Below are 69601 nucleotides of genomic sequence, written 5' to 3'. Positions count from 1 at the left end.
CTAATATTACATCTAGGGACCGATTTGGAATTTATCATATTTTTAGGAGTCAAATTGTAACTTTGTCAAATTGGAGGACCAAACTAAAAATATCATAAATTCATTACTATAGTTGAATTATATCCATAATTCATCCTCATTTCTGTCCAGAATCTCTAATTATTCTCCAGGGACCATTCTGGAAATATTTCAAATTTTTAGGGTCAAATTGTAATTTTTGTCAAATGGGAGGACCAAATCAAAAGTGTTAAAAATTCACAACTATACTGGAATTATGCCCATAATTTATCTTTTATTCTGTCTAGAATCTCAGAATATGCTTCAGGGGCCAATCTGTAATTTTTCCAAAGTTTGAGGACTCAATTGTAATTTTCACAAATTGAGGGACCAAACCGAAATTTTGTCATCTTCAACCTCAAACCCAGAATTTCCACAGAAAACCTACTATTATCTCAAGATTTCTAACACAAAATTCACCATTTACACAAATCATAACTCAAAATCATCATCTTTACCTAAAATCTTCCAAAATCAACTAAACAACTTATTACCCACAACAATCAACCCATAACATTCAAATTAATTCATCAATCAACCCAAAATAAAATCTTCAAAACCCTAATCATTCATCAAAACAGAAATTTAAAGCTAAAGAAAACATATTATACATTTATAAACCTAAATCTTACCTTTAAACTGTTTTCTTCAAATCTCTTCCTTTTCCCTTATTTTTCCCTCTTCCCTCTTTTCTCTTCTTCTTCCTCCTTTCTCTCTCATGGTTTGCTCTCAAGAGCATAGCTTTCTCTTTTTGTATTTTTTTCCTTCCTATTTATATTTATCAATTATTATTCAATTACCACAATACCCCTCATTTAATTATACTTACTTTTAAGCCTCCAAGGGCTTGGTTGCCTTTTCCTACTAATTTATTTTCAAAACATCACAGGAATTGAGCTGCACATCTTCTAGCTAGACACTTAGTTATGTTTTGAAGGAGATGGTGTGATTGAGGAGATTCCAGATCGTTTGCAGTCTGTAGTTAATCACAGATATTGCTGAAATGGCAACCTGAATTTGGTTTTTGTTTTTGGTATCATGTCTGGTGTTTTGTTTTCTGATCAGTATTAACTATAGCGTGAAATTTCTGCTGTTTCACAAAAGGGCTAGTCCCAAAATTCTCCTCTTCTTTTCTTTTTCTTTTTAGCTTCGTTTTTATATGGATTTACTGGTTAGTTCTAGCCAACCTATCCTTGAGGTAACACTTAACAGAGAGAGCAGTGGCCTTGCAGCACCAAAAGCAGAGACAATAGCAACCCCAAAATCCTTAGACTCTGTCAAACAAATCTCCCTCCACCACAACTTTGTTCCTTGAGTCATACATGCTGTTGTTCTTGAATTATTGAATTTAATTTGAGCCATGATAGAATTTGAGAATTTGAGACTTTGTACGCTATTGTTGGATAAAATGTTGCTTCAAAACTTACCATGCTAATTTGTTGCATTAAACTCAATCTAGAAGGTCAAGGAAGGCAACCACCACTTGCAGCCACCAGCTATCACCGCCCAGCCACCACTTGCAGCCGCCACCCACCAGTTGTATGCCGCCAGCCGCCTTCACACTTGAAGGTTGAATTATCTTGTTTTGAATTCGTGTATAAATAGGTAGCTAAGTGGATGCTATTCTGTGTGGAAAGAGAAGAAAGAAACACTAGAGAGAAAGAAAGAGGGAGTGTGTATTGAGCTTTTGTTTAATCTTTGTAAGCTTATTGTTGTTGAAATAAAACAGTGTGTTTTATACCCTCTAAGTATTTCAAAGCCACTACCAGTGGTTTCTCCCACCAACAATTGGTATCAGAGCCCTGTTCGTCAGAAAACAGAAGTGTTTTGGGATATATCTGAATTTTTAAAGTTGTCAAAAACACATTTTGATCATTCCACAGTGTAGAGCACATCCATACTAACTCACTGGTGCAAAAATCAGCTTCATCGGAGCAAGAGGTAGTCCACACGTGCCTCCTGAAAATTCTGTACTGTTTTCCCACACACATCCTGTGCACATCCCATGCACCCAGAGGTAGAAGACGAGTGCCATCCACGCGCATCATATTCGAGTCATTTAAGCCGAGCCACCAGCCAGCCAAGCTGATAGAATATTCCCCAGAATATTCCCGATTCAACCCCAACAAACCGCCTGACGTACAGAATCGATGTTCGGACCGGTTCAGCCCATTTCTGACCCATTTCCAACAAAGTCAAACCGGTTCCCTACTGTTTTTAGCATTTTGGATCCATCTATGATGTCTGGTTTGCCAAATTCAACTCTCAGAAGGTGATATAGTCATTCAAAGAGCAAAATAACTACAGAAAATGCACAAACACTCATCCTGAAGCTCATCAAAGACAACTATGATAGTTGGTGTATCAGATTGAAGGCATTTCTTGGTTCACAAGAGTGTATAGAGATTGTGCAATATGGTTATGATGAACGAGAGTCAAAAGAAGTAGAAGATACTCTACAAGAGGTAGAAAAACAAATCCTTAAAGCCAATAGAAAGAAAGACAACAAAGCAAAGACCATCATCTATCAAGGTCTTGACGAAGCCATATTTGAGATCATTGCTTCTGCATAAACATCAAAAGAGATATGGGAGGCACTCCAACAAAAATACAAAGGTGCTGACATAATTAAGAAGATTCGTCTCCAATCTTTGCGAGATGAGTTTGAATTATTGCAAATGAAGACCTCAGAATCTATTTCTGACTATCACACAATAATTATGGTGATAGTCAATCAGATGAGAAGAAATGGAGAAGCCCTCACAGATGCTCGGATTACTGAGAAAAGTTTGAGATCTCTAGATCCAAAATTTGATTTTATTGTTGTCGTTATTGAAGAGTCCAAAGAAGTGGACAAGTTGATGGTGGATGAGCTTATGAGTTCTTTACAAGCTCATGAGCAAAAGATCGTGAAAAGAAATGAAGATAAGGCAATTGAGCATGCCTTACAAGCAAAGTTGTCTCTCAAAGACAGATATGAGCAAGGGGAGACTTCAACAAATGGATATACCACTCAAGGAATAAGTTCACAAAGATGAGGAGGATTTTAGCAATTCCAAGGAAGAGGATCTTGGAATATAGGTTTTAGAGGAAGAGGTGGCAGAAATACCACCAGAGGAGGCCGAGGACAACAATCATTCACTCCTAGAGGAAGAGGAGGCGGTTACAATAACCATGACAAGAGCAATATCCAGTGTTATAGATGCAATCAATTTGGGCACTATAACGCTGAAGAATGTCAAAGGAAAGCTCTATTAGAGGTACTTGAACAAGCCAACTATGCAGAGGAGGATGCCAACAGCAGAGGAGCAGCTGCATTATTTGTCCAACAAGGACTTGGCGAGAATCAAGATAATATTTGGTATCTAGATTCTGGAGCTAGCAATCACATGTGTGGCTAACGAGATCTATTTTGTGATCTAGATAAGACCATACAAGGTTTAGTCACATTTGGAGATACCTCAAAAGTTTCATTCAAAGGTAAAGGCAACATCCCAATCAAGTTGAAGAATGACGATCATAGCTACATCGTAGATGTTTACTATGTCCCGGCCATAACGCAGAACTTGGTGAGTATAGGTCAACTTATGGAGAAAGGCTTTACTCTTTACACAAAGAATTGTCATTTGACAATTATAGATTACAATGGGAGATTAATTACCTATGTGAAGATGTCTAAGAATAAGATGTTTCCTTTAAACATCCAATATGATGCAGCAAAGTGTTTAAATGTCATCACCAATAGTGAAGAGTGGCTTTGGCACCTAAGGCTTGGACATCTGAATTTCACAAGTCTGAAGATGCTAGCAAGTAAGAAGATGGTCAAAGGTATACCACACATTGATCATCCAGATGAAGTATGTGAGAGTTCTGTTCTCAGCAAACATCACAGATCCAGTTTTGCCACAGAAGTTAACTGGAAAGCAAAGAGGCCACTGGAGTTAGTGCACATAGATGTGTGTGGTCCCATAAAGCCTATATCGACTGAACAAAATAGGTACTTCCTTACTTTCATTGATGATTTCAGCAGGAAGACATGGATATACTTTCTGAAGAGGAAGTCAGAGGTGTTCAATTGTTTTAAAGATTTTAAAGTAATTGTTGAGAAGCAAAGTGGCTATAAGATCAGAACCGTGAGATCTGATCAAGGTGGAGAATATACAACAAATGACTTTGAAGCCTTTGGTACACAACAAGGCATCAGACATCAGACAACACCAGCTTATACTCCACAGCTGAATGGTGTAGCTGAGAGAAAGAATCGAACGATTCTTGACATGGCAAGAAGTCTGCTCAAAGCAAAGAAGCTGCCCAAACAATACTGGGCTGAAGCTGTATCATGTGCAGTGTATCTACTGAATCGCTGCCCAACCAGAAGTTTGCAAACTGTCACTCCAGAAGAAGCATGGAGTGGTCACAAACCAAGTGTTACTCATCTTCGAGTCTTTGGTTGTGTGGCATATGCAAAGATCCCAGACGCAAGAAGGACCAAACTCGATTATAAAAGTGAGAAATGCATCTTATTCGGATATGGTGATAGAAGGATGGGATACAAGCTCTATAATCCCATCACAAAGAAGGTAATTATGAGTAGAGATATTATCTTTGAAGAAGATAAAACTTGGCAATGGAATGATGATCAAGAAGCAATAAAATGGATCAGCACTGATTTGATCCTTGAAGATGAAGTGGTAGTACCACCAGTACTTGCAGAAGGTACAATAGTACCAGCAGAGCAACAAAGTCCGGAACACAGATTCCCTGTATTTAACAGGAGAAATACACCAGAATCATCATCAACACCATCATCAACATCCTCATGAGAAGGACCAAGAAGGATGAGAAGTCTAGAAGAATTGTACGATGCCACTCAAGTCATAGAAGATACAACTCTGTTTTGTTTCTTTACAGATACTGACCCACTTAGCTTCAATGAAGTTGTCACAGAAGATAAGTGGATAGAAGCAATGGATGAAGAAATGCATACCATTGAAAAGAATGATACCTGGAAGCTGACTAATCTACCAGCAAGCAAGAAAGCAATAGGTGTCAAATGGGTCTATAAGACAAAGAAGAATGCAAAAGGAGAAGTGCAAAGATACAAAGCAAGATTAGTGGTAAAAGGCTATAAATAGAGAGAAGGCATTGACTATGGAGAAGTATTTGCTCCAGTAGCCCGGCTAGAGACAATCAGACTGATGATCTCACTAGCTGCATAACATAGATGGAAGATCTATCAACTCGATGTGAAGTCTGCATTTCTGAATGGCTTCCTAGAAGAAGAGATCTATGTTGAACACTTAGATACATTGAAGCTGAAAATAAAGGCAAAGTATACAAGTTGAAGAAAGCCCTCTACGGTTTGAAGCAAGCCCCGTGTGCTTGGAATACCATAATTGATAGGTATTTTCAAGATAATGGATTTGAAAAATGTCTATATGAACACGCAATATATGTGAAGAAAGAAGTAGATGGCAGCATATTATTTGTGTGCCTATATGTTGATGATTTACTATTCACCGACAACAACCCTACCATGTTTGAATCCTTCAAGAAAAGCATGATACAGGAGTTTGAGATGACAGATATTGGTCTGATGGCACACTTTCTTGGCTTAGAAGTGGTGCAGAAAGAAGAATGGATTTTTATATCCCAAAACAGTTATGCCAAAGACATTCTTGAAAGGTTTAAGATGGAAAGCTGCAATCCGGTATCAACTCCAGTTAAGAATGGAGTAGAATTGAGGAAGAGTAAAATTGGAAATATTGATCCAACTTACTTCAAAAGCTTAGTAGGAAGCTTAAGGTACTTGATATGTACCAGACCGGATATACTCTATGGAGTTGGTCTTATCAACAGATACATGGAGACACCAGACCAGTCTCACTTGAATGCAGCCAAGAGAATTCTTCGCTACATCAAAGGAACAATAAATGAAGGTATGTTTTATACCTCAAGTACAAACTTCAATCTTGTTGGCTACTCGGATAGTGATTGGGGTAGAGATATGGATGAAAGGAAAAGCACAATAGGGTTTGTCTTTTTCATGGGAGATACATCTTTCACATGGTCATCCAAGAAGCAATCGATAGTAACGTTATCAAGCTGTGAAGCTGAGCATGTTGCTGCCAACTCAGTTGTATGCCATTTAATATGGTTAAGAAATATGCTGAAGCATTTGGGATTTCCTCAAGAAAATCCTACAGAGATTTATATTGATAATCGATCAGCGATTGCATTAGCAAAGAACCCGGTGTATCATGAAAGAAGTAAACACATTGATACACATCATCACTTTATCCGAGAACATGTGAACAACAAAGAAGTTGAACTGATATCATGCAAGACAAATGATCAAATTGCAGACATCTTTACAAAGCCATTAAAGGGAGAAATATTTATCAGATTGAAGTTCATGTTTGGCATGACGTCCCTCGATTGAGTTTAAAGGGGGGATTTGTTGCATTAAACTCAATCTAGAAGGTCAAGGAAGGCAATCACCACTTGCAGCCACCAGCTGTCACCGCTCAGCCACCACTTGCAGCCGCTAGCCACCAGCCACCACTTGCAGCCGCCAGCCGCCAGCCACCAGCCGCCTTCACATTTGAAGGTTGAATTATCTTGTTTTGAATTCGTGTATAAATAGGTAGCTAAGTGGATGTTATTCTGTGTGGAAAGAGAAGAAAGAAACACTAGAGAGAAAGAAAGAGGGAGTGTGTATTGAGCTTTTGTTAAGCTTATTGTTGTTGAAATAAAACAATGTGTTTTATACTCTCTGAGTGTTTCAAAGCCACCACCAGTGGTTTCTCCCACCAACAGCTAGAACAAGAATTGCAAGAAGAGTTACAGAAATTGAGAGCTTGAAGGCCATTTAACCATAGACTATCAAATTCGGCACCCACTCAGTTTATAACGAACTCTAATTTGCTATGATTTGGCATGGTCACATGTACTAGTGTAGTTTTAGTGCTATGATTGTTCTAACAAAGATCCTTTATGAATTGCTTGATTTCTTTTATGGTGTCCTCTAGTTATGGATGTTTAAATCTGTTGTGGATGATCTGCGATCATTTTATTGTTTAAGGTTTTTCCAAACCTTTCCTTTTCTAGCTCCCTCTAGCAATTAGGTGTAAGAAGGGCTGTGTTCAAGTTTGTTTTTAGTTGGGGTTGATTTAAGTCTGTCTTTCTACAGGTCCCTGAAACGAGGGAGCTGCTATGAGAGAGGGGTACTTGATGCTTGGCTTGCTACATGATCCAAAATGAGATGCTTTTCATATAGAAACCGATTGCCCTTTTGTCTGTGAACGAATATAATCGAATCTCGGCATATTTCTACCACCTTCAATTTCTTACGCGCAAGTTGGAAATCATTGAAACTCGAGAGGGAGTATTGGATCCTTCTGCATAAATCATGCAGCTCACAGATGTATACTATTTTTACTCAATAGAAGATTTTAGTCTCGTAAATATTCGGCATATACTTCAGCTCGTAACTTGGGTATATAGTTCCCTCTAGTGGTGACTATCTATGAATTTTCCATGTGAATTTCATCAACAAGAGCGTTTACCTCAGTAGTGGAACATTGTTGTGCCGCTAGACTGACTGTGGGGTTAAATCGTTTACCTCAATAGTGGAACGTTGCTGTCCGCTAGACTTGTTGTGCCGCTAGACTGACTGTGGTGTTAAATCGTTGACCTCAGCAGGGAAACATTGCTGTAGCGGCAGACTGATTATGGTGTTAAATAGGCAATTTCTTGAGACCAATATTCTTCACATCTAGCAAAGCCAACCATTTTATAACACAACAAGGCGATCTGCTTAAAAGAATCATGAGATTTCTGAGGGATTGCATTTCCGGACTTCTTTTTTGCTCCACTTTGTTTCTGATTGTAGAAGTAGCCACCCCTCTTGACACCATTAACACAACCCTGTCAATTCGAGATGGAGACACCATAGTCTCGGCTGGTGGCACCTATGAATTAGGATTTTTCAGCCCCGGAAAATCCAAAAACCGATACTTGGGGATATGGTATGGCAAAATACCAGTCCAAAAACCCTAATCTTTTTTTAAGGTGATATTCAATCTTAAAAACACTTCAATGACACTTATTTTATTAAGAGAAACATTTTGATACTAAGTTTATCCATTTTTATTAAAGAAAGCAACATTTTTTCTACTTTCAACAATTTCTTGTAAGAGTTTAAAGGGGGGATTTGTTGCATTAAACTCAATCTAGAAGGTCAAGGAAGGCAATCACCACTTGCAGCCACCAGCTGTCACCGCTCAGCCACCACTTGCAGCCGCTAGCCACCAGCCACCACTTGCAGCCGCCAGCCGCCAGCCACCAGCCGCCTTCACATTTGAAGGTTGAATTATCTTGTTTTGAATTCGTGTATAAATAGGTAGCTAAGTGGATGTTATTCTGTGTGGAAAGAGAAGAAAGAAACACTAGAGAGAAAGAAAGAGGGAGTGTGTATTGAGCTTTTGTTAAGCTTATTGTTGTTGAAATAAAACAATGTGTTTTATACTCTCTGAGTGTTTCAAAGCCACCACCAGTGGTTTCTCCCACCAACAGCTAGAACAAGAATTGCAAGAAGAGTTACAGAAATTGAGAGCTTGAAGGCCATTTAACCATAGACTATCAAATTCGGCACCCACTCAGTTTATAACGAACTCTAATTTGCTATGATTTGGCATGGTCACATGTACTAGTGTAGTTTTAGTGCTATGATTGTTCTAACAAAGATCCTTTATGAATTGCTTGATTTCTTTTATGGTGTCCTCTAGTTATGGATGTTTAAATCTGTTGTGGATGATCTGCGATCATTTTATTGTTTAAGGTTTTTCCAAACCTTTCCTTTTCTAGCTCCCTCTAGCAATTAGGTGTAAGAAGGGCTGTGTTCAAGTTTGTTTTTAGTTGGGGTTGATTTAAGTCTGTCTTTCTACAGGTCCCTGAAACGAGGGAGCTGCTATGAGAGAGGGGTACTTGATGCTTGGCTTGCTACATGATCCAAAATGAGATGCTTTTCATATAGAAACCGATTGCCCTTTTGTCTGTGAACGAATATAATCGAATCTCGGCATATTTCTACCACCTTCAATTTCTTACGCGCAAGTTGGAAATCATTGAAACTCGAGAGGGAGTATTGGATCCTTCTGCATAAATCATGCAGCTCACAGATGTATACTATTTTTACTCAATAGAAGATTTTAGTCTCGTAAATATTCGGCATATACTTCAGCTCGTAACTTGGGTATATAGTTCCCTCTAGTGGTGACTATCTATGAATTTTCCATGTGAATTTCATCAACAAGAGCGTTTACCTCAGTAGTGGAACATTGTTGTGCCGCTAGACTGACTGTGGGGTTAAATCGTTTACCTCAATAGTGGAACGTTGCTGTCCGCTAGACTTGTTGTGCCGCTAGACTGACTGTGGTGTTAAATCGTTGACCTCAGCAGGGAAACATTGCTGTAGCGGCAGACTGATTATGGTGTTAAATAGGCAATTTCTTGAGACCAATATTCTTCACATCTAGCAAAGCCAACCATTTTATAACACAACAAGGCGATCTGCTTAAAAGAATCATGAGATTTCTGAGGGATTGCATTTCCGGACTTCTTTTTTGCTCCACTTTGTTTCTGATTGTAGAAGTAGCCACCCCTCTTGACACCATTAACACAACCCTGTCAATTCGAGATGGAGACACCATAGTCTCGGCTGGTGGCACCTATGAATTAGGATTTTTCAGCCCCGGAAAATCCAAAAACCGATACTTGGGGATATGGTATGGCAAAATACCAGTCCAAAAACCCTAATCTTTTTTTAAGGTGATATTCAATCTTAAAAACACTTCAATGACACTTATTTTATTAAGAGAAACATTTTGATACTAAGTTTATCCATTTTTATTAAAGAAAGCAACATTTTTTCTACTTTCAACAATTTCTTGTAAGAGTTTAAAGGGGGGATTTGTTGCATTAAACTCAATCTAGAAGGTCAAGGAAGGCAATCACCACTTGCAGCCACCAGCTGTCACCGCTCAGCCACCACTTGCAGCCGCTAGCCACCAGCCACCACTTGCAGCCGCCAGCCGCCAGCCACCAGCCGCCTTCACATTTGAAGGTTGAATTATCTTGTTTTGAATTCGTGTATAAATAGGTAGCTAAGTGGATGTTATTCTGTGTGGAAAGAGAAGAAAGAAACACTAGAGAGAAAGAAAGAGGGAGTGTGTATTGAGCTTTTGTTAAGCTTATTGTTGTTGAAATAAAACAATGTGTTTTATACTCTCTGAGTGTTTCAAAGCCACCACCAGTGGTTTCTCCCACCAACAGCTAGAACAAGAATTGCAAGAAGAGTTACAGAAATTGAGAGCTTGAAGGCCATTTAACCATAGACTATCAAATTCGGCACCCACTCAGTTTATAACGAACTCTAATTTGCTATGATTTGGCATGGTCACATGTACTAGTGTAGTTTTAGTGCTATGATTGTTCTAACAAAGATCCTTTATGAATTGCTTGATTTCTTTTATGGTGTCCTCTAGTTATGGATGTTTAAATCTGTTGTGGATGATCTGCGATCATTTTATTGTTTAAGGTTTTTCCAAACCTTTCCTTTTCTAGCTCCCTCTAGCAATTAGGTGTAAGAAGGGCTGTGTTCAAGTTTGTTTTTAGTTGGGGTTGATTTAAGTCTGTCTTTCTACAGGTCCCTGAAACGAGGGAGCTGCTATGAGAGAGGGGTACTTGATGCTTGGCTTGCTACATGATCCAAAATGAGATGCTTTTCATATAGAAACCGATTGCCCTTTTGTCTGTGAACGAATATAATCGAATCTCGGCATATTTCTACCACCTTCAATTTCTTACGCGCAAGTTGGAAATCATTGAAACTCGAGAGGGAGTATTGGATCCTTCTGCATAAATCATGCAGCTCACAGATGTATACTATTTTTACTCAATAGAAGATTTTAGTCTCGTAAATATTCGGCATATACTTCAGCTCGTAACTTGGGTATATAGTTCCCTCTAGTGGTGACTATCTATGAATTTTCCATGTGAATTTCATCAACAAGAGCGTTTACCTCAGTAGTGGAACATTGTTGTGCCGCTAGACTGACTGTGGGGTTAAATCGTTTACCTCAATAGTGGAACGTTGCTGTCCGCTAGACTTGTTGTGCCGCTAGACTGACTGTGGTGTTAAATCGTTGACCTCAGCAGGGAAACATTGCTGTAGCGGCAGACTGATTATGGTGTTAAATAGGCAATTTCTTGAGACCAATATTCTTCACATCTAGCAAAGCCAACCATTTTATAACACAACAAGGCGATCTGCTTAAAAGAATCATGAGATTTCTGAGGGATTGCATTTCCGGACTTCTTTTTTGCTCCACTTTGTTTCTGATTGTAGAAGTAGCCACCCCTCTTGACACCATTAACACAACCCTGTCAATTCGAGATGGAGACACCATAGTCTCGGCTGGTGGCACCTATGAATTAGGATTTTTCAGCCCCGGAAAATCCAAAAACCGATACTTGGGGATATGGTATGGCAAAATACCAGTCCAAAAACCCTAATCTTTTTTTAAGGTGATATTCAATCTTAAAAACACTTCAATGACACTTATTTTATTAAGAGAAACATTTTGATACTAAGTTTATCCATTTTTATTAAAGAAAGCAACATTTTTTCTACTTTCAACAATTTCTTGTAAGAGTTTAAAGGGGGGATTTGTTGCATTAAACTCAATCTAGAAGGTCAAGGAAGGCAATCACCACTTGCAGCCACCAGCTGTCACCGCTCAGCCACCACTTGCAGCCGCTAGCCACCAGCCACCACTTGCAGCCGCCAGCCGCCAGCCACCAGCCGCCTTCACATTTGAAGGTTGAATTATCTTGTTTTGAATTCGTGTATAAATAGGTAGCTAAGTGGATGTTATTCTGTGTGGAAAGAGAAGAAAGAAACACTAGAGAGAAAGAAAGAGGGAGTGTGTATTGAGCTTTTGTTAAGCTTATTGTTGTTGAAATAAAACAATGTGTTTTATACTCTCTGAGTGTTTCAAAGCCACCACCAGTGGTTTCTCCCACCAACAGCTAGAACAAGAATTGCAAGAAGAGTTACAGAAATTGAGAGCTTGAAGGCCATTTAACCATAGACTATCAAATTCGGCACCCACTCAGTTTATAACGAACTCTAATTTGCTATGATTTGGCATGGTCACATGTACTAGTGTAGTTTTAGTGCTATGATTGTTCTAACAAAGATCCTTTATGAATTGCTTGATTTCTTTTATGGTGTCCTCTAGTTATGGATGTTTAAATCTGTTGTGGATGATCTGCGATCATTTTATTGTTTAAGGTTTTTCCAAACCTTTCCTTTTCTAGCTCCCTCTAGCAATTAGGTGTAAGAAGGGCTGTGTTCAAGTTTGTTTTTAGTTGGGGTTGATTTAAGTCTGTCTTTCTACAGGTCCCTGAAACGAGGGAGCTGCTATGAGAGAGGGGTACTTGATGCTTGGCTTGCTACATGATCCAAAATGAGATGCTTTTCATATAGAAACCGATTGCCCTTTTGTCTGTGAACGAATATAATCGAATCTCGGCATATTTCTACCACCTTCAATTTCTTACGCGCAAGTTGGAAATCATTGAAACTCGAGAGGGAGTATTGGATCCTTCTGCATAAATCATGCAGCTCACAGATGTATACTATTTTTACTCAATAGAAGATTTTAGTCTCGTAAATATTCGGCATATACTTCAGCTCGTAACTTGGGTATATAGTTCCCTCTAGTGGTGACTATCTATGAATTTTCCATGTGAATTTCATCAACAAGAGCGTTTACCTCAGTAGTGGAACATTGTTGTGCCGCTAGACTGACTGTGGGGTTAAATCGTTTACCTCAATAGTGGAACGTTGCTGTCCGCTAGACTTGTTGTGCCGCTAGACTGACTGTGGTGTTAAATCGTTGACCTCAGCAGGGAAACATTGCTGTAGCGGCAGACTGATTATGGTGTTAAATAGGCAATTTCTTGAGACCAATATTCTTCACATCTAGCAAAGCCAACCATTTTATAACACAACAAGGCGATCTGCTTAAAAGAATCATGAGATTTCTGAGGGATTGCATTTCCGTACTTCTTTTTTGCTCCACTTTGTTTCTGATTGTAGAAGTAGCCACCCCTCTTGACACCATTAACACAACCCTGTCAATTCGAGATGGAGACACCATAGTCTCGGCTGGTGGCACCTATGAATTAGGATTTTTTAGCCCCGGAAAATCCAAAAACCGATACTTTGGGATATGGTATGGCAAAATACCAGTCCAAAAACCCTAATCTTTTTTTAAGGTGATATACAATCTTAAAAACACTTCAATGACACTTATTTTATTAAGAGAAACATTTTGATACTAAGTTTATCCATTTTTATTAAAGAAAGCAACATTTTTTCTACTTTCAACAATTTCTTGCAACTCTCTCTCTCCTCTTCTTCTTCTCAGGCTTAGAAACTAAAAAGCGAAGAAAATAAAATTCTAGACTAAAAACTTAAAAAACAAGGATAAAAAATGAAAAAAAAAATAAAAACACACTTTAGGGACTAAAGATGCTAAAAATACGCCTTAACTACAATAAAAAAAAATAATCTGGAACTTTGTTCAAATCTCAAATTTAATCCTCAAAGTTTCAATTACGTATAATCAAGTAAACTGAACTTCATCTTTCCAAATTAAGCATCGATTTAGTGGCGAATCCTTTTTTAAACATTTTAAGAAACTCTTGCAAATTTAAATAGGACAAATCACCAACCTTAACCATAAATTAACTAAACTTGAAAGGATAAAATCTAAAAAAATTAAATTAAGAAACCGACAAAAAAAAAAATTGGTGTAACTCCACAATATTTTCTCATAAAGGGCACAATGTTTTCAAGTGAAACAATGAGCCTCTTAATGTTTTGTTAATGTATGAGTGTGTTTGTTTTTGTAGTAGAAAGTGTGGTTTTGGTTTGAGAAAAGTGATTTTTTGAAAAACTTTTTTGTATGATTGTTTTACCTAAATTATGTGTTTGGTTAAAATTGTGATTCAAATTACTTCTTCATCAAAAGTATGCCATTAGTGTTTAGTTGAAATTGTGGTTGGACATGAAATGACCAATTAGAAAATTAATTTTTTCAATACATGACATTGAAAAATTAATACATATTTATGATTAACTACTTATAAAGTTAAAAATCCTATAGTTCTCCCATCAAACTTGAAGCAATTCCATCCCGAACATAATCCATATACGAAGTTTTATTACCTCTATATGTTTGTGATCATGAAACAATATCACGTAAAAACTCCCGAGGCATGAAATCAGGATGATGTTTAAATTCATTAAAAGCAACATCTTGTACAAATTTTCTTCTTATGTAGTTATAAAGAGCCATTGATGCAATAACAATCTGCACCTATGTCTTATTCAGAAACACTAGCATGTTCGGCGAAATTCTCCATCTATTTTTGCACACCCTAAAAGTTCACTCAATTACACATCGAACTAAGAAATGAACCGGTTGAACAACTCCTCCTCACTTCTCAGCTAGCCTCGACAATGAAATTCTGTAAGATGATATCTTTCACCTTTATATGGACCTAGAAATCCATTTTCACTTGGATAACCAAAATCAACAACGCAATACTTTCCTACATTCACCCAAGACATTTAAAACAAAAAATATTTTTTACCACACAACCAAACATTAAATAAATAAAAATTCTGAAAGAAGCCTTATTGTTCTATCCAAAATACCTTCTAGTGCCTTTGAAAATTTGATATTTGGATTATAGATGGTCTCATGAAGAATTCTTAAGTCATGTGCGCTACTTTTCATCCAACCCAAACAAAAGTAAATTGCATGTCAAAACTACATGTTGTCATAATATTTTGTGTTGGTACTCATTTATTTCCAATAAATGATATTTGATTTTCCTGGGATACATAAGCATGCATATGTGTTCCATTGATTGCTCCTACATAATTCTAAAAATAAAATTTAAAAAACATTAATTATAAATGAATTACCAAATGAATTATATAATGAAAGTGGAAAGATAAATATATTCACTTTTTAATAATCTTGTATGTTATCTTAAAATGTGCATATATCTCGGGTTCATAACGATTTCTCATGGTGTTGTCGAAAAATCTGGATCAACTGGTTTTATTATGTCAATTGATAGCAAATACATAGCCTTTAGAACCTTATTAAAATACCTACTCATTGTTTCACCGCAATGTTGGAATCTCTCCTGGACCTCCCTATTAGAAGCACCCAACGCTAAAGTATAAAGAAACATGCCAACTTTCTCTATAACACTGATCCTCTTTGATGGTTTCAGTCCATACTGTGTTTCTAAATCAAAACAAAGACTCTAAAATGTCATTGGATCCATCCTAAACATATTTACACAATGCATCCAATGCCTATTTAAAAGTTCATTCAACCACTGTATTCATATGTTGTATGGAATCATACAAGGTTGCTTATAAATATAGTTATTGTAATACAATGTGAGTGCGTCTTCTATGCACAATACTAGTTTACAATGATCAAATTCTCTATCCCAAAATGAATCGCTCGCATCGTCATCATCGTCGTCATCATCTTCATTATTATCTTCATTGTTACCATCATCATTTGCATTGCTATCATCAGTAGCATCACTACTATAACCGATATGACCATTACTATTCCTACCAGCATAGTCATGTGAAACATGTTGAGCGAGATTGTTCATGACATTTTCATACTCTCCTTCAAAAAGGTCATTAAACTAAATTGCATCCATATCTATAATTTTAATTAAATAATCATGAGCAAGGAACAACATATTAATTGTTTTATTAATGTAGATGTGTTGCAAGCTTTATGTGCAAACCTTAATAAATCACATTACTTATATAGAAAATATAATTTTTATTATCCTATTAATCCATTTAATTTTCTTTTATAAAATAAAACACTTCATACATTATTCCATTTGATTTTATTAATTTATCATACTCTTTTGTTTACAATAAAAATTATCCCATCCCAATATATATATTAAACAATTAATATGTCTTACAAATAATCTGTAATTGGTTATATTAATACATATATTGTTTATGTTGAGAGTAACAACAATAATGCCGTTAACAAATTAGGTCTAAGATAAAGCATGAATATACAATGAAAGAAATTAGGTCCTCCCGAAGCTACACTTTAAACCTTTGTTCATTAACTCTATGAAAAATCAGAAACAACAAAGTTAGGAATCTCCTAAATAATGCTGCTAAGAAAGAAGAAGATTAGAACCACGAGTGCTTACTAGAATTATGAAGCGCAAATTAATGGTTCCTGCAACAAGAAATAGGGATACAATTTTAACAATGAACAAGATATGATTAGATTTGATATTTTTAAGAGGATGCACAGATGAGAAATTGAAGACATATTAAAATCAAAATTTACCTAGATTGTTCTGCAAAAAAACACTTCCTTGTACACAAAAAAAGGACTTATAGGACTTAAGGAAAACAGATCTGGTGGTGATTTTTGTAGATCTTGGTTGTGGATGTTAGTTTGTGTAGATCTAGAATTGGTTTGTGGGGTTTGTGATCGTTTATGGCTATAAACCAAAAAATAAAGAAAAGAAAAACAAAGTTTGTAAATAAAGTTTCTTCTTCAAGAAGGAAAATGGTTGGTGAAGAGATGAAGATGTGGATGCTGAGAATAGTCGTTACACTGGAAATCAGGAGAGCAGGGAGGAGGAGATAAGATTGGGTATTTTGGTAAATAAAATAATTGCACGGTCTTCTAGCTATGCACAAGAATGATAAAAAGCAGATATGGTTGCTTTTTGTTGAACCTGTGGTTGGACAACAAACATTTATAGGTCCTACTTTATTAAACTTACGATTTCATCTTTACCAAATGAAATATAAAATTGTTGTTAGACCACAACGCATGATCTACCACAAAAACAAACACCCTCTAGATATGTATGGTAGAGTATCAATCTTCCATGTGATTCAAGCACATAAAAAATATTAAATTATAATTTTAACTTTATAACCAAAAAAAACTTTTTTCTACTTTAATTGAATTGAAATTTTGTACTATCACAAACTTTTATGAGATATATTTAAAAAAAATAAAAATTCAATAAAATAAATTGGAAACAATAATATTATTTTTAAAAAAAAAAAAAAGATTTAGACATCAACTCAGGCTTGGGACTCGATTGGGACTCGAGTCTTAGCACATGTGGATTCCGAGAAGTGATTATCCACCATCTCCTGCGGGGATGGAGTTTGAATCGTAGTAGTAATAATGATTATTATAACTATGCTAAGGATGTGGGATTTGCTATCAGGGTCAAGTCTTCATATACAAAACTTATAATAATAAAATATCATTATAATTATTATTATTATTATAGCTATGCTAAGGATGTGGGGATAGTCAAGCTTGAGCGCAGCCGCCATACTTGATCCTGAGAGAGCACAAACTTCAAACTTCAAAGTATAGATGCTGGTCTAGAGAAAAGTGGAGCCCACTGTAATTCGACCTTTTCCTAAAGAAGGGTCTGGTAGCAATTTAGCCGAGCACTAAACACTTCTCCGGGAATAAAAACTTGGTACTCAGGTCTTGAAGAAGAACTTTCATCTGAATTTACATTTGCACTTGGTTTTTAGCGCATGATTCTCCTTTAAAAAGAGTTATTTTATGTTTGTGTGAAACAAATTAATATAGTTGGTTTCATTATCCCAATCAAATTAAATCCTATTGATAGTAGTTATAAGGAGTTAATGGTAGTAATGGAGTGATAAAAACAACGAGAGGCGGGGTGGTAGCAATGAAGAGATAAAATATGATGATGATTTATCAATAATAAAAAATGCTCGATAATAAAAAAGAAAAAGATTGGCTTTATTTATTAGTTTTTAGCATACAAAAAGTAAGATTCAATAAAATATTCAATTAAAATTATTTGGAGAATATTATTGAAATTTACCATCCATTAAATATGATTTATCACGTATGGCCATTGCAATGCATATGTGAAACACTAAAGAGAAAGTGGGTGGAAATAGTATACTAATAGTTTTTTTTAATTTTATTTTAATTAAGAAGTGACATTGGAGTCCTTCCTTTTTAAAAAATTCAAACCTCTCCCTTATAATAAGCAAAAAGAGACTTGTATGATTCTAAAGCTTATATGTTTATTTAATGATTACTGTTAATTTTAATTTTTTTTAATTTAATTAAGAGGAGCGAACACTGCTGGATGATGGAAGAAACTATTCACCGGGGTGTTCTTATCTTTAAATTTAAAGAAAGATCAAATGTTATAATTAGTATTTCATTAATGAATATTTCTTTCATAGTGAATAATATGATGAGGGTAAAAAAACCTATAATAGTAGAAATTGAGTAAATAGTTCAATATCTAATAAGTTTGAAGTTGATTATTAGGTTATTGCATTTTGATATCACATGTTAGAAGATATAGTGTTTTTATTCAAATTCTATTTATATGATACCGATAGAGGAATTAGAGTAAATTCTCATCATGGTTTGATTTAAATAAATAAAAGAAAGATAGACTTCCAACATCATTGATGTTTTTATTTTTTGCACAAAAATGCCAATAAATGTATTATACATACACTCCTTCATTCAAAAAGGATCATAATATAGTTGATTAGTTATTTATTGTGAAAACCAAACCTAGAAGTCGTGTCCAAGTTGTTGAAGACGATAATAATAAAGTAATTTGGGGAGATGATGTATTTTAAATGGATGAGCTAGTTGATCTATATTGAGTTGCTCTATTTACCAAGTTAAAAAATCTAGATTTTTGTGTCATTGAGAATATTTATATTGATGTTGATGTTGATGTTGATAAGTTAAATGTAAAATTGAGTACTGGTAGACATAGAGAAAACAATAATGATGATGAGATCGACATTGAATTCAACAAAGAAGATGATGTTGGACATGATGATTAAAAAAAAATAAAGAGGGAGGATTCTAATTAAAAATGTTGAACTGATTTAGATGTGATATTTCATTGTGTAATAAATTTTGAATTGTGTTGGATATTTATTGGTACTTTATAATGCATTATATTTACACTTGTTGTATAATTTTGGAGATGTGTTCATTGTTTCAATAATTATACAAGTTCTTTTGTTGTTGTATGCATGTTTAGGTTGACAATGAGATTATAACAACTAACCATTTTACCAGTGTAAAATGTATCACTAGCAACAACAAAGTCAAGATCAGACAGCAAGTAGTTAAAGACTTGTCATTAGAATGCAGAACAACTTTTGAGTCAAATTTCAATTGAATCCTAAGAGAAGATGTATTATATATACATGGAAATCTTAAAGTAGATATGAACATCAAAAACTTATTAAGCATTTTAACAAAGCAAATAGTGAGATAAAAGTGTTGCTTGCATCAACTAGGACTTGTTTTGAAGGGATAATTCTTTTTGACGTTCCAAGGATGCTATAACAACCTTAATTATTCGCATTCAAATTTCCATATAATTTTCTTTTCAATAATGTCAAAAACAAGGAATTTTCTTATGACAACATACTATCATTTTAATAGTCGACTGGATTAATTCATTCTAAAAATTTGGTTAACCGGTTCTATTGACTGATTGATATAATAGAAATTTTAATTGCTCATTCCAAATTTAGCCTTTTCTATATAAATAAAAATTAAAAAAAAATCAAAATAAAGACTAGTATTTTGGCAAAAGCAAGCTGAGAGGATTTCACATGTAGGAAAAATCAAGCTGCAATTTTGGATGGAATCATGAGCCTAATTGTATCCCATTTTACCCAAAGCTGGAGAGACAGTGTAAATTCAAGGTCAAGTTATATGATTATTGGACGAATCTGCATATAAATTAAGCCTAAGAACATGATTAGATTTTTAATAGGCAAATATGATTTAATCATGGGCCAATTTAAAGTTTAATTATGTTTAAGAACTAATTGGGTTCAATTGAAGGATTTAATTAGGTGAAAGAACTTAATTATACTTTAAGTGGGTCAAAGTAAATTTATTAGGGGCTTAATTGGTGAAAAATTAAGTTTCGGAGCCCAATTTGAGCTTAATTAGGAAGATTGAAATTTTAGGAAATCAAATTTAATTTTTACCAAGTGAATTGATTAAAATCAAGGGTAAAATCACAAGAAAATAAAATTTTGATGTCAATTAAGGGTTAAATTGAAGAAATTTACAGCCAAGGATTATTTTGGAAAAGACGCTGAATTTTGAGGATGCAATCAATTGAAATCAAGGGTTTGAAGAAATTTGAAAGTTTAATGATCAATTAGGAGTTAAATTGGAGAAATCTAAGACCAAGGACCAAAATAAAAAAAACCCTGAAATTGAAGTTCGTTAGAGGTAAAATTGAACAAAATTGAAAGTTTGAAGCTAATTAATGGAGTAATTGAAAGAAATTAAAAATCGAAGAACTAAACAGAAAAAGACCAAAATGACACCGTTTTGAGCTTGACTGCTCATCTTCTTCTTAAGAGATGTTGTTCGAGTGACATTCTTCCCAAGGCGTTTTATGCTTTATCTCTCCACCATATTGGACAAACATTATACCAAAATAATCACTTGACACCTGACTACACGCTAGTTGATTCGTTATGGTAGATTGAGGCCATAGTGGTTGTGGCACCGCCTCAAAATGGTCAACTCAACTATCAATTTCTTGTAACAAATCTGACAACGCAAGATGACTAATTTGAGCCAACAGTTAAGATCCTTCCAAGTCGAACCAAGGGCCAAGATTTGTTACCAGTGGAGACCAAACATCCCTCTTCCACTCCTTCTAAATAGATATGGATTTCATGGCCTAAGGGAGGAGAAATCAAAGGCCAAAGTTGACAAAAATCAGCCCCCCCCCCCCTCAGTTTTTTCTTATTCTACCATTGTTTCTCTTTTCCTTCTCTCTCCATCGTGGCCTTCGACCACCACCACTCTAACCACCAGCTTGACCACCACCATCTCCACAAGAATTCACTAGCACAACCACCAACCGACCACCTTACGCAAGGAGGAGCTACTGCAAGCTCCCCTCTTTCCTTTGCCTTTTTCTCTTTCTTCTTCCTAGCCAAAGGTTTCTCCTTCTTCTTCCCATAGCCAACGCCAACCACCAATTCCTCCATCAACCCCTTTGTGCCCTTGCTTCTTAGATAACGTGTTTACTAGCCTTATCTCATCTTTCCCTTTCGAATACCCTTTCTAGCTCTCACTTCTAAGATAACATGCATTCCAACCCTATCTCTATATCATATCTCTTCTTGAGTGCGCCTTTGAGCCTTTATCCCTTAGATAGTGCACCTTCAAGCCTTTTCTCTTTTCCTTTTAAGTGTTTCTTTGAGCTCTCATCTCCTAGATAATGCATTTTTTAGCCCTATCTTGTCATTCCTTTAAGACATCTCTTGTAACAACCTCGATTTTTCTACATTCTTTTTCACGATATATTAGAAATTTTCAGGTAAATTATTTTTTTAAAATTTTTTTTGTGATATACAAGTTCCACCAAAATTTCTATCAAAATTTCGGTAGAGTCTCCCCTATACTGGTAGGTCCCAAATTATTGACATATACCTTGCTAATATCTGACATTTCATAACTCAAAATCACAACCTAATCATCCTAGGTCTCAACCCAACTCATTATCATCAACACAACACATCATATTCAATAACATCATATGATATAGTTCAAATGAAAGATTCAATTTCAACTATAAATATGTATGGTCAAATAGGTACTAAGAGTTTAAACCATTAGAGTAAAGACATACATTCAAATTTACGGATTAATATTACATCTCAAGTTTTAAGAGATAAGTCTTTTAATTTACAAATAATTTACATAGTCAAAAGCAAAAGATATCTAAACTAGCATTACCATTGACACGACCCTGATGGACCTGAAAATAGAAATTAACATGTACACATAAATATAAAAGATAGTAACAAGCAATAACAATGGCAGACAATAATCTCTACGAAATTTCTTTTGATACATAAAATTAGGCATAAACCTCTTTTACAACATATATTTTCCATCTATTACCAATATCCATTTAATATCCTATCTCATTTGCCAAAAATAATTCCATCTTGGAAATCTCAACATAACTCAACGGTTTGCGAACACCATCTCTTTATAAATCAATTGTCACTTGATACCAAGATATTCCTCTCTTGGTATTATTAGCTTATCTCATTCTTTTGGAATAACTAATCAATATATTTCCTTTTCTGAATCTGTTGCTAGAAGATAATCGCTGAAACTAATAAATCTCATTAGTATCATTAGTCTTCTAATATTAGGCTAGACTAATCAATTTAAGAAATACCGGCACCAATGAAACTTCATCGATACCATTAGCAATCCAAACCTGGATGGCTAATCAATGCCATTTGATTCTTCCATACGTACCGAACCCCTTTTATTTTTCTTATTAACATCATATGCATTGTAACCACGGTTGCCAAGTATCATTTGCACACAATCTTAGTTATCGACACTATGGTCACTAAGCATCCTTCACATAACCTTGGTCACCCTCATTATAGTGCCAAGTATCAATTTATGCTCTTAGCCACCATCATTATGGTGTTAACTATTATTGTAATGTATCCTTAGCCACCAACACTATGGTAACCAATTATCTATCAATTCCCCTCCAATCTCCAAGTCATTGTGTCTACCTAATAACCACATTAATTAATTTACTTAATATCTTAGTCATATATTAATTATTTTACTCATAATATTTAGAATTTACTATTTCTAACTTTAATCAATTAATTCACATAATCTTTTCAAAACTTAACTATCCGGCTAACTCATCTCGATTGCCAATAATTCTGGTAATTTCATATAATTACCCACACTTTTGGTTAACCTTCCTCGGTTACCAATACATCTGGTAATTCCATACGAATTACTCAGCCTACAGCTAACTTCTTTTGTTAGTCAATCAATCCTGTAATTCCATACGAATTACCCCATATCTAGTTAATTTTCTTGTTAACCAATAAACCCGGTAATTCTCTTAATTGTTCAAGAAATTTGGCTAACCCATCTTGGTTGCCAAAGTCAATCCGGTAATTCCATACATATTACCTAGCATCCGGCTAACCTCTTTTCTTAGCCAATTAATCCGGTAATTCCATACGAATTACCCACAATCCAGCTAATCTCTATTGTTAGCCAATTAATCCGGTAATTCCATACGAATTACCCATCATCCAGCTAACCTTTTTTGTTAGCCAATCAATTTGGTAATTCCATATGAATTACCCCATATCTAGTTAAATTACTTGTTAACCAATAAACCCAGTAATTCTCTTAATTGTCCAAGAAATCTAGGTAACTCATCTTGGTTGCCACAATCAATCCGGTGATTCCATACAAATTACTTAGTACCCGACTAACCTCTTTTATTAGCCAAATAATTTTGGTAATTTCTCTTAAATTACCAATAATTCTCATTTGTAATAATCACTCAACTTAATCATTTGTTTCATTCTTTTAACATCAATTAAACACACAACACAAATATTTAAGAAAAACTAATAATTACAAAATAAGGTGATGAATCACCTACCTAGAATAGGTGCACGTGCTGCCATTCCATGCAATTGTCCAGTCCCCACAGCTTTCCTTATACCACCAGGGATTCAATTTTTATCAACAATTCAACCAACATCACATCTTCATTTAATTCTCATTCAACTAGTATTTTCAAACTAATCACAAGGAATTTTCTTTAAGATCTCATACTCGTACTCATTTTCATGTTTATATTCATTCTTATAATTTCGTTATCAAAACCATCACTCAACAACAATTCCAAGCAACGATTAAAAATTATCTAATTCCGATCAATTAAGCTTAACTAACCCAGAACACTATCTAGTGTCTTAATCATAACTAAAGTTGTAAAACTCAGTTTTGGGCGTGATTTATCTATATGAAAGGCTAAACATAGAGATACAACTTTTATGAAGAAACCAACTCCAAATTATTTTGTTTTAAGGCTCAAAATCAACAATCACAATAGCCCCTTCTTTATAGCTAAAATTTTGGACAACGAGGATTTTCATTCCTTGAAAATCCTTTTCAACTTCCAACTTATTTTCATGCAAAAGCAACATCATCTAAGGTCATTTGGCATCATTAAATCACAAATTCAAACCAATTCTAAAGCAAAACATTCAAACAATTTCTCTACCTCTAAAATAAAGCAAGATTAGACCAAAATAAGGAAACTCATTTCTTTTGAGATTTCTCCTATTATTATTATTAATACAACAAAATGATGAACTATTCATTTTCTTTCACTTTCTCCTTGTGCAATTAAACATATACGGCAAACCTTAACAATTAATATTCTCATATCATTATTACAACAATAATTTCACCCTATTAATTGGGATCCATGACAACCTTCATTAACTAATCAATTTGCTAAAAACACTTATGGCTAGCTTTAAATATGTTTTATTTTCCAAATTTCTTTCATTTCAATTTCTTCATGGTTCCACCCCATTTATATCCACACAACCAACAAGTTAGCTTTTTATTCAATCAACATGTTCATATAGCAACGTTCCTTACTATTCTTATACAATAATCATTCTTCCCCTCACATAAAAAATACACAATTAATCTATAATAATACTAATAACAAGAACATATTTTACCATACATCTTCCATAAAACCTACACCCATACAATTCTAATTTCATCAAAACATGTATTTAATCAAGCTTACTACATTTTGCCAAAACTAGCAATAGCTTCAAAAGGCAATAAGTCATCAACCTCTGATTATTGTTTCAAACCCAATGGTTAGTCTACATATCATAGCATTGTGCATAATATATCTCAAAATCATAATGATCCAACGGTTAAATCTCCCTAGATCTGAATAAAACTGAGCTTACTTGAAAATGGATGAGCTATTGTTCAACATGCAGAAAACCTTGTCGGAGAAATATTTTCTGATCTCCACTGTCCAGAATGGACGTCACATCTAGACGCACTACGTTTCCAAGAATGAGCATGATCCAACAGTGGAAGAGAGAGAAATCGGTCGGCGACCAAACTGCCCTGCAGGTGCATTTCCTTTTTGTTTTCCAGGACATTTCCGATGATGGTTTCTGTCAGACGGATTGTGGTCCTTCCAATCCCTCCAGTTAGGTAGTAGAGGTGTGTAATGAGAACAACATATCCACAAATTAGTATGATCCAACGGTGGATTCCAGAGATATGGCCACCGGAGCATTATTGGTTTTCTCCAAAATCTGCTGCTCCCTATCCGCTTTTCTGTATTCTTTTCTTTTCTTTTCTTTTTAAATGGTGGCATCTTTGCAGTTTTATAGGCACCTTTTTTCATAATTACAATTTTGTCCCTCTTTCATGCTTTTATGTATTTTATTTTATTTTATTTTTCATGTAAACTATCTGGTTTACTTCTGTTTAAATCGCTAGTCTTTACCAAACTCTTATTGGGATGAGATATTTAACCAAGGTAGGAAAATATATTAATAGACTTCATACAAAATTTCATCCTGATTCGATGATTGGATTGAGAGCTCTGATTCCTAATGTAAAATTGATCAGTTCATCAGTTCATAACTTTTCATAAACAATCTAGATTTTTCTTATTCAATCTTCACAAAAAAAAAATCATATGAATTATCGTTCTAAACCTTTAAGGTCGTTTAATTATTTTGGAATGTATTCATTTTAGGATTTCCACCTTTATTTATTTATCGGGCTTATTATCGTTCAAAATAACATCACTGATTTTTTTTAAGCAGTGCTTGCACCCTCAGTCCTACCCTTTTCATTGTACTATCCTTTATTATAATGTATTCTTTATTACCTCACTTATTTTCTAAAAATATTTTGTCATTTTTCGCATTATTTCATCCATCAAAACACGTTACCAGTTTCTCTGTCCTTATGAATTCTAAACCAAAATTCATTTTATGAAGGTCATCTCTTCCATTATTTATCATTATTTATCTATTATTTCTAATCTTGGTTTCCATCACTCATTGAAATATTACCACTTTCAGTCTTACATTTACATGAGGATTTACATTTACATATTTAAATTATAAATTTCCAAGGTTTTCACATCTCTAACCAAATATTTTTGCTAGGTAAGTCATATTTTTTCACCAGGACAGGGTGCCCATTACAATATGACCACTTGAAAAAACTTTTCATTTTTCACCTGGGCAGGTCGCCTATTACAATAAGATCACCTTGAAAATCTTCCACTTTCCACCTGGGAAACTCATCCATTAAAATAAGACCACCTTAAAAATCTTTTAGGGGAAAGTAGCCAATTAAAATAAGACCACCTTGAAAATCTTTTAGGGGAAAGTAGCCAATTAAAATAAGACCACCTTGAAAATCCTCCACTTCTACTAGGGCTAGTCACCCATTATAATAAGACCACCTTGAAAATCTTCCACTTTTAACCTTGGGTAGCTTTCCCATTATAATGAGACCACTTTACAAAATTCTTGCATTTTTCACGGGGTAGGTCACCTATTACAATGAGACTATTTTTGAAAAATCTCTATATTTTTCACTTGGGTAGGTCGTCCATTACAATGAAACTATTTTTGAAAAATCTTTACATTTTTCCATCTGGGCAGGTCACCTATTACAATAAGATCACCTTGAAAAATCTTTGTATTTTTCACCTAAGTAGGTCACCCATTACAATAAAACTACTTTGAAAATATTTTATTTTTACCTGAGCAGGTCGCTCATTACAATAAAACCATTTTGAAAAATCTTCGTATTTTTCACCACTCGAAAAATCTTTTTTTTCTTAGGTAGGTTGCTCATTACAATAAGAATACCTTGAAAAATCATTCATATTTTTCACCACCTTGAAAAATCTTTGCATTTTTTCATCTAGGCATATCTCCCATTACAATAAAACCACTTTGAAAAATATTCAAATTTTTCACCTAGATGGGTCACTCATGACAATTTGATCATTGCAAACTCTTTGAATTCTACTAATAGGTAGGTCGCCTAGTACAACCATACCACTTCAAAAGGTCTTTCATAAAGATCATCTTTTTCTTTGCAAACCATATCTCCTTTTTCTTTTGAGTGCGTTTTTTAGCACTTATCTTTTTTAGCCTCATCTCTTTTTCCTATGAGTGCATTTTTGAGCCCTCACTTCAAACACTTTCAGAAAGATTGATCATTTCTTGTTCTGGTGAGTCCATCATATCTCATTACTTTTTCTTCTTTACAGGACTGTTTTTTAGCAAAGGTAAGTTGGAAGGATTTCACACGTAGGAAAAATTAAGCTGCAATTTTGGATAGAATCAAGAGCCTAATTATACCCTATTTTAACAGGCAAATTTGACTTAATTATGGGCTAATTTAAAGTTTAATTATATTTAAGATTTAATTTGAGTTCAATTGAAGGATTTAATTAGGTGCAAGGCCTTAATTATACTTTAAATTGGTCAAATTAATTTTATTTAAGGCTTAATTGGTGAAAATTAAGTTTAGAAGCCTAATTTGAGCTTAATTCAGAAGATTGAAATTTTACAAGACCAAATTTAATTTTTACCAAGTCAATTGATTGAAATCAGGGGTAAAATAAAATAAAAATTTCGGGGTCAAGTAAGGGTTAAATTAAAGAAATTTACAGTCAATGACCATTTTATAAAAAGCATCCAACTTTGAGGACCCAATCGACTGGAATCAAGGGTGAAATTGAAGAGATTTGAAAGTTTAATGGTCAATTAGAGGTTAAATTGAAGAAATCCGAGACTAAGGACCAAAATAAAAAAGGCACTGAAATTGAAGTTTGTTAGGGGCAAAATTGAACAAAATTGAAAATTGGAAGCCAATTAGGGGAATAATTGAAAGAAATAAAAAATCAAAGGACTAAACAAAAAAAGACCATAACAATGCCGTTTTGAGCTTAACTATTCATCTCTCCATAAATTTGGACAAAACTTATACCAAAATGATCACTTGACACTTGACTACACACCAGTTAATTCGTTCTGGCAGATCGAGGCCATAGTGGCGGTGGTATAACCTCAAAGTGGTCAACCTGACCAACCATTTCCTGCAACAAATTTGACAATGCATGATGACTACTTTGAGTCAACGGTTGAGATTCTTCCATGTCGAACAAAGGGCCTGAGGAAGGAGAAATCAGAGGCCAGTGGAGACCAAACATCCCTCTTCCACCCCCTATAAGTAAATGTGAATTTCATGGCCTGAGAAAGGAGAAATCAAAGGCCAAAGTCAACAAAAAATCACCTCTACCCCACTAGTTTTTTCTTTTTCTACCATTGTTTCTCTTTTCCTTCTCTCTCCATCGTGGCCTTCGGCCACCACCATTCTCGCCACTAACTTAACCGCCATCATCTCCACCACAATTCGTTGGTATAACCACTAGCCGACCACCTCACGTAAGGAGGAGCCACCACAAACTTCTTTCTCTCTTTTTTTTTTCTTCTCTTTTTTCCTCCCAACCAAAGGTTTCTCCTTCTTCTCCCTACAACTAACGCCAGCCACCAATTCCTCCATCAACGCCACCACACTTCTCCCTCTCCACTAACTATTTCTCTTGTTTTCTCCATAACAGCAACAACAGTAGCAGCTCCTTCACCACGAGCTTCCCTTCTCTTTCTTTCTCTCCCACCCAACAATTGACATCGGTGTCTCCTCCCACAACTCCATCACCGGTCAATAGCCAGACCAGTCGGCCTCTCCTTCCACGCTAAGTAGTCCCCTCCTTCTTTTTCTTCACCCCCCGCCATTGTCATCCTACATGCAGAACGATAATTCGTTCTACATGTACGGGGAAAAATAATTAACCTCCGAGTTCGGGATGGAACCTTATCAACCCAGCCTAAACCCAAAAAAGAAAATAAACAAAAAAGACTAGATCAGTTGGGCTTATTTTGGCCCAACCCTTTTAGGCCGCCAGTCGGCCTAACCAAACCTGGCTGGGTTAGGCCCAACCCAGTATATATAATAATAATAATATATACAATGAATATTATAATACTATATATATATATATATATATTTAAAAAATTGCAAGGGTCATTTCAAAATATTTCTGATTTTCTCGCATGTTTTTCTATCAATTTTGTATAATATTGGGTTGTATTTTTACACTGTAAGATATAGATTCGATTTTAAAATACCCGGTTTTCTCTTAAACATTTTTTTAAAATTCAAAATTCAAAAAAAATCTCAAAAGTTTTAAATTAATTTCACCTTTCAAAAAAATAAAAAATATTTTGTTTTTGTGCATATGGTCATATCCTAAAAAGTTTTCCAATCATATTTTCATAAAAAACAAAAAAAAATTGCATCTTTCTCATGTTTTAAAAAAAAATAAAAAAATAGATATCGTAACCAGTTTATGATTATTCGTTAGGATTTGACCAAAATATCAAAAACCCTTTACCAATCATTTTGTTCATTTTATATTAAGATTTAGATGTAGACTTTCATATTTAGGGATGTAAAACTACACAATAAAGTACACCCTCAAATATTAAAGATACAAAGAGCAAAATAAATATGATGCTAAAATTTAAACTTTCGAATGGCTAGGATTTTGCCCAATAAGGTAGATACTCTCTCATGAAGGAAGAGCTGTCTTAGATTTTATAAGAAGACCAACATATAAAAACTTGACTTAGAAAAAAAAAATCAAACAACAATGTAGCTTACCTTAGGCATGGTGCACTCGAGGTGATGCGTCTTCTCCTTGCACAACCACTCCCTTACTCAGACTCTTTGTAGACCATAGGTTTCCTAGTAATCTTAATACTAGGTGGCATCTCGTGAACCTTAATCATAATTTTATTATTAAACCCAAAACTCTTTCCTTTCCTAACAACATACCTTTAAGGAGGTTCACATCTTAAAGCGTGCCAGTCCCAACGTCACCCTCCACAACAAGCTCAAAAGGGTTTTCAATGGAAATTAATCCAAAAGTGGGCTGCTAGGCTATATATGACACTTAACAAAGAAGGCCTTAATCTTGTTCATACATGCATGTATACGTGTGGTTTCAAAAAAAAATCAAAGCAAGTTCTAGAGAAGTATAACAATGGAAGAAAATCATACATGCAAGGAAAATAAAGATCAACATGGATGTTTTGGTCTTAAGGTTCAAAGTCTCACAGGTTTGTGTTTACCAAATCCAATTACTTAAATCCCAAAGAGAATAGCTTGACTAAACAATCTTAAGGAACCAGATCATCATTCAATCATGTTATGACTTTTTTCGAGCTCAACTGAAAATTTATTAAAGACATTAACATTCCAATCATTCAAAAGCACCTAAAAACAAAAATTTTGGTCAAAAAATGTTGAAATTTTAAAGCATATTAATTCCCCTACACTTAATATGAACATCATCCTCAATGTTTGCAGTTAAACATTTAAAAAGAGAAGGGAAAATTGCCCTAATTTTTCTTTTTGCGCAATGCTATCTATCTTTAACATTAAGTATGTCCTTCGGTGTGCTCCATATTTTTACCTGAGGGAATAGAGTCTGGTAAAGAAAGTATGGTTGAGAAAATATCAAATAAACAATACTGAATTGAAATAGAAAGCAATAAAACGAATAAAACAACAAAAAAATCTTTATTGTTCGTGGTGTAACACCATGTTTGGGTTGCCTCCCAAGAGTGCCTTTCTTTATTGTCTTTGGCTAGACAACTCTCAATAGTTCTTCTACTCGGAATTTGGTTAGATCATTTGCAATAATCATTGGCAGAGTTCCATCCTCTCCTAAGTACACATACTTCAAATGTTTGGGTGAAGACTTCAATTCCAACTTCAAAGCCTGTTCAATAAAAGGTAAAACCCTTTTATAAGAATTTGATAGTTGTAAATGAGATTTAACCAACCTGTTTGGGATTTTAAGTAGTGAATGCAAATACATAATTGATTCTTTCATGTCCTCCTTCTTCTCTAACCTTGCATCTCTACCTGTCTTGTTATGCCGTAATACGAAGTTCAACTCATCTTTCAAGAAATTATGCTCATAATCATTTTGCACAATGGGGTCAATTACATCAACATGAAAAACATATTTAAAGTCTTTTGTTTTCATAAATAGTCTGCCTAACAATATATGAGTTGGATTTGAAGCAAACTCATCATCCATGTCAATGATGAAAAAATTCACAGGAAAAATCAGTTTATTTACTCTAATTAGAACATCTTTAACAACGCCTTCAAGGTATGAATTAGACATATCCGCTAATTGAATTATTACCTTTGTTTCTTTTAAAGATGCTAAATTCAAATCCTTATAAATTGATAATGCCATCACATTAATTGATGCTCCCAAATCAAGCATAGCCTTTTCTAACTTATGATTTCCAATCACACAAGGTATAGTGAACATACCTGGTTCCTTAAACTTTTAAGGCAATTTCCTTTGTATGATTGCAAACACTTTCTCTCTAACCCTTATTTTCTCATCAATATTTGGCCTTTTTTGTTGGTGCACAACACTTTGAGATATTTGGCATATAGTGGAATTTGTTTGATTGCATCCAACAATGGAATGTTCACCTCCACCTTCCAAAAAGTTTCAAAGATTTCATTCTGTATCTCTTTCTTTTCTTTTTTGCTTTTTTGCAAATTGGCTGGGAAAAAGGGAATGAATTAAAATATTAGAACTTGATAAGAATTTTTTTTTACTTACCTTGTTGGTTGGCATATTTAATGATTCAATTGATTTTTCTTTCCTTTGTTGGGTGCCAATTGTTGTTGTCTTGATTTGCACTTCCTAGCCACTTCTAAAAGTCATGACACTTGCATTTTCCTTGGGATTAATTTCAGCTTGAGACAGTAACCTTCCTTTGTTGGCCTCTATTTTATGCATTGAATAAGTCAGCTGTGATATTTGGTTTTCCAAATTTTAAATGCTTGCTCTCGTCTCCTGTTGAAACATTTGTGTTGGTTGCCAAGGATTTTACAATATCCTCTAAAGACATACATGCATTTAATGGTTGTTGAGGAGAAAAGGATGATTTACCATGGACATAGGGTTGAAAAGGTTGATAGTTTGAGAGTTGACCTACTTCAGGTTCAGGTGGTTTTTCCACTCAAGGTTGTACTAATTGGAAAATGGGTCATATCTCCTTTGTTTGCTGTTAAATATACCCATGGCATTAACTTGATGCATGTGATCATCATCTTGTAATTGAAGGCATCTATCAGTAGGATGGTTTGGGAAAAAGCAGATACCACAGACTTTGACCTGTCTAACCTATTCCGGAGCAACTTGTTTAATGAGAGATGTTAGTTTTGAAAGTTTTTTCTCAAAATTAGAATGTATTACCTCATTAAATCTTCTAAATGAATCAACACGGACTTCAAATTGCTGTGAATTTGCTGCCATTTTTTAGATTAATTCTCATGCTTCTTCTGAAGTCTTTTCTATGAGTACTCCTCAACTTGTTGTGTCAATCATGCTACGGTCTATAAGTAACAACCCCTTATAAAAATATTGCAGCAGTAATTGATCAAAAATTTGATAATGAGGGTAGCTCGCGCACAATTGATTGAAACACTCTCAATATTCGTACAACTTCTTGTTGTTATTCTGGCGAATTCCACTGATTTCTGCTCTATTTATTCTCTCCCTTGGCTGCTTAATTTCTTTAGAATTCTTAAGCTAATTAGAAGTTCCTTATGCTACTTAACTCCATTCTTCTTTATCTGATCTTTAAGGTTGATTAAGTCCTTCAGAATTTGTGTTGAAAATGGACTTTATCGTTGTCACAACTCTATTATAATTCCAACTCTGCTACAACTTAGACTTTTTTTTTTTACTTGGTTTCTTGCAATATCCGACCATCCCACCTGTATTCTTTCATTCATGACATGTTGGAGGCTTGATCTTTATCTTTTTTAGGTTCCAAGACCCACCGTTTCTATGTCAAACTCTCAGCTATAATATATACTCAACACTGTCAGTTTTTTCATCAGATCAGGAGACGAACCTCGCACTTCAGATTGCTTACGGGGCTTTTGAGTCTGTTTTGTTTTCTGATCAGTGTTAAATACAGCGTGGAATTTCTACTGTTTCACAAAAGGGTCAGTCCCAAAATTCTCTTCTTTTCTTTTTCTTTTTAGCTTCGTTTTTATATGGATCTACTGGTTAGTTCTAGCCAACCTATCCTTGAGGTAACACTTAACAGAGAGAGCAGTGGCCTTGCAGCAACAATAGCAGAGACAATAGCAACCCCTAAATCCCTATACTCTGTCAAAAAAATCTCCCCCCACCACAACTTTGTTGCTTGATTCATATATGCTGTTGTTCTTGAATTATTGAAGTTAATTTGAGCCGTGATAGAATATGAGAATTTGAAACTTTGCGCGCTATTGTTGGATAAATAGCCAATACTAATTGTTGCTTCAGAACTTACTATACTAGAACATGAATTGCAAGAAGAGTTACAGAAATTGAGGGCTTGAAGGCCATTTAACCATAGACTATCAAATTCGGCACACTCCAGTTTATAAAGAACTCTAATTTGCTATGATTTGGCATGGTCACATGTACTAGTGTAGTTTCAATGCTATGATTGTTCTAACAAAGATCCTATATAAATCGCTTGATTTCTTTATAGTTTCTTGAACAGCTCCTCATACTTCTGGTTATCTTCTATACGCATTTTTTAGGTTTTCCTCAAATTTGTTTGACCATCTGTTTTTCAGTTGGCACACACAGCCAAAGAAAATCTAAAGGTGAGGTGAATCTTGTTTTTGTGGTGTCCTCCATTTATAGATGTTTAAATCTGTTGTGGATGATCTGCCATCATTTTTATTGTTTAAGGTTTTTCCTTTTCTAGTAATTAGGGTAAGAAGGGCTGTGTTGAAGTTTGTTTTTAGTTGGGGTTGATTTAAGTCTGTCTTTCTACAGCTCTCTGAAACTAGGGTACTTGATGCTTGGCTTGCTACATGATCCAAAATGAGATGCTTTTCACAATCGAATTGCCCTTTTGTCTGTGAACGAATACAATCGAATCATTAGGTCGGGACCACCTCCAATTTCTTACGCGCAAGTTGGAAATCATTGACCTGATCCTTCTGCATAAATCATGCAGCTCACAGATGTATAATATTTTTAGTAAATAGAAGATTTTAGTCTTGTAAATATTCTACATATACTTCAGCTTGTAACTTGGGTGTACAGATCTCAGTGAACAGAGTCAAGACATGGAGTCGATTTTATATTTCTGTCTTTTCTTTTCTTTTTCCTTTTCTTTTTAATGGATAGAGCATGTATAGAAGAATGTCCGGGAGAAACAGAGAAAAAGCCAGTGTGGTGGCAACTCAGTATTCGGTAGTGTCGATAGTAAATGATCGATCGATCGATTGATTGATGCAGCGCTGTACATACACTTAGTGGTGCCTAAGGGCCACCGCACAGCAACGATGACAATCACTGGCACTTCTGTTAGTGAAGAGACAAAGTTGATGATTGCATTAGATGTGGTGTGTTGTGGACTCCACGAGTACTGGATGAACTACTTGCTGATACAGCAAAATCAAGAGTATATGTTGCGACAAACCGTAGATCACGCATGTACTGCTTAGATTATGCTTACTGAGAAATATTTTTTTAACTTTGCTAGATTGAAAAATACTTTAGACTACTAGTAAAAAAACCTCACTTTAGTTCCCTGTAGTGCTGACTATCTATGAATTTTCCATGTGAATTTCATCAACAAGAGCGTTTACCTCAGTAGTGAAACATTGCTGTGCCGCTAGACCGACTATGGTGTTAAATCTTTTACCTCAGTAGTGGAACGTTGCTGTCCGCTTGACTTGCTGTGCCGCTAGACTGACTGTGGTGTTAAATCGTTTACCTCAACAGGGAAACATTGCTGTAGCGGTAGACTGATTGTGGTGTTAAATAGGCAATTTCTTGAGACCAATATTCTTCACATCTAGCAAAGCCAGCCATTTTATAACACAACAAAGCGATCTGCTTAAAAGAATCATGCGATTTCTGAGGGATTGCATTTCCGTACTTCTTTTTTGCTTCACTTTGTTTCTGATTGTAGAAGTAGCCACCCCTCTTGACACCATTAACACAACCCTGTCAATTCGAGATGGAGACACCATTGTCTCGGCTGGTGGCACCTATGAATTAGGATTTTTCAGCCCCGGAAAATCCAAAAACCGATACTTGGGGATATGGTATGGCAAAATATCAGTCCAGACAGCAGTGTGGGTTGCCAACAGAGAATCTCCACTTAACAATTCATCAGGTGTTGTAAGGCTTACCAACCAAGGACTTCTTGTCCTTGTCAATCGCAGTGGAAGCATCATTTGGTCATCCAACACATCAACACCTGCTAGGAATCCAGTTGCACAGCTTTTGGATTCGGGAAACCTTGTTGTGAAAGAGGAGGGTGATAATAACCTGGAAAACTCCCTGTGGCAGAGTTTTGAACATCCAGGTAATACATTAATACCGGGCATGAAGATAGGACGGAATAGAGTCACTGGCATGGACTGGAGCTTGGCAACATGGAAGTCAGTAGATGATCCTTCTAGAGGTAACATTACAGGTATCCTTGTTCCTTATGGATATCCCGAGTTAGTAGAGCTGGAAGATTCGAAAGTGAAGTATCGATCTGGGCCATGGAATGGTCTGGGGTTCAGTGGTATGCCTACATTAAAACCAAATCCAATATACACATATGAATTTGTTTTTAATGAGAAGGAGATATTTTACAGAGAACAGCTTGTTAATAGCTCAATGCATTGGAGGATCGTCTTGGCTCAGGATGGTGATATCCAACAACTTTTGTGGATTGAGAAAACCCAGAGCTGGTTTCTTTACGAAACAGAAAACATCAATAATTGTGCGCGTTATAAACTATGTGGTGCAAATGGCATCTGTAGAATTAACAACTCTCCGGTGTGTGATTGCTTAAATGGATTTGTACCAAAAGTTCCAAGAGACTGGGAGAGAACAGATTGGTCAAGTGGTTGCATCAGAAAGACTGCACTAAACTGTTCAGGAGATGGGTTTCGAAAAGTCTCAGGTGTGAAGTTGCCAGAGACAAGGCAATCATGGTTTAACAAGAGTATGAGCCTGGAGGAGTGCAGGAACACGTGCTTGAAGAACTGCAGCTGCACTGCGTATGCAAACATGGACATCAGGAATGGAGGAAGTGGGTGCTTGATTTGGTTCAATGATCTGATCGATATTTTGTTTCAAGATGAGAAAGACACCATTTTTATACGGATGGCTGCATCAGAACTAGGTATGAATTTATCATCTGTCGGTATCTATTGCTTGGATTTTAGTAACTTTTAGAAAGGTCATATTATTTGAGATGATTTTCCGATTAAATGCATGAGAAAGTTTTCTTTCTAATATTATATCCTACTTGTCAAAACATTATATCACACGATGCCTGAGAGTGCCTGTGTATGCTTGTGTTGATGTGAGTTGATAGAGTGATTACTTGGTCAATGTCTCCTCTTCCCCTCTCTCTGTTTTTTCTATCCATAGGTTTCGTTGAACAACCGCATTGCTTGTGGACATGGATTACAACTCTCAAGACATATATTTATACTAGTATAAGGATTGATATAGAGACTTGCAAGGATAATCACATCATCAATCCTGAAAATCTCACAATTTCTAAAATTCAATGATGTGTTGTAGATGCTTGCAAGATTTCTTGCACAACATATCATTTGGCATGACAGAACTTGAGATATTCATAGAAAGAACTAACTTCTTGAAGCATTGGTTTTTCTCTGCCCAGAGCGGTGTTGTTTTATAATGTATGAGTAGATAACTGGGATTGAAAGATCCAATAGCCAAGGAAAACTATTCACAAATTCGTATTTATTGTCTTTTAACTCTAGTTTTTCTCTGCCATGATATAGGTAATGGTGATGGTGATGGTGCAAAGGTTAATACGAAATCCAATGCAAAGAAAAGGATCGTGGTAAGCACTGTGTTGTCCACAGGACTTGTGTTCCTTGGACTAGCCTTGGTCTTGCTCTTGCATGTTTGGAGAAAGCAGCAGCAGAAAAAACGTACGTATTCTACCATGAAAATCTAACCAATCCTATCGCCCCCATTCCAGACTTTCAGAGAAGAAGTCTAGTTAATCTCTTAATTTAAATTTGATTTGAGTAATCCAAGGTAGGACAGTAAATTGTTCTAGACTTCATTAATATTTAATGCCTTGAAAAGAAATTTGAGTATAACGACAAATAGAGGTGAGAGATCCCATGTCTATTTTTTTTTACCTTTCCAATTCGTAGTAGTAATACTAACAGGAAAAATGACAGGTAATTTGCCAAGCGGATCGAATAACAAGGATATGAAGGAAGAACTAGAATTACCCTTCTTTAATATGGATGAGTTGGCTTCTGCAACAAATAACTTTTCTGATGCCAATAAACTAGGAGAAGGAGGTTTCGGACCTGTTTATAAGGTAATAATTATCTGTAAACAGTCATGCAATATGGCCTATGGCCTCTGAATTTCATCTTACAAACTCCTGACCCCAGCGGAGTTCTTGGTGTTAGTTTCTTTGAAACGATTCCACTACAGGACTGTCAGGACCGACCATTTTTTTAGCATAAAACAATGACTGATTGGAAGAGTTCCTTAACAGATACAAAGAGTACATATGAAACACCATTTCGCAATTCTCAACTTCCAGAAGACAACATATGATTTGCTTACGATGCTGAGTCATTATTTGCAGGGAAACCTTGCAGATGGACTAGAAATAGCTGTGAAGAGGCTCTCTAAGAATTCAAGACAAGGACTTGATGAATTCAAAAATGAAGTTAAACATATCGTGAAACTTCAGCATCGGAATCTAGTGAGGCTTCTTGGATGCTGCATTGAAAGAGATGAAAAGATGTTGGTCTACGAGTTTTTGCCTAACAAAAGCTTGGACTTCTATATTTTTGGTATGAATCTCACAAAACCTTTTCAAAAAGTTAAGCACTACTGAGCTTTCCAAAACCCTGCATTAAGAATCTAATTATAAGATGTTTATCTTCCTTCGAAGCCCTTAGGAAAGTGGCTTCGTAGGGGGAGATTACTTTTCTCCACTTTCTTCTCACAAATCCTGCCATATATGCAATTGTAACTCGTACTTTCTTGTTCTCTCACAAACATTTATGAATCTGATAAGAGCCATAATGTATTGACTTGGGCAGATGAAACTCATAGCTTGCTACTAGATTGGCGTCAGCGGTACAATATCATCAATGGGATTGCTCGTGGACTCCTTTATCTTCACCAAGATTCGAGACTAAGAATAATCCACAGAGATCTGAAAACCAGCAATATTTTGTTGGATTACGAAATGAATCCAAAAATCTCAGACTTTGGCCTGGCTAGAAGTTTTGGAGAAAATGAAACTGAAGCCAGTACTAATAAAGTGGCTGGAACGTAGTAAGTGTCTTCTTCATCATATGGATTTTATGCTCTTAGTTTGCAAATGCGACCTAAAATTCTATGAATACATGCAGTGGTTACATATCTCCAGAGTATGCAAATTATGGACTCTACTCGCTAAAATCAGACGTCTTCAGCTTTGGTGTATTGGTGCTAGAGATAGTGAGTGGCTATAGGAACAGAGGATTCAGTCACCCAGATCACCACCTCAACCTTATCGGGCATGTAAGTGCCAAAGCCATGTCAGTTTGACTCTTTCATTTCAATAAATTCTCGAGTACTTCTGTTAGATACCAGATGTCTGCATTTATGAGACTTGAACACTTCAAATACTTGAAGAAAAACTGAAGAAATTATGAAAAATAATTGAGACCACAATGGTCAATGTTGGATTTGCACAAATACGTAACGTGTTCTTAATAGCATGGCTTTTGTTTATCAGGCTTGGATACTGTTCAAACAAGGAAGGTCTCTAGAACTGTTTGGGGAATCAAAAGTTGAAACACCTTATTTATCTGAAGTACTACGTTCGATTCATGTGGGGCTATTGTGTGTGCAAGAAAATACAGAAGATAGGCCAAACATGTCATATGTGGTTTTGATGTTGGGTAATGAAGATGAACTGCCTCAGCCTAAACAACCAGGATTTTTCACTGAAAGGGATCTTATTGAAGCATGTTATTCATCAAGCCAGTGCAAACCACCTTCAGCTAACGAGTGCTCGATTTCATTGCTGGAGGCAAGATAGAGTGCTTGTGTTTTTTGTTTTGTGTGGTCTTGATGGTTGTGAATCTGCCATAAAACTTCTACTGTGTGTCTGCTGTAATAAGGTTATGAATCTACCATGCATGCTTAATTTCTATGAGATTTAATAACTTGTTTTTAGTGATAAAAGGCACTCGATTGTTCTAGTGCGTGCTGAGGAGTTGAAATAACAAACACACACTACTAGTTGCAGAAATAAAGGTTGAAATTGAAGAGAAAGCAACTAGAAGATGTTTTCTTCAGTGAAGAGAGAATTTCTGGGATTCTTGTTTTCATCACAATGTTTTTGGATTTTCACTCCTATACTGTTTTCTAAAATCTTGGATAAGGATCTATTGTTTTATTCAATTATTAATGTTTTAATTATTAATTATTGACTAGATAGTTACTCACGCATTACATGTGTTAGTGGTATTAACATTAATATTAACACCAACAACCATGTTGCCGACATCGTTAACAAAGTTTGGTATATTTTCTTTCTCGGAATCTCCATTACCATATATCCTCTAGATTAACATCTTTATTAGATATATTTTTTCTCTCATCACCCACCTTAATATCACTCGAAATCATTCCTTGAGAAGGTGTCCAGCCAAAATTACTGGAAGCCACGATATTTATACATAATATCATATTTACCCTAAAGAGCTGGCTCAATACCGAAATGCTTGAATTTCTTATCTCTATGTATTTCCTATAATAAAAGAAAATATTATATCAAATGAAAATGAAGGACTGTAAATGAAAAATTAGAGAATTGTAATAAAATTTGGACATTGATTCAATAACATCAAACCTAAATTTTAGATTTTCATCACTCTTTACTGGTAGAAATACTTTTCAACTCTAAACTCCAACCCACTCCTGTTTTGAAAATCAATTTTTTTCATATCCTCCCATTCCTTTTTATCCCGTCTCACTTATTTTTCAATTGTGTTTTAGTGAATTCATGGCCAATTTGCTTTTTAAAGATAATGGTAACATATTTCCAACCAGTCTTATCAAAATGGGTGTTGAGTCTCATTTCCTTCTCAATTGCCTTTATACAAATGTCAAAAAATATGTGTAGCATCTTTTTAGTCCAACATTTCTTATCTTGAAATTTAGACTCTTAAATGTTCTAAGCTTAAATAAATTTTCTACCATAGGTTTACGCAATTAATTTTGATAATGCTATATATTAATAAGAACATTGTATTGTTAACAAATTATAGTTTAATGTTATCTATAAAATTATGTATAGTTTTCAATACTCTATGTTTTGAGCATTAACAAAAGGAACCTTGTAATGAAGTTTTGTGTTTTATGAGTAGTACCACAGTCTGTATTTGTAATGTAATATACATTATCATTAGCAAAGTATATTGATGAAAAGAAGGTGATGGCAGGGAAAGGTTAAGAACAACATAGTATGACTATGTTTAATGAATTTGCTATTATATAGTAGTTATAATACATCACTAGTATACTTCATATGAACATCAATTAATTATTTTAATAGGTCAAATGATTGTTTACAATGTTTGTAGCTTTATCTTCTATTTTTAAGTTAATGAAATCTCTACATCATAAGAAGACTACATTAACATATTTAAACTATGCATCATAAATAAAAAGACATGAAAGCATCATAATCAGAACATCAATTAAAAATTGTAATGTTTAAACTGTGTATCCAGTTTGGTTCTTATGTTATAGTATCCAGAACCTGGCTACAGTACTCGTTTTCTGTCCAATTCAGTTTGGTTCCAATGTTTTAGCATCCATAGCCTGGCTAATGTAATTTTTGTGAGTAATTTTTTTTTCCTGTCCTCTCTACATCATTTATCAAATCCCGACTTTCTACATCATTTCATTCATTTTTATATTTTTTTCGAACTCAAAATAACTGCAGCTACACTTTAAACCTTTGTTCATTAACTCTAGAAAAAATCAGAAGCAGCAAAGTTAAGAATCTCTTAAATGATGCAACTAAGAAAGAAGAAGATTAGAACCACGAGTACTTACTAGAATTATAAAGAGCATATCAACGGTTCTTAAACAATAAAAAGGGTTATAATTTTGACAATGAACAATATCTGATTAGATTCGATATTTTTTAAAACATGCACATATGAGAATTTGAAGACATATTAAAATAAAATTTTACCTAGATTTTTCTGTAATAAAACACTTTTAGGACTTAAGGAAAATAGATATGGTGGTGGTTTTTGTAGATCTTGGTAGTAGATGTTAGTTTGTATAGATCTGGAGTTGGTTTGTGGGTTTTGCGATTGTTTGTGGCTATAAAACAAAAAATAAAGGGAAGGGGTCGGTGAAGAGATGAAGATGTGGATGCTGAGAATAGTCGTTTCACTAGTTATCAAGAGAATAGAGAGGAGAAGATAAGATTAAATATTTTGGTAAATAAGTAATTGAACGGTCTTCTGGTTATGCCCAAGAATGATAAAAAGTAGATATGGGTTGCTTTTTGTTGAACTTGTGGTTAGACCATAAAAATTTATGATTCCACTTTATTAAACCTGTGGTTTCATCTTTATCAAACAAAATAAAATTGTGGTTAGACCACAATGCATAATCTACCACAAAAACACACCCTAATAATGATAAAGTTTCAATCTTTCATGTGATTCAAGCACAAAAAAAAATATTAAATTATAATTATAACTTTATATAAAAAAGAAGAAGACTTTTTTGTACTTTAATTGAATTAAAATTTTGTTCTATCAAAAACTCTTATTAGATATATTTAAAATAAAATAAATTGAGAAAAATAATATTGTTTTTGGTTTTTTAAAAAGATTTATTAGAAATCAACCCGGCTAAACCTTCCATGTCAGGACCCCAGTCATAGCACAGGTGTATTCCGGGCAGATTTTTTCCCTGGTTTTGAGGTCCAACAGTCTTTGAAAGCAATCGAGAAATATGCAAGAGTCAAAGATGTTCGGAACGAAGACTTCCAAGGAAATGATTATCCACCATCTACTGTGTTTGAATCGTAATAATAATATATGGGATTTGCTATCACCAAGGATAGTCAAGTCTTCATATACAAAACGTATCACCAAGGATCCTGAGAGAGCACAAAATTCAAAGTATAGATGCTGGGCTAGAGAAAAGTGTTTGGTAGGAGCATTCTCCTGGAACTCGAATATAATTCCCCCCTTTTCAATGTGTTTAGGTTCCTAGATCTTCAAAATTGATGATCTTGCCAGGATATACTATGGTTATTAATTAAACCTTTAATGTGTATTTTAATTGATTTTAATTTATTATCTTGGGTTTTTAAACTTGAAGATAAATAAATATATATATATATATATATATATGAATATTTGAATAAAAAAATCATATGGATCATCATCGAACATAGGAATGAGCACTCAATCAATGGAATGTTTTCTTTTAGAAAAAGAAATTCTCATTCTCTAGTCACCAAAGTGCGGTTCACATATGGGCATTTGAAAACATATTTCGCAAGCAATTTAGCCTAGAGCTAGACACTTCTCCGGGAAGTCTTCCACTTTTCTATACAATGAAGAATAAAAACTTGGTACTAAGGTCTTGAAAAAGAACTTTCATATGAATTTACATTTCAATTAAAATTATTTGGAGAATATTATAGAAATTTACCATGCATGAAATATGATTTAGTTTTTTACATGCATGATGATATTGACTCTGAAACAAGCATTACTTTCTATATTTACATAGTTAAATTTTAGAAAACATGAATAGAATATATATATATATATATATATATATGTGAGAGGAAATAGTATAATATGACGAGGATAGAAAGACCTATAATAATAGAGATTGAGTAAATGGTTCAATATTCAATGAGTTTAAAGTTGATTATTATGGGCAAATAATGGTGAAATTAAGTTACATCTTAAAATCTTTTATTTATACAAAAATTGTCCTATTACAACTAAAATACAGTAATAAGTTATTTTACAAAAATATTCCAAAATAATTAATGGGAAATTTTTTGCATTGCCAAAGTCACATGATTTGTAGCAAGGATATTGAACATATAAGATTTGTTTTGGTAAATGGTCAGTTGTCAGAACCTCCAAAATATAATTCTGATTTAACTATCACAAACAAAATAAATTTGTAGTATGATCGTAAAAACCAGGTCGAACCCAAAGAAAATTTTGTTTAATCTTCCTACAATATACTGAAATGAAAAGAACGGGGGATTTGAATGAAAAATTAAAGAAACAATAATTCTAAAAATAATAAATTGATATTTTGTTAAATCAGTTTAAGGATCCATACATCCATTCCTATAAATCTGTTGATCATCAAAGTAAAATAAATTTTCTTTCACGTCAAGCAAATAAATTCGATATTTCTTAAAGCTAAGGGAAATCAATGAGAATATGAGTAAATTAATTAGACAAAACTCTCTAATCAATTTCTTACCATCAAGTGAATTTAACATTGAAAGCATTTCTCATTCACTCGACAATACTCTTAGGAGTAAAGTATGTGCATTTATTTTAAGCAAGCGTTCAAAAGCTTGACAATTTAACTTAGTTTATTCTTCTCTAGTAAATCAAGATGAGAGTTGCAGCAATCAAATTAATTCTTTTGCTTCTTACTCTAAGCCCTAACAATAATTACGAATTGAAAGAAATTAGAAAGTATACAAGCCATCTCAAAACAATTCAATAAGCTTGAATAACAATCAATAACAAAATTCTGAATAAGGAAAAATAAATACTTCAATCTAAAAGAATTATAATGATAACGTTACTTCTCACAACTTGCCAATGGAAATGGTGTGTATTCCTCTTGAACTAAAATTAGGAATTTGTTCATAGTTGCTAGAAAATTGACAAAAGCATAGAAGAAAAGAATGTTGCAAAGCCCTTGTTTCATATGTGTTCTACTCTATTTATTCTCTTCCTTGGCTGCTGAATTTCTTTAGAATTCTTACGCTAATTAGAAGTCCTTATGCTACTTAACTCCTTCCTTCTTTATCTGGTCCTTAAGGTTTGTTAAATCCTTACGAATTTGTGTTGAAAATGGACTCTGCTGCTTTCACAACTCTGTTGTAATTCCAACTCTGCTGCAACTTAGACTTTATTTCTAACTTGGTTTCTTGCAATATCTAACCATCCCATCTATATTATTTCATTCATAACATGTTAGAGGCTTGATCGTCACCTTTCTTAGGTACTAAGGCCTACCATTTCTATGTCAAACTCTTAGTCGTGGTGGTATGCTTGACACCATTAGTTTCCTCGTCAGATCAGGAGACCAATCTTGTCTTTTAAATTGCATCTGTATTTTCACCTTCAAAATGATTTTATCTGACCTAGAATCCTTCATAAAATTAGTATTCCTGGATGTTTAAATGATGTTAGGCTTTTGACTCGCATGATTTCAATGTTTGAGGCTCAAGATATGTCCATTTGAATATGTAGTGTGAAATAGAGAATCTTGTTGTAAGGAGGATTTGGGCTTGATTTTGCAGACCTGATTAGAGGTCCAAACGAACTTAGATTTCTACCCCTAATACCTTCCTGAAAAGCTTGATATGTGTACTTTAACTTTGATTCAACCCACATTCACATTCTGAAGTTACAACTCGGTGAAACACCTATCACAATAAGCTTAGATAAGCTTATTGTCTGAAACATAACTTCCAAATGAAGATATTTTTATCTTGATATGTGTACTTTAACTTTGATTTCAATGTCTGAAACATAAAATGAAGATATTTTTATCTTTTAGCAATTAATTCATAAAGTCTTCTAGGCATGCCACACTCATAAAAATAACTTCCAATAAGCTTAGATAAGCTTAAAATACGTTAAAAATCATAGTGTTAAAGGAATAAAAACATATGTATATTTTGCACTTATCAAATTCTCCCACACTTAGCTTTTGCACATCCTCAGGCAAAATTTCAATTTTAATTTTCCTATGTCAAAAATGTAATGTCATTAATGAACAATAATTAAACTATCAAATCATCATAACATATCATGAATAACACTCTAAACAATTTAAAAATGCTCAGCAAGTTTTTTCACTTGAAAATAAAGTAACTAAATGTGTAGACCTCACAAAAATAGTCACTCATTTCTCATGTGTTTAAAAGGTTAGTGTTTCACTCAATTTTTTCCACTTGAAATGATCTACCATAAGCTTGCAAATATTCTCATTCTTCACCACTTGAATTCCATGCATGAAACAAATCATAAGGTCTTTATAAGGGTTATAATGGGGCTCGGTTCAAGGTAGAAAATCTTTGGTAGGGTAGCTTAGAGATGTTGGTAGGGTAGCTTAGAGCTGTAGAAACTAATGGAGCAAAATTACCCAAAACAAAACATAGAATATCAAACACTCCATCTAGACATTTTAAACGTGAAAATATTATAGCCACATTAACCTCCTTCATTGATCGTTAAAAAGAACAGTTTTTATTCAAACCAAGGAACGATCTTTCACCTTTTAAATCTCCAACCCTTCACTAAATTTAGAACAAGTTGTTCTTTTTTTCTTACATAAATTTATAAAAACTCAAACAATTCAACATAACAACTTGATCTACTACCTCAACTCCACAAATTAAGACACCCCCAAACTTATTCCATGTATTCATATGCTTTGATAACCATGAATGATGCCTCGTTAGCTCTACGGCTTAGGTAAGACACTTTTGGTTTAAGGCTTGTAGTGCAAGTTCATAATTCAAAGAAACAATTCATAAACTCTGTCATAACCTATTTTTGGGTTATTCCTCAAATTCAGCTTTGTCATCCTAAAATAAAAATAAAAAGAAATAAATTAAAGAATGGCAATTTAGCAAAACCAAGCTTAAAGGATTACTCATATAGAAAAAATCAAGCTGTAATTTTGGATAGAATCAGTAGTGTAATTGTACCCCATTTTACCCAAAACTGGAGAGACAATGTAAATTCAAGGTAAAGTTATATAATTATTGGACGAATTTGCATATAAATTAAGCCTAAAGACGTAATTAGATTTTAATATGCAAATTTGATTTAATCATGGATCAATTTAAATTTTAATTATGTTTAAGAACTAATTTAGGTTCAATTGAAGGATTTAATTAGGTGCAAGGACTTAATTATACTTTAAATGGGTCAAATTAATTGTATTAGGGGTTTAATTGGTGAAAAATTAAGTTTAGGAGCCCAATTTGAGCTTAATTAAGAAGATTGAAATTTTAGAAGATCAAATTTAATTTTTACCAAGTCAATTGATTGAAATCAAGGGTAAAATCGCAAGAAAATTAAAGTTTTGGGGTCAATTAAGGGTTAAATTGAAGAAATTCACAGTCAATGACCATTTTGTAAAAGGCGTCGAACTCTAGAGACCCAATCGGCTGAAATCTGAGGTGAAATTAAAAAGATTTGAAAGTTTAATGGTCAATTAGAGATTAAATTGCATAAATTCGAGACTAAGGACCAAAATAAAAAAGGCGCTGTAATTCGAGGCTGAAATTGAAGTTCCTCAAGGGCAAAATTAAACGTTTGAAGCCAATCAGGGGTGTAATTGAAAGAAATCAAAAATCAAAGGACTAAACAAAAAAGGACCAAAACAGCACTATTTTAAGCTTGATTGTTCATCTTCTTCTTTAAAGAGGTTGTTCGAGTGACCTCCTTCCTGAGGCGTTTTATATTTCATCTCTCCATCCAATTGGACAAAACTTACACCATCATTTGACACCTGACTACACGCCAATTGATCCATTCTAGTATATCGAGGCCACAGTGGTTATGGCATCGCCTAAAGTGGTCAACCCGACCAGCCAACGATTGGGATCCTTCCATGTCGAACCAAGGGCCAAGATTTGGTACCAGTGGAGACCAAACATCCCTTTTCCACCCTCTATAGATAAATATGAATTTCATGGCTTGAGGGAGGAGAAATCAGAGGCCAAAGTCAACAAATTGGCTCCCCCCCCCTAATTTTTTCTTTTTCTACCATTGTTTCTCTTTTCCTTCTCTCTCCATTGTGGCCTTTGGCCACCACCACTCTCACCACAAGCTTGACCACCACTATCTACACCACAATTCATTAGCATAACCACCAGTCTACCGCCTCATGTAAAGAGGAGCCATTGCAAGCTTCTGTCTTTCCTCTGTCTTATTCTCCTTCTTCCTCCCAACCTAAGGTTTCTCCTTCCCACAACCAACGCCAACCACCAATTTCTCTATCAGTGCCACCACACGTCTCCCTTTTAATTGATTGTATCTCTTTCTTCCTCTATAGCAACAAGATCTCCTCTACCGCAAGCTTCCCCTTCTCTTTCTTCTCCTACTCTCTCATTTAGCAACTAATGATGGTGTCTCCTCCCACAACTCCATCATCGATCAACAGCCAGACCAGTCGACCTCTCCTTACGCCAAGTAGTCCCCTCCTTTCTTCTCCTCCATCTTCTTCGCCCCCTGCCATTGTCATCCTGCATGCAGAATGATAATTCATTCTGCATGTAGGGGGGAGTAATTAACCTCTCAAGTTTGGGATGGACCCTTGTCATCCCAGCCAAAACCCAAGAAACAAAACAGTTTGCAGTTTGAATCAGTTGGGTCGATTTCGGCTCAACCAGACCCGGCTAGGTTAGGCTAGTTAATTGAGTTAGGCCAAACCCAATATATATATATATTAAAAACAAAAAATTCCCAAAACAATTTTAAGGATCATTTCAAAATATTTCTGATTTTCTCGCATGTTTTTCTACTAATTTTACATAATATTGGGTTGTATGTTTACATTGTAAGATGCAGATCCGGTATTAAAATACTCGATTTTCTCCGAAATATTTCTTAAAAAAATCAAAAATTGAAAAAAATCTCAAAACTTTTAAATTAATTTCCCCTTTCAAAAAAAATGTTTTATTTTCATGCATACAGTCAGATCCTAAAAAGTTTTCTAGGCATATTTTCATATTAAAAAAATTGCATCTTTCTCATGTTTTAAAAAAAAGGGCAAAAATTTAGATATTGTAACCAGTTTATGATTATCCATTAGGATTTGACCAAAATGTCAATAACCCTTTACCAATCATTTTGTTTATTTTATATTAGGGTTTAGATATAGAATTTAATATTTAGAAATGTAAAACTACACAATAAAATAGACCCTCTGATATTAAAGATACAAAATGCAAAATAAATGCGATGCTAAAATTTGAATTTTAGAATGATTAGGATTTCACCAAATAAGGTAGAGACTCTCTCACGAAAAGAGATCTTTCTTAGACCTTAGAATAAGATCAACAGATAGAAACTTGACTTAGAAAAACAAAAAACAACAATACAGCTTACCTTAGGTAAGGTGTACTAGGGGTGATACGCCTTCCCTTTACACAACCAGTATCTTACTCAGACTCTCGCAAACCATAGGTTTCCTAATAACCTTAATATTAGGTGATGACTTCTGAACCTCAAATATAATTTTATGATTAAACCCAAAACACTTTCCTTTCCCAACAACATACCTCTAAGGAGGCTCACATCTTAAAACACACAAATCCCGACGTGGCACCCCACGACAAGCTGATAAGGGTTTTCAATGGAAAATTAATCCAAAGATGAGCTACTAGGCTATATATGGCACTTACAATATAAGGCCTTAATCATATTCATACATGCATGTATATGTGTGGTTTCGAAAAGAATCTAAGCAAGTTCTAGAAAAATATAACAATGGAAGAAAATCACACATGCAAGGAAAATAAAGACCAATATGAATGTTTCAGTTTTAAGGTTTAAAGTCTCACATGTTTGTATTTACCAAATCTAGTTACTTAATTCCCATTAACATTCCAATCATTCAAAAGCACCTCAAAAACAAAAACAAAATCGATCCAAAAACACTGAAATTTTAAATCACATTAATTCCCCCACACTTAATATGAACATCATCCTCAATGTTTGCAGTTACACATTTTAAAAAAAGTAGGGAAAACTGCCTAATTTTTATTTTTGCACAATGTTGTCTATCTTTAACATTGGGTATGTCGTTTGGTGTGCTCCACATTTTTGCCTGAGGGAATAGAGTTTGGCAAAGAAAATATGATTGAGAAAATATCAAATAAACAATACTAAATTGTTTAGGTAAAGTTTCTTTTACTCACTGGTTTGCTAACACTGTTTGGGTGAAGATTGTACCTAGTTAATAAGTTGTTGAAGGGATGGCTAGGCAGGAGTATCTATTGTGGAAGGGAGACCTATTACATGTCATACTTCAGAAGTGCTTTGATTATCTACCATAGATGATGAGTAAGGTTGTCTATAAACCAGTTTTGGAAGAACTATCAATGGCTTTTTGATCAGTTTCTGCCAGACAATGCTAATTGATGATGTCTTAAAATCTAATATGTTTAGGAATGAGGTTATTTAGCATTTGGATATTATTTAGTCAAATGTTAATATCAGTATTTCCTTTTTCTTAGCTTAGAAAGTACAAAATTGATGGAAAAAGTCCAAGTACATGATGGGATTTGGAACCCTCCGATGATAAAGTCAATAACTTTAAGTGAGAATGATAATAAATAAAAGATAGAGCTTTCAATTCCAAGAACAATGGTGTTTTCTCTTGTTGTTGTGTGGCTAATGCTCTAAGGATTAAAATATATAAGCTTAGATAGTAAGAAAAAGTGAACATTTTACCTAGGTGGCATTTATACTCTCTAAACCTTGTCACTTTAGTAAAGGGACCAGGGAGTCATTTTCTCTTGATGGCATTAATGAGAGATAAAGATCTTTTACATATCATTAATAAGGGACAAATATTCCTTACAAATCATTAATGAGCATTATTGATATGGAAATATGGTAAGCTTTTGGGAGATTTTTTATACAACTACAGGTGTAGGGAAATGATTATTTCTGACATGAATAAGTCATGTCAATATTATTAATGATCTATAAGGTGGGGAAGACCTTTTATACAACTACAGGTGTAGGGAAATGATTATTCCCGACATGAATAAGTCATGTCAATAATATTAAGATAGAATCCTATGATCATAACATAGATCTCTAAGACTAATTAGGTTTGATGCACAGCCAAACCTAGGGAAGATGACTCTGATAGTTTAACAGACACATGGTGCCTTAAGCGCAGCTCATAATTGAACCCAAGTATATTGGGTCTGATATTTTTCTATACCCACGGTGCCTTGGGCTCAGCTCATAGATGAGCCCAAGAATATTGGGTATGGATACTTGTAAGATCCATGTGACTTGGGTTCAGCTTAAGGCTGAACTCAAATATATTGGGTCTGGCAACTCGCCATACCCATAAAGACTTGGGTTCAACTCATGGTTGAACCCAAGCATATTAGGTATTTTTCAAAGAGCTTTAGAACTGTTCAGTTCTCAATTGCATTGTTAATTATTTTTCTTTACAGACAAAATCACCGACGGATTGAAAAGTCATCGATGATATTTGAGGGGTTTCTGAAATTTTTTTATTAAATTGAAATTTTAAATTATTATAGATGGAATCACCGATGGAATGGTTAAAAATATTAATATTTAATTATTTGTCGGTAAAATGCCCTGATAAAAAAACTAGAATCCCTCATTTCATAACAGATGCGCCTCTTATTCTTCTTCTTCTCCTTCTTCTTCTTCTTGTGTAAAAAATATTAACGTCCCTTTCTTTCTTTCTCTTCTCTCCTCAACTACTTCCTTTTTTTTCTCCACACGCCAGTATGTCTTTTCTTCTCTTCTTCTTTTCTCTTTTTAATTTTTTTTAATTAACATACTTTATGAATTTGTTTTTTCTTCTCTTCTCAGCTTCACTCACAATTACATTAAGGTAAGATTCTTCTTTTCTCTTCTCTTTTTTTATGTTTTTTTCATTATATTTGTTTTTTTATTTATTTTTAATTTTTTTATTCTTAATAATTGTATGAATGTTGTTGTAGGATTTTGTTTTCATATGAGATCAATTTTGTTGGATTTTAGTTGGATTTTAGTTGGATTTGTTTTTCAATTTTATTGTTCAATTTTAATCAAATTATTTTATTTGTTGCTAGATTATGGGTTCTGAAATAGGTTTTCTAGGTTAGGTGGAAATTATTTTTAGTTGATTTATTTATTTGTTGCAAATTTGTTTGAGTTGATTTTCTTCTTCTTTTTTCCAAGAAACCCAATACCTGAGTATTATGGAGTATTGATTTATATTAATTTAATTATTTTCTACTTCTATTAAATAGATTTTTAAAAAATATTTTTAAGTAATTACTGACGGTATTACTGACAGAGTAAGATCGATGTTAGTATATTCCAGAGAGTTGAAAAAAATTACTGCAAATGCTATTGTGCCACTGTTTTATCACTGACAGAATTGCATGTGGTATTTTTATTGGTTATATGGCAAAATTCCAGAGGGAAATACTGACAAAATGAAGCAAGCACTTTTTTATGCGTTTTTCCCATCAATAAATTCATAGGTAATTTTATAATTGACGAAGTATTTCTATCTGTAAGTTGGACGATAAATTTATTATTGACAGAATAAGATTATAAATACCGATAAAAAATTCTATCAGTATTTCTAATAATTCTAATAGTGAATTAAATATCACTCTCGTATATATAAATTTTGTAAAGTTTGCCATCCAGCAGGATAAGAAATTTACTAAGTAAATTATATTGCTAGCTAATTAACAAGATCCTTTACTTTCACCATGGATTGCGAGGTGATCTACCGTGAATTGCAACAAGGTTTTACTCTTCTTTTTTTGTCTTTTTTACTGTTATTGTTTTTCTTTTCTTTTCAATGCCATTTTTTAATGTTGTGTTTATTAGGATTTAAGATTGGTAATTTATTTTGATTTATTTTTTATGTTGTTATCGTGATTTCAGAAAAACATTTTAATATTGGGTTGTTGTTCAATTTCATGAAAACAAATTCAATTTTGTTGTTTACTAAAAAAAAATAAGAGAGACAAAATTAAAACAAAAAAAAATAGCAGGCCTTTGTTTTTAAAACAAATATGGTGTCAACTCTAGTCCTTTTTCTCTTTTTCCCTTCATTTATTGATTTTTTTTCTTTTCAATTTGATCCTTCAATGTTATGTTAGTTGGGATTTTGAATTGATAATTTGTTTTAATTTATTTTTTATGTGGTTTTCTCAGATAAGTGTCCTAACATTGAATTGTTACTTAATTTCACAAGAAAGAATATGAATTTATTGTTTTGAGAAAGAATGAAAATAATGAGATCAAAATTGAAAAGGAGGCCTTTTTTAATATATAAAAAGGTGTTAGTGCCTTTTGGGTTGTTTTTTTGCCTTGGGATTTTGTTAAAAAAATCATTTTTGTTCCGTTTAGGTTTTCAATTAAACAGTTTGGTCCAAATTATTGTTCTTACATTTAGTTCCCAAGTTTAGGATATGAGAGGGAGTCATTAAAAAATGATAAAAAAAAAAAGAGAAAGTTCACAAATAGCTACTTTTAAATGATGAAATTTATCATTCTTGACGTCAACACATTTTATTTGATGAGAGGAGTTATATTTAGGTTTTTCTTATTTATCTTTTTGAAAAAAGTAGATGAGACTCGATAATATTTTTTTTATTCAGGTTGATTTTATATTTTTAAACTTATTAAATCCTATATTTAAACCAAATCAGGTTTATTGAGGTTCTAATGATGTTTTTTAAGTGTTTTCAACCAAAATAATTGTTGAAAGATGGGTTTTTTATCCTTTAAAATCAGTTGTTTGACTTTCTTGCTACTTGTGGCTAGAATTTGGAAAAGTAGGTAACGCATCACCTGCTGTATTTTTTTTTAAGAGCGGACGATATTTTATCCACCCCTTGAAAATATTAAAGAATAAATAAGAGGCTTGGACATAGAGACATGCCCTTGGCTTGCTATCCTAGTTTTTTTTAGAGTTGTAAGAGGTTTTTTTTTAATTGATTTTTTTTCTGTTTTATTCTTCAATATTGAATATCTATTGGTTTTTCTTATTATTTTTTTTTAATTTCATCTTATAATATTTTGTTGATTTTGAATTAGGTTATATAATTTGTTATGGTTTGCTTTTTTATAGGTTTATTATTATCTCAAACAAATGCTCTGATATTTTTTAGTGCTCAATTTTACAAGAAGATTTTTTTATCAATAATTAAACAAAAAAATAAAGTTGTTAAACTTAGTAAAATCCATTCTTGATGGAGTTCATTACCTAGATCACATATTTGATGGATTAACTTTGATTAATTAAGAATTGAGTTTCATAATTTTTTTCAATTTAATTTTTATAGGTTATTTCTCAAACAAACATAACGACATCGGGTTGGTTGCTTAATTTTATGAGTGTCTATTTTTATTTTATTAAACTCAATGGAATCCAAGACCTTGGTTACATGTTTGGCAAGTTAAATTAAGTTATATAATTTATTTCAATTTGCTTTCTATAAAGCTATCACGATGTTGAACAAACTCTCTGACATTAAATTGATACTTAATTTTACAAGCGATTATTTTTGTTATCATATAATTAAATAAAAAATAATTTATAAATATATAAAATCCAATGAATCAATTATCCAAATCACAAGTTTGGCGTCTAATATATCATTGTCTTAATATCTATATAAAAAAAATATATAATCTTGAAATTTGTATTTAAACACAAACCATGTTTTCACTAGACATTCAAATTATTTTTTAACCCACAGAATCTATTAAGTCATGTTAGAACGTAATATGAATCATAAGCTGGACAAAATGTTTCAAGGTGTCGCTGACTATCAAAAATTCCCCCAAACCTAGATATGTATTTTTAACAACGTTCAAAAAAAAAAAATTCTCGGCCAGTCATACAGTTAACCACTGTGACAATTATCGCCGGCACCGATTGCCGGCCATGGGGCAAAGCCAAAAATTATTGTAGTCATAATTGATTATACAGTTAATACTTCACAACGCCAACCCAAAGGAACTGCTATGAAAGGTGGCAATTTTCAAGAATGGACTGGTTCCAACTTCCAAGTGATTAGATTCAGTCATCCATGACAGCTGCAAAAACCAAAAACCACCACCGTCCGTGGTGGCTATAGAAATCAAAATTGTCTAATAAGAAAAACATGACAAAGATGGCCCTTGACCTCAATTTTGACATTAGAAAATGAAATCAATCACCTTCTTTCAACAGGCCTATTGACATTCCGTCAATAACAAAATGGCTTCCAATGCAGAAATAACAGAATTTACTAGTGGTTGTTTTTTATTTAAAATATTATTTAGAAATGTATTCAAATAATATTTTTTATTTAAAAAAATTATTTTTGACATCAATATATCAATGTAATATGAAAATATTAAAAAAAAATTAAATCAAAAAAATTTAAAATTTTATGAAACACGGTTTGCACTGTATTTTTAAACAAAACCTAAATGATGGGAGTGTAAAAATTACAGTCCATAATTGCAATAAATGATAGTCCAATGAGTGCAAATTACAACCTAACCAGTTGGCTTCTAACCACATGATCCAGGCGGGTCATCTACGAACTCCTTGTTGGTAAAACTTAATGCAAGGCAACACTACTGTTCAGTTTTAAGACTTGAAATGAACATGAATTTTAGGAATTTGAATGCGTTTGTTGAGAAAGTTGGAAGCCCCAAGACACGAGAGATCACAAACATCATCACGATATCACAAATTCAGTTAATGTTCACGCTCTAGAGCATCCTACAAAAAAGCCTAACCAGGGCGTCCCATGTCTGTTAAGAAATCTCTGGTGGCTAGAAGGAGTAACAAGGAACACAAATTGAACCAATAATACAAGAGTAATTATTCAGCTCCACTAAACTATGAAATGATCCATGGTAACAGTCACAAGATACTCATCCAGAAAAGTAGATAAGAAAAGATAAACCTTTTGCATTGCCTTTCCCTCTCATTTCATTTTTGCCTCTGTAAAAAGAACATGGCGATTTACTCGAGGGTCGTATTTGCGAAACTCGAGCTTCTCCAAGGCTTTCTTGGCACTCTTCCTCTTGACATAGAAGAATCCAGTTCCAGCAGCAGAAACAAGGCGGATGAACATGAAAGTCTTCTTCTTTTTGTCACCCATTGCTTAACTATATATGTGTGTGTACATCAGAAAGTCACCAAAGAGTATGAAAACATATTCTTCTAAAGAAACTGACAGACATGTTGCTTTAAAAACAATAAGCAATGAATATTATTCATATATCCACAGATATACATCTGCAGGTCATCACTGAAAGCAAAGGGCAAACTTGCAGTTCCAACCATAGCTATGCGCATTCATGTCCTTCAGAGCAGTCACTTCAATAAAAATGTTCAACGATAGGAGCTTCTTCAAATTATCTTTCCTAGAATCCTACATGACCAAAATATAACTACTTAATGACTCCTAATTCTTATAATTTATTTTTTATTATGGGTGTATGCATATCTAATAACTGGAATTCAAAATCCATCACAATTAGCATTACCTAATGAACTATAAAACCTATACAGCACAGCACCAGTAAACTAGAAGAAGATGGAATCATTGCACCCTAACAGCATACCACATTTACAATATGGAAGTCTCACTTAGACATTTTATCAAACACCTTTTAAACAAACTTGATGTCATGAACCGGACAAAATAAACACGAAACTTCAACCTCATTAAAGCATCTTTCTTTACTTTCCACTCCTTCCGACTCAAAACCATGATTAATTCTCTCATTATTCTTTCCCTTTCCATAAAAAAAAACAAAACAAAACCCTAACTCATAGTGGCCAAACTAAGCAAATCTCACTATGAATAAATATTTTACAGAAACCCCAAGAAAAGAACTGCAGATTAATACATCATAATGAAGCAAAGAAGAAGAAGAAGAAGAAGCTCACTTGGTACTCTTCTTTGCAGCCGTCAACAAATTGTCGGTCGACGAAAAGCAGAAGCTGAAAACACAAAACCCTTCGAAAATTGAAATAAACCACACGTGGTTTGATTCAATTACATAAATGCCCTCCACCATTAATGTGTATTACCTAAAATGACCTTACCACTCATGTTAGCCATTAGCATTACTTTACCTTCACAATCCCCTCTCTCTCTCCTGTTTCCCAGTAGCAACGAAGTGGTAAAGGAAACAAAAGTACAAAAAAAAATTATTGTTAATTCCTTAATGTTATATTTGGTTACTGAGAAAATGTGGGAATTGATAGAAAAGTTTTGAACTTTGCTACTTTTGTAGATTATTGTTGAAGATGGCAGCGAGTGCTGTGGATGCGACGGGGAACCCGATCCCGACATCAGCGGTGTTAACGGCTTCATCGAAGCATATAACGACAAGATGCTTTCCGGAGAACGTGGAATTTCTTAAGTGCAAGAAGAAGGATCCAAACCCGGAGAAATGCCTCGATAAAGGCCAGCAAGTCACTCGCTGTGTCCTTGGATTGTAAGTGCAAATCTTTACAATTTTGTCTTGAACCTTTTTTATCTAGTATTTTTCTTGTGATACTGTTGCTGATGATTATTAATTCATTATTTGTTGTGTTAATTAATGACGTTTAATTGTAATTTATGTACTGGTATTAAGGGTTTTGGGGCGTTTGGGATATGAAGGTGAATGAAATATTGGGTTTTGGTTATTTTATTTTGGGTCTGTTTGGCTGTTGAAATGTGGTGGGATTGAGCTGGAAAGCAAGGTCGGGTCTCTGATTTTTCGTGTTTTTTGCATTTAGGTCGGAATGTCTACTTCCATGAGGTTGATAGAGCTTTTAATTAATGGGAACTAAGGAACTTGCATCGTCTCCCTGTTTTTTTTCTTTTTTCTTTTTTTTTTGGCTCTTATATTGATGAAGGTTACATTTTGTGTTTCAAAGTTGAGGAATCAATTTATGTAACCTTATGGGTATGATTGGTTTTGCTAGATATGAAGTTCTTACAGTTGCTGATATGGTTTAGGCATCAAGCTAGAATGATTGGTTGATGTAGTGTTTATTGTTTCTGAATTCATTGTGGAGCTAAAATTGGATTATTTTTTACGCCGGTATTTATGTTTGCTATTTAAAGTTAGGCAAAAGCAGCTGATTGATGCATGTAGTTAGCTTTCTGATGCATTGAGTGGCTGCAACTAGATGCATGGTATTGCTACTACCCCACTATCGTTATTAATTCATGTTTGCTTGAGAAAGAGATTTGAAATAATGTATTATTTGTCCACCTTGGGGATGTAGATAGTCAAGAATCTAAACCTTGTTAACATTGATTGCATTTCTGGGTCATAATCCAAGCAATTATTCATAAGAGTATAGAGTCTTGATTAAAAAAAAAAGTAGTTCAAGCTCATGCTTTAAATGGTTTCATGCAACAGAGATCCAGTCACCTTTAACAATCCTTTAGTGCAATCAGGGACTGAGTGAATCCATTGCATTCATTTTTCCATCCATTGACTCTTATTTTGTTTCTGTTATCTTAGCAATCGGGGTATTGCAGATATTATAGATTCAGACAAATTGATTGTAATGTAGAAGGATTAAAAATTGCATGCATTGGCATTTCCACACTTAGATTTATAGCATGCATGTACAAAATTAGGTGAGTTCTGCTTGTTGAATAAATTATCATACCTGAATGTCTCATCAATGATTGAACTTGATCTATTTGTAACCTGGTAGATGGTCAGAATGTCATTTTCTTCCCGTGTGCGATACTGTGAACAAGCTGTACCACAAACTTTATTTTTAGTTTTCATTTTTCTGATAGGCTGTATGACTTCTTTATATCCCACAGGTAAAATTGCCTAATTTATTATAAAATGATATTTAATGAACAGTATATCAGTTACTTATAAAGGACTCTATCCAGCATCAAACCAACCCACCAGCACATGCTCACCATTTCACACTTTGGCATGCTTGGTTGTATAATCTAAATTTTGAGATGTTTGCCACTGCAGGTTGAAAGATCTTCACCAGAAGTGCACAAACGAGATGGATGCTTACGTTGGTTGCATGTATTACTATACAAATGAATTTGATTTGTGTCGCAAAGAGCAACAAGCATTTGAGAAAGCTTGCCCTTTGGAATGATTGGCAAACGGAACTAGTAATCAGCTCACAATAATTTAGGTCACAAAACAGTTTGTGATGAGCAAATACTGCTGGTGCTAAAAATTTTCTTTTTCTTGTGCCAATATTGTCTCACTTCTGGTACGCTCAGATTGTACTTTCAGATTGCATTCAAAAGAAAGGATAGGATGTTTTCCCGTGCTTAAGGATGTTTGCCGATGACCATATTTGCTTTTGGATTCTGATAGATCTGCAGCCTGCTTGAAATATTGTGTTTGATAAATATTCATGAAGAAACTAGGTTTGGTGCGGCATAACATTAGGCTTTGTTTGTCATTGCGGTCTAACTTTGCTTTTTTAAAAAAAATAGCCTGAAATTAGGGATGGGATTTTGAAAGGCTCTCCTGCTGCATATTGTTGCCAGGTTTGCTGGCCTCTGAAGGAATGCAGGCATTAATACATTCATAGCGAGTACAAAATTTCCTTAGTTGCTTGTAAAGATTTTTAACCTAAGCCACAAATTCCACATATTTTGAAAGGCGCGTTCCTATTTCCTGGAAAGAGCACTATTGAGTAAAGGTCATCTCCCTTTATTTCGCAAGTTCCCAGAATGCTTTCTGTTCCGTCTCTCCAGTTTTTTTATTGATGGGGACAAAAGAGAGAGGCAAGAGGGAAGAAGTGAAGAGCAAAAAATTAGGAGCTAAAGAAGAGAAAGAAAAGAGAGGAAAATTGGGGGTTGGAAAATTGAAAGTCCCAAACTTTTTATTAAATTATTATAATTTAACTACAGTTTAAAAAAAATAGTATAAAGGGTAAAACCATGAAACAACCAGCTATTTAGTTAAAAATTCACAAAACTAAACTGAAGCAGAAAATAAAATAATAACAAAACTTAATTAAAAGTTCAAAGTAATTTGAAATCCAAAAACATAAGCTACAACTTCATTTCTTAACATTGAATAACGGTTGAGCAATCCTCCATTATCAAAGATCATATATATATATGTAAATCATGTTTCAGATCGAGTGTCTCTATCAATTCTTCTAAGTTGAGAAAACTCGACCTCATCAAGTATATCTCCAAATAACTCCAATAACACTTCTAAAAATCAAAATTAAATTGTTGTAATGTCTATCATGTAATCCAAGTACAGTCTCAATCTAGTCAGCTATCTCATAAACTAGGATTTCTTGAACTTCACTATCCCTAGTGAAAACATGTAAATTCAAAGTAATATTAATATCTTTCTTTTCTACCAATAATAAGAATAAGCATCATGGATAAGATGTTGTCTTTTATATAAAACAAGGCTCTTCAAATCAAAGGTGAAGCTAATATCAAATTTTAATAGCAATTTAATGACATAATTACTTTATTCAAACATTTGCAACACTTTGAATGATCTAGTACTTCTCACTTGCAATTTATTATTGCTTTTCAAATGACACCATTCAAGTATAATCTATATCATGAAATATTTCTCAACATTAAATGCATCATGATATTTATATAAATCAACATTAAACTCTTGAACTACTCTTGAACTCATCTTTATTGACAATTCATTTTCCCTTATCTTCTTTATAAACTTGGGCACTCCTAGAATTTTGCTTGTGGAGTGTAGCACCTAACAAAGAACTATTATTCTTAAATTGAGACCTGACAAGGGTGTTATGATGGTCTTAATGTTTTATTCATTGACTTTTTATAACTAGCTTCTAATCTTACACTACATTATAGGCTTGGTCAATGGTGGAAATGCCTTTAAGCACAACCTTTATTTTTAGATCATCATTCAAACCTCCACGAAACCTACAAAAAAAATTATGGCCTCGTTCTCTCTAATGGCATTTTTCCATTATACTCATTAAATTGTGCTATATATTCGTTATTCAACTTATTTCATTGCCTAATATTTTTCAATTGATTTAAGAGTTTATTCCTATAAGATTATGATAGGTAATTCTCGTGTAATTTTTGTTTCATTTCAATCTAATCAATGATAAAAAATTTATCTCTCCTCTCTAAATAGTCCTTATTATTTTTCTAATAAAATCAAGCAGTATTAATGAGTTTTATCTTAACAAATCTAACTTTTTTATTTTTTTAACAAGTTGAACCAATTAAAAAAGTGATGAGCAAAGGTCATGATGACCGTCAAAAGTCAAGGTCTCTTTTATATTAGCTCTCATGACTTGCTCATTAGGGTTAACATAACTAGAATAACCTAGATAATAGTTATATTAGGGTTAACATAACTAGAATAACCTAGATAATAGTTATATTGGTGGTTTCCTTGGTGAACTTCAATGATTATTGATTTGATTTTTACTAGGCTTTTAGGTACTTTATTTGAGAACTCTTTAGGGATTCAACTCTTTGAAACAGGTTCGTCACTTGGGTTTGCATAAGTTGTAGTTCCCTTTAAATAGCCCTAAGGGTATCACTAATGATCCAGTCCATTATAAGTATAGACTCGAAGGTAGACACTGGACGACCATAATACAAATGTATTTTACACATACTTAAAGGTGAAATTAAAATCATAAACGATTCTTACAAGTGGAATTACAAAACAAAAATAAAGATAATTCTATCTTTTTTTTATTTTTGACTTGGAGATTAATCAAGATCATAATACATTAGAAAAATTATAAGTATGAAATGCTAAACCTTTTAAATGTAAATGATTAACCAAACACAATGTTACAACTTTCCACAAGTCTAACAAGAACTCACATTTAACAAAGAGAACTAAATGTTAAAAATTAATAACAAAAAAGGTTGTTGCGCAAAAATAACTTATATAAATGCAAGATGGGATTATTATTTTTTTAAACATAAAAGTTTATTAATGATAACGAATCACTGGTACAAAACTAGAAAAGTAAAATTCATCAATTGAAGGTTGAGTGATTTATCCACTAGATTATTTGATGATGGATATATATATATATATATATATATACCAATAAAAGAACAGGACTTAGACAGAACTTATAACAAATAATAAACAACAATAACAAACAGATGTAATGAACAAATACTCAGTACGTGGCGTTGTTATACCTGAGAATGATCTAAAAGATCGGGTCACAGGTTTCCAGCCTATATACTGAAAATCTTACTTAAATTTGTAAATTAACACAAGAAATATTGGGTACAAAGGAGAATTGATATGGGTTACAGGTTATGAGTTACAATGGAGAATCAGGAAAAATGATAGTCTGTCTTTTGAAGCATTTGGAGTCCCCTTTTATAGACGAGTTGGCATGGAAGAAGCCAAAATGCCTGGTGACAGAAAAGGAAGATGCCCATGTGGTGACAGAAAAGGAAGATGCCCATGTGGTGATAGAAGATGCCCATATGGTGATAGAAAAGGAAGATGCCCATGTTTTTTATGGGACCTTCATTTGTTGTCTTGCTGCTACCGACACTGATATTGGTTGTTTGTAGTAGTAGTAACAGGTAATATTTGTAAAAAAAAAAGCCTAAAACAAACAGGCTTAAAATAAAAGGGACTCAAAACAGGTGAGTCGAAAATAGGGCTTTTGAACAGATGAGCCTGAGAAAGTTTGGGAATGCTATTTTTTTATATACTTAATGTCGGTTGATAGGTGGTAAAATACCAAAACAGTCATCTTCATTATCATTTCCAAGGGAAATGGCAGGAGATGTCGATCCAAATGAGCTGGATTGGGATAAGATCGTGTTCGGGTCTTGGCTTTGTATAATGCTTTGGACTATTTGTAGGTATTCTTTCTCAGTTCTAGCAGAGGCAAGGAGAGCTTCCGTTTGAGCCTTTCTGGCTAGAAACTTTGACTGAGGATGATGATCAATGATGGGAGCTGTTTGATGTTTTTGTAACCATTCCGTAACCGCTAATTTGGAACTTTTGGATTCAGCTGCAAAAGAATCCCACCATTTGATTTTGAACTTGCGAACCAGAACTGGATGTCCGTTTTGTAAATTATAATCATAGAACCATGAACATACCCACGGCACAAAAAATTTTGTACAGAAAATGAGTAGGGAAGAGAACTTCCTTTCAGAAGGGGCTGGTTGGAAGTTGTTTTTGAAATGGAGGTAGCCGTTTTCAACTAAAGGATGGTCTTTAAGGTAATCAACATGACAACCATAGTAGTCCCACCATTGGAGGAACCAGAGGGGGAGGTTTGTAGTATTCATGTCATTATGGAAGTAGAAAAGCCAAGAATGACTATGGTTTGGATTTTGTAGGAGAAAGGCATTGAACCATGCCTGTTGGTAATCCAAGTATGTATAGGTGGTATTGAAGTCCTAGGGGTTCGTACGGAAGTGTATGGGGAAGGAAAGAGGTTGATGTAAGGGTTGTCCCCAGTCTTTAGGGTGAAGGATTTTGTGAATGATACATGTAGAATATGTTGGTTCGGTGTGATCGAAATGAAGTGTGAAGTGTTTGAATTTGATAGAATTAGTAATCTCAAGGATTGCGGCATAATAGGACTGTGGTTTGGCTCGATAGACATTAAAAACTCAACTGACTTGAAACTAAAAGACTCAGTCTTCAAACCTTACCAAATTACAAAAACAAGCTAAAAACAACTCCAAGAAAACCAAACAGACTTTCTCAAAGCTATCAAAACACATTTACAACACCTTGACAGTTCATCTTTAATTGTCCCAGAAACACCACAAACAACTAACCCTTCCACCTCCACAAATCAAGTTAGTACTCTACACAAAAGCCTTGAGGCATCTTCCGATGAAAGTACTTCTCAAAACCAACCTCTTACCCTCAACAAACTTATATGGCAAAATCCAAAAACATCCACTGCTCCAGACATTTCTATAACCACTGAACCAACTATCCTTACTCAACACAAATATAATGCTTCTTCCCTCTATGAATGGAATATAGATGGAATGTCTGAATACAATATCCTCAACATCCTCCAGCAAATGACTATGGCAGCCAATGCCTACAAAACCCAAACAGGAACCTTAGACAAAGCTATTGTTGAACTCCTTATTACTGGTTTTTCTGGTCAGTTAAAAAGGATGGTGGGACTACCATCTAACTGAAACTGACCACCTACATATTCTAAACTCCTTCCAAACATATGAAGACCAAACACCCATCCTTGACTCGTCCGGAAACACTATCCAAGATGCTGTATTGACCCTTATTCTTACAATCTCCTTACACTTTGTTGGAGACCCTTCTCATCTGAAAGACAAAAATGCTGAACTCCTTTCCGATCTTAGGTGTAAGAAGCTCAGTGACTTTCAATGGTATAAAAACACCTTCCTTACCCGTGTCATGCTTAGAGAAGATTCAAACCAACCCTTTTGGAAAGAAAAATTCCTTGCAGGTCTACCTATTCTCCTGGGAGAAAAGGTTAGAAACAAAATCAAAGACACCTTTACAACGAAAACCATACCATATGACCAGCTCACATATGGTGAACTTGTAAGTTTCACCCAAAAAGAAGGTCTTAAGATCTGCCAGGATCTTAAACTCCAGAAACACCTAAAGTGGGAAATGAAACGTACTAGACAAGAACTTGGTAGTTTCTGTCAACAGTTCGACCTTTCCACTAAAAAACCTTCTTGCAGCGGAAACTGCTCACAACCAAGAAAATATCCAAGCCACAAACCTCCTTATAGACGATCAGCCTATAAAAATCGACAACAGTTTTATTCCAAACCAAATTCACCTTACTACAAAAAACCTTACAAATTTACCAAACCCCAAAGACCTTTCCAGTCAAAACCCAAAACAAAATTTGACCCAAAAAACGTTACCTGTTACAAATGTAACTAGAAAGGACATACGTCCCGTTTTTGCAAAGTCAATACAAAACTTCATGAGCTTCAAATAGATGAAGATACCATTAACCAACTACAAGATCTCTACATTGAAGCTACAGACACCGACCACTCTTCTTCAGACACTTCTGAAGAAGAATTTCAAATTGATGAAATAACAACTACCAAAACTGCTTCAGATACCTCTACCAATTCCAAACAAATCAACGTCTTAACCCAAGACCAGGAATTCATTCTTGAAGCTATCAAAAAACTTGATGATCCTCACCTTCAAAAGACCTATCTAGACAAATTATTGAAAGATTTCAATCAGCCAGAAAACCCTTCATCATCTTACCGCTCTATATTACCCTCTACCAGTACCAATGCTATGATCTTACAAAAATCCTTAATAAAAAGAAATAAAAAAACCACTGTTACCATTCCAGAATTACATTCTGAGATAAAAACCCTCAAATCCGAATTACAATCTCTTAAACAAGCCCAACAAAAAGACTCTGTCATACTACAACATCTTTTATCCAAAATTAAAAGCCAGTGTGATAGTGAGTCTGATACAGAAGATCAGACCATTGAAACTCATGCATTGCCACATACACTTACAAATATTGAGCATATTCCAGATGATTTTCTAAATGTATTAACACAAATATCTTCCAAAAAATATTTAATTAGCATTACTCTTATTTTCTCAGAAGATTTCAAACTTGACACCATCGCCTTATTTGACACAGGTGCAGATTTGAACTGCATCAAAGAATGAGTGGTTCCAAAAAGATTTTTGCAACATACATCTGAAAAACTCTCTGCTGCTAATAATTCAAAATTACATATTGCAGGAAAAACTCAAGCCTCTGTTTTCAACAAAGGCCTCTCTCTTAAGACATTTTTTGTTGTTACAAAAGATATTAATCATACCATCATTCTCGGTACCCCATTCATTGACATGATCACTCCATACCAAGCACATAATAATTGCATTACTTCCAAAATCAATGGCATCAAACTTGTTTTCCCATTTTTAGAACAGTCTAAAACTAGAAATTTGAATTTAATTAAAGCATGCTCCATACATACTTATCACATCAATGCATTAATTCATGGCAAAAAATTCCATTTACATGATTTACAAAACCATGTTTCTTTTTGTCGTATAACCAAACAACTACAAAACCCTGATTTACAAAAGAAAATCGTTGATTTACAAAATAAGATTGAGCAACAGATTTGTTCGGACCTACCTAATGCTTTTTGGAAAAGAAAACAACACATTGTTGACCTTCCTTATGAAGATACTTTTTCAGAAAAACTAATACCTACAAAAGCACGGCCCATACAAATGAATGCTGATTTAGAACAGCATTGTAGACTTGAAATCCATGATCTCGAGTCTAAAGGTTTTATCCAAAAGTCTCGATCACCCTGGTCGTGTGTCGCCTTCTATGTGAATAAAAATTCTGAAATCGAAAGAGGCACACCAAGACTTGTGATCAATTACAAACCTCTGAATACCGCTCTCAAATGGATCAGATATCCAATCCCTAACAAAAAAAGTTTTGTTACAAAAATTGCACTCTGCATTCATATTTTCTAAGTTCGATATGAAATCTGGCTTTTGACAAATCCAGATTGATCCAAAAGATAGATACAAAACTGCTTTTACAGTTCCCTTTGGTCAATATGAATGGAATGTCATGCCCTTTGGTCTAAAAAATGCTCCATCTGAATTTCAGCGCATCATGAATGACATTTTCAATGCACATTCAAAATTATGCATTGTTTACATTGACGATGTGCTTATTTTTTCACATTCCATTGATCAACATTTCAAACATCTACATATTTTCTTTCATACTGCAAAACAAAATGGTCTCGTTGTTTCTAAAGCAAAAATTTCTCTCTTTCAAACTCGTGTCCGATTCCTAGGCCATTATATTTACCAAGGCACTGTAACACCAATAGAGAGGTCACTTACCTTTACAAACAAATTTCCTGATAAGATCACCGATAAAACCCAATTGCAACGGTTTTTAGGCAGTCTTAATTATGTTTTGGATTACTATCCCAATCTTCGCCGTCTAGCAAAACCCTTACATGATCGGTTAAAAACAAACCCCATTCCTTGGTCTGATCTTTATACCAACCTCGTCAAACAGATTAAGAAACAGGTCCAAACCATTCCCCTCCTCCATCTAGCTAACCCGTTAGCTCCTAAGATAGTTGAGACCGACACCTCTGACATAGTTTATGGTGGAATTCTCAAACAAGTTCACAATGACAAAGAACAGATCCTCCAATATACATCTGCCCACTGGAATGATTGCCAGAAAAATTACTCTACTATAAAAAAGGAGATCCTTTCAATTGTTCTCTGTATTACAAAATTTCAAAGTGATTTACTAAATCAAAAATTTATTCTACATGTTGATTGTAAATCCGCAAAAGAAGTTCTGCAAAAAGATGTCCAAAATCTTGCTTCAAAACAAATTTTTGCCCGATGGCAAGCTATTTTAAGCATTTTTTATTTTGATATTGTGTACATTAAAGGAGATTCAAATTCCATTCCAGATTTTCTAACCCGAGAATTCCTTCAAAACAGGTCTTGATGCCTCCAAAAGCAAAGGCCAAAGACAAGGGGAAAGCCCCTCAAACCCAGCCTACAAAACCAGAGAACCCTCAATCCTCCTACAAAACTCATGTCTTCAGCTATCTCAGCTGCTAAACCAATCAAATCTTGGTATGAGGCAGTTATTGAAGAAAAAGAAGCTACAAAACCCCAACAGGACCAAACAGACGTAGTCCAGCATTGGGTCGACACCATTTCCAAATCCCCAGAATTACTCCTGGCGCTACAAAAAGTTTCTCAACAGACCTCCGGTGATTCTGTCTCTCAAACAGGTTGTATTTCTAAACCACTTTCAAAACATCAAGGAGGCATTTCCACTTCAAAACCCCTCCTTTCTTTACAACAAACCAGTTTTCCAAAAACCAAATCCAAATATATTTTCAAAACTACTTTTCAAAATATTTTAACTATGGAAGAAGGATTTTATCATGAAAACCCTTCCATTGCTGCTTCCAAAATTTTCCCTCCAAATTGGTACTACAAACCCTGGAATCTAGCCAAACCACAGTCCTATTATGCCGCAATCCTTGAGATTACTAATTCTATCAAATTCAAACACTTCAAACTTCATTTCGATCACACCGAACCAGCATATTCTACATGTATCATTCACAAAATCCTTCACCCTAAAGATTGGGGACAACCCTTACATCAACCTCTTTCCTTCCCCATACACTTCCGTACGAACCCCTAGGACTTCAATACCACCTATACATACTTGGATTACCAACAGGCATGGTTCAATGCCTTTCTCCTACAAAATCCAAACCATAGTCATTCTTGGCTTTTCTACTTCCATAATGACATGAATACTACAAACCTCCCCCTCTGGTTCCTCCAATGGTGGGACTACTATGGTTGTCATGTTGATTACCTTAAAGACTATCCTTTAGTTGAAAACGGCTACCTCCATTTCAAAAACAACTTCCAACCAGCCCCTTCTGAAAGGAAGTTCTCTTCCCTACTCATTTTCTGTACAAAATTTTGTGCCGTGGGTATGTTCATGGTTCTATGATTATAATTTACAAAACGGACATCCAGTTCTGGTTCGCAAGTTCAAAATCAAATGGTGGGATTCTTTTGCAGCTGAATCCAAAAGTTCCAAATTAGCGGTTACGGAATGGTTACAAAAACATCAAACAGCTCCCATCATTGATCATCATCCTCAGTCAAAGTTTCTAGCCAGAAAGGCTCAAATGGCAGCTCTCCTTGCCTCTGCTAGAACTGAGAAAGAATACCTACAAATAGTCCAAAGCATTATACAAAGCCAAGACCCGAACACGATCTTGTCCCAATCCAGCTCATCTGGATCGACATCTCCTGCCATTTCCCTTGGAAATGATAATGAAGATGACTGTTTTGGTATTTTACCACCTATCAACCGACATTAAGTATAAAAAAAAATAGCATTCCCAAACTTTCTCAGGCTCATCTGTTCAAAAGCTCTATTTTCGACTCACTTGTTTTGAGTCCCTTTTATTTTAAACCTGTTTGTTTTAGGCTTTTTTTTTTACAAATATTACCTGTTACTACTACTACAAACAACCAATTGCAAATTTAAGCTGTAACCCATATCAATTCTCCTTTGCACCCAATATTTCTTGTGTTAATTTACAAATTTAAGTAAGATTTTATTTTCATTATTTATATTCTTGTTAAATTTTATGTACATTAAGTATGCTCTGTGTTTGATCAAGGATCCTGACATTGTTGGTCTTGCCTTGTTCATTCGCATCAGAAATCTGTTTATATTATTTCTTTGATCTTTTTCAAAAATCAGTATATAGGCTGGAAACCTGTGACCCGATCTTTTAGATCATTCTCAGATATAACAACGCCACGTACTGAGTATTTGTTCATTACATCTGTTTGTTATTATTGTTTATTATTTGTTATAAGTTCTGTCTAAGTCTTGTTCTTTTATTGGTATATATATATATGACTAGTGTTGCTGAATTTTGACTAAAAGAAATTGATTTATCTACCAAAGCTTGCCAAGGGAGAATTGGAGAAACAAGAAAAGATTGATATACGGGAATCTGGTGGTTGTTCTCTGGGAATTTGACTTCTATTCTTTTTGGTCACGTGACTGTCGACTATGCCCTTGGTGTTGTATTGATAATACGGTAACTTTTTTCTTTTTCTTTTTTTTGTTAGATCACGGGTCGATCAAAGATGCACGAGTTCTAGGGTTTGTGAACTGTTATTGAATTTTCAGAATTGAATAGGACTTTTGACGGGTCATTTAACAGCAAAAACAATTAAAAGCCTTGCTCTTTGATATCTAAGCTGAGAGGTAAGAGAAATAAGATAGGAGAACTTTTACGTGTGTGTGTAAAAAAGTAAAACTATAAAAAAAAAACAATTATTATTAAAGTTTGTACTAACCATTTAATTGTTTCATACAGAACTAATAATTTTATAAAAAATTTCTTTCAAATATGTTTTGAGTCAAAATTATCTTTTTCCAACTTGTAAATTCAAAAATAAAATTCAATTAAAATCTTAAAAAATTATTATTCATATAATAGTGGATAATTTTGAATAATCAGGTATGAAATCTATCATAACTAAATGAGGATATATCCTAAATAAATTATAGAAATAGCCTAGTAGATGGATTTATAAACTAGTGGAACAAGTCTAATCATGCCAATTCAAAATAACAGCTTAAAAAACCATAA

The 69601-nt window shown here is 34.2% G+C and overlaps 3 protein-coding genes across 4 annotated transcripts; 2 read left to right on the top strand and 1 right to left on the bottom strand.

Annotated features, from left to right (window-relative positions):
- Window positions 1–34997: 34997 nt before the first annotated feature.
- On the top strand, window positions 34998–39568 carry LOC133696278 (G-type lectin S-receptor-like serine/threonine-protein kinase At4g27290). The gene is made up of 7 exons (XM_062118429.1): window positions 34998–36481; window positions 37116–37268; window positions 37527–37672; window positions 37949–38159; window positions 38412–38649; window positions 38727–38877; window positions 39095–39568. Exons 1-7 carry the CDS (start codon window positions 35206–35208, stop codon window positions 39398–39400), a joined length of 2481 nt encoding a protein of 826 aa, XP_061974413.1. The 5' UTR covers window positions 34998–35205; the 3' UTR covers window positions 39401–39568.
- A 15505-nt stretch (window positions 39569–55073) lies between these two features.
- Window positions 55074–56442, bottom strand: LOC133695625 (uncharacterized). Its single transcript, XM_062117537.1, has 2 exons — window positions 56311–56442; window positions 55074–55523 (listed from the first exon to the last, which is right to left on the bottom strand). Exon 2 carries the CDS (start codon window positions 55514–55516, stop codon window positions 55340–55342), a length of 177 nt encoding a protein of 58 aa, XP_061973521.1. The 5' UTR covers window positions 55517–55523; window positions 56311–56442; the 3' UTR covers window positions 55074–55339.
- On the top strand, window positions 56415–58685 carry LOC133695624 (NADH dehydrogenase [ubiquinone] 1 alpha subcomplex subunit 8-B). 2 transcript variants are annotated; one of them, XM_062117536.1, is made up of 3 exons: window positions 56415–56546; window positions 56661–56864; window positions 58368–58685. In XM_062117536.1, the coding sequence occupies exons 2-3, from the start codon at window positions 56674–56676 to the stop codon at window positions 58498–58500; spliced, it is 324 nt and encodes a 107-aa protein (XP_061973520.1). In that variant the 5' UTR covers window positions 56415–56546; window positions 56661–56673; the 3' UTR covers window positions 58501–58685. The 2 variants fall into 2 exon arrangements, with proteins under 2 accessions (XP_061973520.1, XP_061973519.1); XM_062117535.1 differs by having other exon boundaries at window positions 56433–56561.
- Window positions 58686–69601: the final 10916 nt, after the last annotated feature.

Source organism: Populus nigra, chromosome 6, assembly GCF_951802175.1.
Source record: "Populus nigra chromosome 6, ddPopNigr1.1, whole genome shotgun sequence".
In the NCBI taxonomy this organism is placed as follows: Eukaryota; Viridiplantae; Streptophyta; class Magnoliopsida; order Malpighiales; family Salicaceae; genus Populus; species Populus nigra.
The sequence above is the reverse complement of the archived record's forward strand: the minus strand, read 5'-3'. Positions and strand labels throughout refer to the sequence as shown.

What these genes read in the sequence shown, in the direction of transcription:
- LOC133695625 (XM_062117537.1), bottom strand. Translation starts at nt 55,516, where the DNA reads ATGGGTGACAAAAAGAAGAAGACTTTCATGTTCATCCGCCTTGTTTCT.
- LOC133695624 (XM_062117536.1), top strand. Translation starts at nt 56,674, where the DNA reads ATGGCAGCGAGTGCTGTGGATGCGACGGGGAACCCGATCCCGACATCA. An exon ending in ACTCGCTGTGTCCTTGGATT is followed by an intron (nt 56,865 to 58,367) that starts GTAAGTGCAAAT and finishes TTGCCACTGCAG; the next exon opens with GTTGAAAGATCTTCACCAGA.
- LOC133696278 (XM_062118429.1), top strand. Translation starts at nt 35,206, where the DNA reads ATGCGATTTCTGAGGGATTGCATTTCCGTACTTCTTTTTTGCTTCACT. An exon ending in AAAGCAGCAGCAGAAAAAAC is followed by an intron (nt 37,269 to 37,526) that starts GTACGTATTCTA and finishes GAAAAATGACAG; the next exon opens with GTAATTTGCCAAGCGGATCG. An exon ending in CTTGGACTTCTATATTTTTG is followed by an intron (nt 38,160 to 38,411) that starts GTATGAATCTCA and finishes TGACTTGGGCAG; the next exon opens with ATGAAACTCATAGCTTGCTA.